The sequence below is a fragment of the Dioscorea cayenensis genome, chromosome 17 (genome assembly GCF_009730915.1).
Source record: "Dioscorea cayenensis subsp. rotundata cultivar TDr96_F1 chromosome 17, TDr96_F1_v2_PseudoChromosome.rev07_lg8_w22 25.fasta, whole genome shotgun sequence".
Lineage (NCBI taxonomy): Eukaryota > Viridiplantae > Streptophyta > Magnoliopsida > Dioscoreales > Dioscoreaceae > Dioscorea > Dioscorea cayenensis.
In genome coordinates, this window is record NC_052487.1 from 10,591,628 (window position 1) to 10,663,716 (window position 72,089).

A 72,089-nucleotide genomic window follows, 5' to 3' on the forward strand; every position below is an offset into this window, starting at 1 on the left:
CGGGCCCCATCTTTGTCGAATTATAGCAAATTGCAGACGCTCCTCCAATCGCAGGTTCATCAAGAACATCATTCTAGATTGAAAAGATAGGCTTCCGAGTGAGAAGTAAAAAGAACACGCACCCAATGTTATAGAGGTAGAAGAGGGGACAAGCAAAGAGAAAGAGGTGGAACCCCCACCTTTCAAGCCAAGAATCCCTTATCCCTCTAGATTGAAAAATAACCAAGGGGATGAACAGTACAAGAAGTTCTTGAGTTTGTTCAAACAACTCCACATCAATATTCCTTTTGTTGAGCCATTGGCCCAAATGCCTAAGTATGAGAAGTTCTTGAAAGACTTGTTGACAAACAAGAGGAAGTTGGAGGAAAGTGCTTCAGTGATTTTGGATGCTTCGTGCTCGGCGGTATTGCAAAAGAATATGCCGAACAAGAAGAAAGACCCGGGAAGCTTCACCATTGATAAGTGTCTAAATGTACGTATTTCTATATATGTATTGCTCGCTTCTAGCATGTATTTTATTATAATTAATGCCCGTTATGCGCTTAATCGTGTATTATTTGCTTTGCAGGGCACGGAGACGCCATGGAGGACACGAAGATACAATTTGGGCGAAAAAGAGAAGAAAACCAGGTCGTGGGACTGTAGCATATTCCTTGTAGCAAAGTGCTGTAGCAACGACACTGTAGCTTCCACTGTAGCACATGGAGAGTTTTCATGGCAAAAATCGAATCATGGCATACGGCCTCAATGCTGCCCGGTATAAAGCCCGGGATAATCACTGTAGCACAGAGGAAGTTGATTGATTGAAGGCATACTGGCTCAATGAGGTGCTCATTGAGCCAGTATGGATACTATTGAGTGTACATATGAGGAGTTTTCTTGCCCCGAACAGTGTCAATGAGGAGCTCAATGAGGTCCTCATTGAGCCAGTTTACCACCTCGGGATTGATGGATCTTGGAGTAAATGAGGAGGGTTATAAAGAGCATCCTGGGGAAAAGAAAGGTTACTTTTTGGGAGGATTTTTGGGAGACATTTTTGAGGGTTCTTGGCAGGCACCACTTGTGAAGAAGGAGAAAACGAAGATATTATATTCTTGAGGAGATTTTGGCTTGATGCTTGGGAAGATCAAGGGTTTGAACTTCAAGGGGAAGCTTCATCATCAAGGGAGGAGAAGCATTCGGCACCTTTTGGGCTAGAAGAAGCGTCATTCGGCCGGCATTCTTCCTCCTCTTCATCATTCGGACTAGGGAGTGCCATTTATGCATTTACTTCTTGCTTTTGTTGTGTTTGAGACATTTATTTGTGTGATGGCACACTAGACCCCCAAGGACAACGGATGTAGGTGAACCTTGCGGGGTTCATCATGTATTTTGGATGCTTCACTTTTATTTGGAATGCATTGGTGTGATTTGTGGTTTAGCTCATGTTGCTTCATGCCTAGAACTATAATACGGAGAAATCCTTAGTTCTTACTTGAGTTGTACACGTAGACGTGGCCTACTCACGTGTACTAGATCACTTTTGAGCTAAAAGGGGAGATCCTTGACCAACATGCCGAGAAATTGGATGTTGGTTGCCCCTCCGAACCATGAGGATGAACTTAGGTTAAGTGCATCCTTGTTGCGCGATCTCCATGTTCTTAACGCAATCGTAGGAATTTGACTAAGGAGAGATCCTTGTCATCATTTGTATGGGATTAGGGTTTGACTACCGAGAAATCGGGGTTGAACTATTGTTGAGATTAGTCGGTCTAAATCACCCATGCCATCTATTCTTTGCATCCATGCATCATGGTGAACACCTCTTGGGAATCCTCATCCCGAGGCCTATTCTTATCATTATTGCTCTTGCGATTTCCTTGCTTATTGTGGGAATGCTACACTTGTATTCTTATTTATATTATTGCACGTATTAGATTAACACCATGTTTCAATTGTAAGGTTAGAAAGTAAGTGTTGGAGGAGTAATAGGAGCTCCTTAGCCCCGTGGAATACTACGACCCCTGTGTCACTCACAGGGTATTACTTGACGATCCCGTACACTTGCGGGTAATCAATCAAGTTTTTGGCACCGTTGCCGGGGACATTAAGGAATTCTAGGAAACTTCTAGCTTATTGCTGTAATCATTTTTCTTTTCTTGCATTTTTTTTATTATTATTATTTGTTTTATTTCTTTTGAGCTTAACTTCCTTTATCTTTATTGACTTTGTAAGGTACCGTGCTGAGAGAAAATTCATTATGGCAGGGGTGGAAATTGCACAAGGGAATGAACAGGCTATGGTTGATATATGGAAGGATTAGATACCACCTATACCTTATTTATTCCATATACAAGACAGTACAGGTTGCCGATTCAAACCGTGGGAAGGTTATAATATAGTAGCTGAAAATAATGAGTGGAAAACTATGCTCACAGATTTCATGAATTACGGTAGAGTTCCCACAAGAGAAGATGTCAATATTTCCACTGATCTAACTACACAAGACATAGAAAAACTGCAAGCATATCAGTCAGTTCCAGTACATGACACTTGCAACGTTCTAGGAGGAACCATTGAGGATATTGTGCAACCTGTGTATAACATCATTGAGAGTTCAGATGAAAGCTCAGTATCTACGGATGACGATGAACCAGAGAATAGCGAGGTATTGCTGAATAGAAATTTACGATCTTCAACTGAAGAAGCACCTGAATTGGAATTAAAAAAGTTACCTGACCACCTCGAATAGACATTCCTTGGGGAAGTGACTCAACTCCCTGTCATCATTGCATCAAGCCTCACGGCCGAACAAAAGAATGATTTGTTAAATGTCTTGAAAAAGCATCAGAAAGCGATTGCTTGGAAGATAGCCGATATCAAGGGGATAAATCCTTCGTTCTGCACTCACAAAATATTGATGGAGGATGATCATAGGCCTTCAGCCTTACCACAGAGAAGACTAAATCCGAACATGAAGGAAGTAGTGAAGGCCAAAGTTATCAAACTCCTTGATGCAGGAATTATTTATCCTATCTCTGACAATGAGTGGGTAAGCCCAGTAAAAATTGTACAGAAGAAGGGGGAGATGACCGTAATCACCAATGAGAAAAATGAGTTAATTTCTACGCGAATGATTACAGGATGGCGTGTCTGCATTGACTATAGAAAATTGAACGATGCCACCCGAAAGGACCATTTCCCACTACCATTCATCGATCAAATGCTTGAGAGGCTTGCCGGGCATTCATACTACTATTTTCTGGATGGATTTTCAGGTTCCTTTCAAATTCCCATTGCTCCAGAAGACCAAGAAAAAACTACATTCACATGCCCTTATGGAACATTTGCATATCGCCGAATGCCATTTGTCCTTTGTAACGCCCCTGCTACTTTTCAGAGATGCATGCTGGCAATTTTCAAGGATATGGTGGAAGATTTCATGGAGGTGTTCATGGATGATTTTTCTGTGTTTGATGACTCATTTGAGTTATGTCTTAAGAATCTTGAGCGTGTTCTTGCACGTTGCGAAGAAACCAATCTTGTGCTAAGTTGGGAGAAATGCCATTTCATGGTTCAAGAAGGAATAGTTCTGTGTCACAAAATTTCCAAAGAGGGAATCGAGGTAGACAGGGCAAAAATCTCCGTTATAGAGAAACTACCTCCTCCAACTTCAGAAAAGGCTATCAGGAAATTTCTTGGACATCCAGGCTTTTATAGAAGATTCATCAAGGACTTCGCCAAAATTTCTAAACCTTTAACAAAATTGTTGGAGAAAGATGTACCATTCAAGTTTGACGATGACTGCATGAAAGCCTTTTTCATGCTCAAAGAAAAACTCACTCAGGCACCCATAATGGTAGATCCAGATTGGAATTCTCCATTTGAATTAATGTGTGATGCAAGTGATTTTGCGGTGGGTGCAGTCCTTGGACAGCGAAGAGACAAACATTTCCATCCTATATACTATGCTAGTAAAACATTGACAGATGCTCAGGAGAATTATACCACAACGGAAAAAGAGCTGCTTGCCATCGTCTTTGCATTTGATAAATTTCGATCATATTTGGTTCTATACAAGGTGGTGGTATACACTGATCATTCTGATTTGCGGTATCTGCTCAATAAGTCTGATGCCAAGCCACGCTTGATTAGATGGGTCCTATTGCTCCAGGAGTTTGATTTGGAGATTAAAGATAAGAGGGGGGCCGAAAACCTTGCAGCAGATCATTTATCCCTGCTAGAGAATCCCAATATCGATACTTTGAGGGAAAAAGATATCAATGATTCATTCCTTGAAGAACATTTGTTCAGCATTCAGGAAGTGGAAGAGCTGGAACCACCTTGGTTTGCTGATTTTGCTAACTATTTTGTCGGGGGTGTCATTCCAAAATGGTTTACATTTCAACAATGAAAGAAATTTTTTTTAGATTTGAAGCATTATGTGTGGGAAGACCCTTATTTTTTCAGAATCTGTTCAGATTAGGTTGTTCGCAGATGTGTGTCACGGACTGAGGGTTTCAGTATCTTGAAGCACTGCCATTCAGGGCCAACTGGTGGTCACTACAATGCAAACCGCACCTCAAAGAAGATTCTCGATGCAGGATTCTGCTGGCCATCATTATTTCATGACACCCACAAATTCATACAAGCATGTGATCGGTGTCAGAGGGTAGGCAACATTTCTCGGCGAGATGAGATACCTCAGATTTGGAACCAGGCTTGTGAAATTTTTGATGTGTGGGGGATCGACTTCATGGGACCATTCCCAAGTTCACATGGTTGCAAGTTCATCCTTGTGGTTGTCGATTACATGTCTAAATAGGTGGAAGCTCAGGCCCTACCAACAAGCGATGCAAGGGTAGTGGTCAAATTTTTGAAGAAGCTTTTCTCTAGGTTTGGAACACCACGAGCAATCATTAGCGATCGAGGCACACACTTTTGCAATGCTCAGTTTGCAAAAATCTTAAAGCGCTACCATGTTTACCACAAACTAGCAACGCCATATCACCCACAAACAAGTGGACAAGTGGAAGTTTCCAATAGGGATTTAAAAAGAATCTTGGAGAAAAATGTCGCTCAGAATAGAAGAGATTGGGTGGAACACTTGGATGATGCTCTATGGGCATACAGAACAGCATACAAAACTCCTATTGGAACCACTCCATATAGACTAGTCTACGGAAAAGCCTGTCATTTACCTGTAGGACTTGAACACAAAGCTTATTGGGCCATTAAATTTCTAAATTTTGATTCCACACTTGCAGGTGAGAAGAGGAAGCTTCAATTAAATGAGTTAGATGAATGGTGTGCCATGGCATACGAAAATTCCAAACTTTACAAAGAAAGAGTGAAGGAGTATCACGATAGGCATATCAAGCATCCTAAACAATTTCAAGAAGGGGATCAAGTATTACTGTTCAACTCAAGGTTGAAGCTATTCCCGGGAAAACTTAAGTCACGATGGTCAGGTCCATATACGGTCACTCAAGTTTACCCACACGGAGCAGTCGAGGTAACTCACCCCGAAAATGGTACTTTTAAGGTGAATGGACAAAGGTTGAAGCTTTACTTTAACAACAAGAATTCAAAGATTACCGGGGGAAATTTCAAATTGATCGAGCCCCCGTAAGGTAAGTGAAAAGGTACGTCAAGCTCGTGACGTTAAACAAGCGCTTCTTGGGAGGCAACCCAAGCATTCGGGGTTTATTTTTATGTTTATTTGTTCTTTTTGTTCATGTTCATGTTCTTGTCATTTTTCGTATTTTCTTAGAGTTGTGAATTTGAATAAGTCCATGCTCTAACTATTTTGTTCATCATGATCATTGTTCATGTGGTTGTTTACTTAATTTTATTGTGAAGTAACACTTGTTTTGGTCATCATTTCATGCATTAGATCGAGCATTTGAACCATTCTTTTATGATGAAGATGATTTTAGAACATTTTGTAGCCATGTCCATGTGTTTGCTGGAGCTAAGAGGACTTTTGAACTTATTTTTAGAAGCCATACGGCCTCAATGAGCTCCTCATTGAGGTCCTCAAGAAATTCCAGCAATATTACACTAGGGTATACGGCCTGAATGAGCTCCTCATTGAGACCGTATGACCCACTTTTTGCATGTGAACTTGGCCATTTTCTCTCATCTCTTCATTGTTCTTCTTCTCCAACCGAGCCCTAGCCTCCATGAGCTCTCTCTCCATGGCCGGATCTCACTAGATTATGCTCTAAATCATCTCCAAATCTCTTTGGGAAGTAGATCTAGTGTCTCTCTTCGAGCTCCACTCAAGTGTTTTCAAGATCTTAGTTGGTATGAAGCTTGGTTGATGAAAACTTGTCTTTTCTTTTTCTTCTTGCTTTCTTGAGCTTGTGTGTGGATGTTTTAAGATTTTTGCTTGTATTTTATGGTATTAACATCATGTCCTTGTATGATCTTGAATTTTTGTATAAAGTTTTTCGAATTCATGACTTGGGGGAAACTCTTGCAAAATGAATAGTACCCATACTGTCTCAATGAGCTCCTCATTGAGACCCGTATGGGCACTATTCACTTCATATTCTTCATGTTTTAGCCCTTCTCATGCCATATGATACATGCTTTTTGATTCCTTTCATTCTTATTTGAATTTTTATTGATGTAGGAATGCCACAAGTCAAGAAATTTGCCTCCAAACATCCAAGAAACACAATGCCAACTCCGAAGAACCACACTTTAAGCATGCTTATCATAAGGAGAAGTGTGAAGTTTCAAAGACCAAACCATGTGGCACACTTCATCACATAGATTGGGGTATTTTGGAAATATTTGGGACGCATGAAGAATTCAAGAATTACTTTCACATGGTTTTTGGTGACTCTATTCTCAATTAATGATCCAACCTTTCACCAACATACTTTGGAGGTTTTGAGCAATTTCGAAGCACACCAAAACAACCACATCTTCAACATCTTGTGATGACAAGTTGGACATTTAAGCATGGACATTTGCTTTACTTCTTTAGTTTATTTCTTTGCTTTACTTTTGATGCAAGTGTGTTTGTTTGCTTTGAATAAGTTGGGGAGGGGATACCCTACCAACATTGTCTACAACTTTGCTACTATTTATCTAGTATTTGTGTGTTTGGACTACTCTCTAGTATTTATTTTTGCAGTCTTAAATTTTTTTTTTTTGGAATGATGATGCCCCTTTATGCCGTGCAGGGCATTAAGGGAGCTTGGTGAGCCTTCCCATATTTCATGGAAGTCGGACCCAACTTGCAATGCTTGCAACACCTTTTGTTCGGGTCACCTCTCGCCGTATGCACAAGATTTAACCGGGGAAGTTCGTTCCACCCTCCTCCATTATTTTCATTGCACATATTATTATGTTTTCATGATTAGTGTACATTGGGGACAATGTACAACACTAGGTGTGGGGATGTGTGTATTGTATGTATTAGGGTGATTATTTACATGCTAGTGTACCCATGATGGCTTGTTCATTATTGTAAGACTCTTATAGCATGGTTTAATGATCGATTTGAGTTACATACTTGTTGTTGTACTCTATTGAATCTTGTTTCACCTCTAGTATTGTCTTGTGCACTGAATCTTGTGTTGATGCCCTGGGAATAGCCAACATGACTACTCTAATTCTCTTGTATGCTTAACACACAACTTTGATTATTTGGTCTTTAAGTACTAAGTTCTTTCATTCAATGAACTCTTAAGAACTTCTGAGTCTTATTGAGCTAGCCCTATTTTTGTGGCATGTAGAGTAGTCTGAAGACATGATCTAGGATGAATGTGAAAAAAAAAAAAGAGTCTATGTCAGTATTCCTCTGCTAATGAAGCATGAATGCGCCTATGTAGACTGTAATCGAGTAGTTGGGTGGCTCTTGTGCCTAACCAGCATGTGCACCCTCCAGAAAGATTTTTTTGGTGCAGTCTATGTTAGTCGGACTCGAAAAAGAAAAAAAAAATGATGAAATGAAATGAAAATAAAAACCCTAGTGATCTTTTTGGCTACCTACTAGAGGCTTTGAGAAGAATAGGGAGTTAGTTCAAGTTTAGGGCTTAGAAGGGTCTTACTTGTTCATTGGAGCAGCACTTAGTGTTTTAAGTCTTAGTACTCTTACCTGTGGAGTGATTAGCATCTAGAGCTGTACTGAATGAAGTCAGTAGGCTAGACCAGCTCAGAGTAGATGAAATACGAGATTCACACACATGGCACAGACATATAAGAGGTGAAATAGGATCTTTCTTTTGTGCTTAATGTTTGTAACTCATTATCTGTCTATCATTTTCCAATGCTTGTAGAGTCTTGTATTTATTTGAGCCGGAGGTAATACATTTAACTACTTGTCATTATCTTTGTTTTTCATGATGTGTTTGCTTGGGGACAAGCAAATACTTAGGTGTGGTGATATTTGATAAGTGTCTAAATGTACGTATTTTTATATATGTATTGCTCGCTTCTAGCATGTATTTTATTATAATTAATGCTCGTTATGCGCTTAATCGTGTATTATTTGCTTTGCAGGGCACGGAGACGCCATGGAGGACACGAAGATACAATTTGGGCGAAAAAGAGAAGAAAACCAGGTCGTGGTACTGTAGCATATTACTTGTAGCAAAGTTTTATAGCTGATGTGTTGTAGCAGTGGCACTGTAGCACAGACACTGTAGTTTTCACTGTAGCACCTGGAGAGTTTTCATGGCAGAAATCGAATCATGGCATACGGCCTCAATGCTGCCCGGTATAAAGCCCGGGATAATCACTATAGCACAGAGGAAGTTGATTGATTGAAGGCATACTGGCTCAATGAGGTGCTCATTGAGCTAGTATGGATACTATTGGGTGTGCATATGAGGAGTTTTCTTGCCCCGAACAGTGTCAATGAGGAGCTCAATGAGGTCCTCATTGAGCCAGTTTACCACCTCGGGATTGATGGATCTTGGAGTAAATGAGGAGGGTTATAAAGAGCATTCAGGGGAAAAGAAAGGGGACTTTTTGGGAGGATTTCTAGGAGACATTTTTGAGGGTTCTTGACAGCCACCACTTGGGAAGAAGGAGAAAACGAAGATATTATATTCTTGAGGAGATTTTGGCTTGAAGCTTAGGAAGATCAAGGGTTTGAACTTCAAGGGGAAGCTTCGTCATCAAGGGAGGAGAAGCATTCGGCACCTTTTGGGCTAGAAGAAGCGTCATTCTGCCGGCATTCTTCCTCCTCTTCATCATTCGGACTAGGGAGTGCCATTTATGCATTTACTTCTTGCTTTTGTTGTGTTTGAGACATTTATTTGTGTGATGGCACACTAGACCCCCAAGGACAACGGATGTAGGTGAACCTTGGGGTGTTCATCATGTATTTTGGATGCTTCACTTTTATTTGGAATGCATTGGTGTGATTTGTGGTTTAGATCATGTTGCTTCATGCCTAGAACTATAATACGGAGAAATCCTTAGTTCTTACTTGAGTTGTACACGTAGATGTGACCTACTCACGTGTACTAGATCACTTTTGAGCTAAAAGGGGAGATCCTTGACCAACATACCGTGAAATTGGATGTTGGTTGCCCCTCCCAACCATGAGAATGAACTTAGGTTAAGTGCATCCTTGTTGCGCGATCTCCATGTCCTTGTCATCATTTGTATGGGATTAGGGTTTGACTACCGAGAAATCGGGGTTGAACTATTGTTGAGATCCGTCGGTCTAAATCACCCATGCCATCTATTGTTTTGCATCCATGCATCATGGTGAACCCCTCTTGGGAATCCTCATCCCGAGGCTTATTCTTATCATTATTGCTCTTGCGATTTCCTTGCTTATTGTGGGACTGCTACACTTGTATTCTTATTTATATTATTGCACGTATTAGAGTAACACCATGTTTCAATTGTAAGGTTAGAAAGTAAGTGTTGGAGGAGTAATAGGAGCTCCTTAGCCCCGTGGAATACTATGACCCCTGTGTCACTCACAGGGTATTACTTGACGATCCCGTACACTTGCGGGTAATCAATCAACCATTCCGTGTAATATTGGCAATCTAGGTGAGGAAATGGCATTGGAGGATTCAGAGGCAAGTATCAACATTATGCCATACACCTTCATTCAAAAGCTAGGCGTGGGCGAGCCTAGGCCTACTCGGATGACTTTGCAACTAGCGGACCGAATAGTGCGACATCCGAGAGGCATCATTGAAGACGTGCTTGTCAAGGTGGACAAGTACATTTTTTTGGTTGACTTTGTAGTACTAGACGTCGACGAGGATGCAGATGTACCTTTGATACTTGGGAGACCGTTCTTGTGGACTCCCAAAGCATTGATTGATATGGACGGCGGAGAGCTCACATTGAGAGTTGGAGATTACAAGCTCACATACCGCCTTGCTATAGCCATGCGGCATTCTCTTGATTTCGATGATACTTTATACTTTCTAGATACTACTGATGAGATTATTGATGAATACATGCAAGAAATGTTCAATCCGGATCCGTATGAAGGTTTGTTCGACCAAGAGGAGGGACTTGAAGATGTAATGATGCTTGGATCGAAGGAAGAAGTACCATCTACCCCGGGGATCCTGAAGAAGATGTTCCGGAAAATGAAGAGGGCTAGGAGACGCCACCAGAAACACTCTAAGGCTGTTGGAGACGTCCATGAACAGAAGGAGTTGGATGAATCATTGCTAGGTGGTTCCAAGCCCAATAATACACCCTCTACATTCAAGAGATTGTGCACATCATGTTTTAAAGTCACGGGTAAGAGGGAAACCTTGATCTATGAACCCCCGTGAGGTAAGACAAGGTACGTCAAGCTTAGTGACGTTAAACAAGCGCTTCTTGGGAGGCAACCCAAGTGGTTACTGTTTTCCTTAGTTGAATAATGTAGTGTTTTGCATGAATAAATTGTGGAGTGTTGGTGTCTTGACTTTTAGATGCTTGTGTTGTGATTTTATTGTGGCTTTTATAGTCATCGTGTGTTTTTATGTGGAATTGGTGTGAAGTTTGGTCGTTTGAGCTCTATTTCATGTTTTTCACTGGTAAAATTTACGTAATAGGGCAGGCTCTGAGTGTGTAAACATGTTCAGAAATTTTCTGCAGAGCCTGCAGGTTTTTCTAAGGCATCCAATGAAAATGCACGGGCGTGTGGAATTTCCGCACGCCCATGGATTTGTATTGCGAACTCATCCAGAGAAGGCACAGGGGCGTGCGGCTGTCCCTGTGAAGGACCATGTGACTGTTACATGCCCGTGGGTAATTTCTGCACGGGCGTGTGAATTCCTGCAGAGTTGGGTGAATTATTCCAAGAGAACACAGGATCGTGGACTCGCCCCTGTGGGTGACCTTGTGAAGCACACACGGGCGTGGGCAATTTCCACACGCCCGTGTAAATTCTCCAGAGGAGTTCTCTCCATCCCGAGAAAACACAGGGGCGTGCGGCTGCCCCTGTGAGTTGGGCATGTGAATGTCCACGCCCGTGTGGAATTTCCGCACGGGCGTGTAGAACACTTTCCAATTTTCTCGGATGTTCAGGGAAGCCACAGGGCGTGCGGCTGCCCCTGTGGGTCGGGGGCACGGGCGTTGGTATTTTCCGCACGCCCGTGCGAGAGCAGTCAGTGTCGAAGGAGTGTTTTCCCGAGAGCGCACATGGGCGTGTGTACGCCCCTGTGGCTCTCTTGTAATGAGGCGCACAGGCGTGGGCAATTTCCACACGCCCGTGTGGATGCACAGAACGCCAAGGGGCGTGAGTTCTTTTTAAAGAAGACTAGTTTCTCTCCCTCTTCACGTCCTCTATTCATCTGAAAACATTCTCACATCATTCTCCGACTTCATAGCGCCGATTTGGTAGGATTTTTGCGAGGTTTTCCGGGCGGATCTTCATTTTCTCATCCCATCTCGTCGGTATGCCCTATTTATCATTTTCTTTGCCAATTCATGGTTTCCATCGATTAATTTAGTGAAAAATGCTTTGTCTCTTCAATTTGAAAGATTATTTGTGTTTTAGAACGAAGTAGAAGTGATTTCACGATATGTTGTTCGATTTTTATGGCGCGGTTGTGCGGGTTTCACGCCCCGTGGAGCCACACGGGCGTGTGGAAATTCCACACGATCGTGTGGATTTCTGCAGCATTGGCTAATCAACCTGTTTGATTGATTGTATTCTAAATTTTGTAGACGATGGCACCTCGGTCAAAGAAGCAGACGGATAAGCGGCCGCGTGAGTCATCTTCTGATCCTGAGGGCATAAGTTTCACTATTCCCGAGCACCAGGTTCGTTTTGAGAGGTTATCGAGAGTTCGGTTTGGACAAACTCGATTCCTAGATATGAGCATACTGAGAGATCTACAGCAGGGAGATAAGTTTGTAGACGAGGTCGAGGATCTTGTATCAGTACGTGGTTTGAGGCGATTATTGACATTTAAAGAGCCAGCCATCCGAGAGCTCGCATTGGAGGTATTATCCTCATTTGAATTTGATACATCCTACGTGAGCTTTAACAGTGTTAACACTATCAGTTCAGAGTATTTGGACACCACCATAGTTTGAGCATGACTTAGTTTTCTGTTCTGCTTGGCTTGTATGAGGAGGCATTCACAGATACAGAGGAGTACGCTCAATTAACGACTGATTATCCTGGAGCCTTGACCCCGCAGAGAGCTTACAGAGTACTATGTAGTCAGGGTCAGTACGAGCCGGGAGTGTCCAAGGCCACGTGCCTTTCCCGACCTACATACAGATATTTACATGCCATCATGAGTAGGTCGGTGAGTGGTCGTGGTGATAGCACTGGTGTTCTGAGCCGACAGGAACTTCTGTACTTGTACTCGATGGTGCAGCGCGTACCGATTCACTTAGGACACATCATGGCAGAGTACATCAGACATCAGGTGCATTATGCTAGAGTGGGAGTGATCTTCTCGGGCCCTTACATCACGAGATTAGTATTGGGCATGGGTCTCTTGGACGCGATTCGCGGGGCCGAGAAGATGAGTATACCTGCTCCCCTGAGCCTAGAGACGATGAGGTTGATGGGCATGGTTCGCAGGGTTCAGACAGGGGTTTTTGCTTTAGTACTACCAGCTCCAGAGATAGCCGAGGATGAGGGTGATGAACCCGGGACACCTCAGCCCGCTCCTAAGCCTCAGCCAGCACTGATGGAGACCGAGACACCTCCAGTGGCAGAGGAAGCACACCCCGTGTGTATGTTTTCACCATCTCGAGCTCATGATCGCTTTGAGAGGCTCGAGAGAGCTTTGGGGATGATACGGACAGAGGTCATTGAGGTCCGAGCAGAGATTTCAGAGATCAGGTCAGCACAGGCTGTTCAGTACACAGAGTTTATGGCACGTTTCCACGTATTACAGCAAATCTTAGAGCGAGACGTCACCTCTTTATTTGTCTTCCGACCGAGGACTTCTCAGTCCCCCTCGGCATCTCCTGCATCTCCATCCCCTACCCCGGCACCGGTGGACCCACCATGTGTGTCTTCACCAGTAGCAGCATCGGAGCTTGAGGGCGACACTGACACTTAACCTTACTTTATTCTACCTTTATGCACTTTATTTTTAGACTTGTATTCTCATAAAGGACTTTCCTTTTGAGTTTATTTTCATTTTGCATCTCAAGTTGTATTCATTGCTTTATCTTTTATATACTCTAGTTGATATTGTTTTTATTGAGCTTCACTGAACCCCCTCGTGTATGCGTGCTGATGGTCTTGTCATCTTGGGAATTGAGACTTTGTCCTGGGCACGGCGAAGGTGCTTCGGCACTTGGCCGTGTGAGCTTCACAACCCGTCGGAACATTACTCCCAAGGACTTAGCTTCATCAAACGCGACACTAGGATTCAGGGGAGTATTGTTTTGATTGCTTCTCCCACATTTGCTTTTGAACGATATATATTTTAAGTGAGCTTGCATGTGTATATTGTTTTGATTGCTTCTCCCACATTGCTTCTCCGACGGGTTGTGAAGCTCACACGGCTAAGTGCCTAAGCAACTTGGCCATGCCCATGACTAAGTCTCAATTCCCAAGAAGACAAGACCATCTGCACACATACACGAGGGGGTTCAGTGAAGCTCAATAAAAACAAAATATCTCGAGTATATATAAAAGATAGACAATGAATACAACTCGAGATGCAAAATGAAAATAAACTCAGAAGGAGAATCCTTTCTGAGTGAACAAGTCTAAAATAAAATGCATAAAGGAAAAAGAACTAAAAATCAAATGTCGGTGTTGCCCTCGGGCTCAGGTGCTGTTGCTGCTGTTGGTGAAGATGCACATGATGGGTCCACCGGTGCCGGGGTAGGGGATGAGGGTGCCCCGGCTTCATCACCCTCATCCTCGGCTATCTCTGGAGCTGGTAGCACTAAAGCAAAAACTCCTATCCGAACCCTGCGGATCATACCCATCAATCTCATCGTCTCTAGACTCATGGGGGCAAGTATACTCGTCTTCTAAGCCCCACAAATCGAATCCAAGAAACCCCTGCCCAGCACTAATCTCGTAATGTAGGGGCCCGAGAAGATCGCTCCCAGTCTAGCATAGTGTCCCTGATGTCTGATGTACTCTGCCATGATGTGCCCTAAGTTAATCGGTACGCGCTACACCATTGAGTACAAGTACAGTAGTTCCTGACGGCTCAAAACACCAGTGCTATCACCACGGCCATTCACCAACCTACTCATAATGGCATGTAGATATCTGTATACAGGTCGAGAAAGGCACGTGGCCTTGGACACCCCCGGCTCGTACTGACCCTGACCATATAGTACTCTATAAGCTCTTTGCGGGGTCAAGGTTACAGGATAATTAGTTGGTAATTGAGCGTACTCCTCCGTATCTGTGAATGCCTCCTCATACAAGCCAAGTAGTACTGAAAATTGAGTAACGCTCAAGCTATGGTGGTGTCCAAATACTCTGAACTGAATGGAGTTTAAACTTCCGAAGCTCCCGTACGATCTGTCAAACTCAAATGATGAAAGCACATCCAGTGCAAACTCTCGGATGGCTAGCTCTCTGATCGTCAATAACTTCCGCCAACCACCTGCTGAAACGAGATCCTCTACATCATCAGTGAGCTCATCTCCTTGCTGTAGATCTCACAGTATAGTCGTGTCCAGGAATCGAGTCTGCCCAAAATAGAGTTTCGACAAGAGCTTATAGAAAACCTGATGCTCTGGAATCGCAAACCTCATGCCCTCAGTCTCAGGGGATGACTCATGCGGTCTCTTATCAGCTTGCTTCTTCGATCGAGGTACCATAATCTGCAAAATTTAAAACAAAATCGATCAAACAAGTTGATAAAATAATGCTGTAGAAATCCACACGGTCGTGTGGAATTTCCGCATGCCCGTGTGGATCCACGGGGTGTGAAAACCGCATGGCTGCGCTTCAAAAATCCAAAAATAGAACTTTAAAACACTTCTAACTTCATTCTAAACATCAATCATCTTTCTAATTGAAGAAACAAAGCATTATTAACCAGATTAATCGATGGAAACCATGAATTGGCAAAGAAAATGATGAATAGGGCTTACCGACGAGATGGGATGAGAAAATGAAGAACTGGCCAGAAAACCTTGCAGAAATTCTACCAAATTAGAGCTATGAAATTGGAGAATGATGTGATAGTGTTTCCAGACGAATAGAGGTTGTGAAGAGGGAAAGAAACTAATCTTCTTTAAAAAGAACTCGCGACCCTTGATGTTTTGTCCATCCACACGGGCGTGCGGTAATTACCCACGCCTGTGTGCCCCATAGGAGAGCTTCACAGGGGTAGGTGCACGCCCCTGGCCGCTCTCGGGAAAAACTTTCACTAACTTTGAACGATATCACACGGGCATGCGGAAAATACCCACACTCGTACGTCCAACCCACAGGGCAGCTGCACGCCCCTGTGACTTCTCTGGACATCGGAGAAAAATACCAAGTGTTCCACACGCCCGTGTGGAAATTTCGCACAGGCATGGACCTTCACATGCCCAACTCACAGGGGCAGCCACACGCCCCTGTGTCTTCTCGGGATGGGGAGAACTCCTCTGCAGAGTTTCACACGGGCGTGTGGAAATTACCTACGCCCGTGCATGTTTCACAAGGTCACCCATAGGGGCGAGTCCACGCCCCTGTGTGCTCTCGGGATAATTCGTCGAATTCTGCAGGAATTCACACGCCCGTGCAGAAATTACCCATGGGCGTGTGCCAATCGCATGGTCATTCACAGGGGTAGCCGCACGCCTCTGTGCCTTCTCTGAATGAGCTCGCAGTTTAAACCCACGGGCGTGCGGAAATTCCACATGCCCGTGTGTTTTCTCTGGATGACTTAGAAAATTCTGCAGGCTCTGCAGAAGATTTCTGAACATGTTTACACACTCAAAGCCTGCTCTATTATGCAATTTTTACCAGTGAAAAACATGGAATAGAGCTCAAACGACCAAACTTCCCCAATTCCACATGAAAACACACGATTAAAATTCAAAGTGCACAAGGAAATCTCAGCACAAGCATCTAAGAAATTAAGACACCAACACTTAACAAATTATTCATGCAAACAAACCAAACTAAAAGCTAAGAAAACAGTAAACACTTTGGTTACCTCCCAAGAAGCGCTTGTTTAACGTCACTAAGCTTGACGTACCTTGTCTTACCTCACGGGGGTTCATGAATGAAAGCTGCCCTCTTACCCATGGCTTGAAAGCATGATGTGCAAAGTCTTTTGAGAGTAGAGGGTGTATTATCGGGCTTCGGACCACCTAACAATGATACGTCCAACTTCTTCGGTTCACGTACATCTCCAACAGCCTTGGAGTGTTTCTGGTGGCGTCTCCTAGCCCTCTTCATTTTATGGAGCACTTTCTTGAAGATCCCCGGGGTAGATGGTACTTTTTCTGTCAAACCAAGCATCATTACTTCTTCATAATCCTCCTCTTGGTCGAACAAACATTCATACTGGTCCGGATTGAACATCTCCTACATGTATTCATCAACAATCTCATCAGTAGTGTCTAGAAAATATAAAGTTTCATCGAAATAGAGAGAATGCCGCATGGCTTCAGCAAGGCGGTATGTGAGCTTGTCATCTCCAACTCTCAATGTGAGCTCTCTGTCATCCATGTCAATCAATGCTTTGGAAGTCCGCAAGAACGGTCTCCCGAGTATCAAGAGTACATCCGTATCCTCATCGACATCTAGCACTACAAAGTCAACCGGAAATATGTACTTATCCACCTTGACAAGCACGTCTTCAATGATGCCTCTCGGATGTCGCACTGTTCGGTCTGCTAGTTATAAAGTCATCCAAGTAGGCCTAGGCTCGCCCAAGCCTAGCTTTTGAAAGAAGGTGTACGGCATGACGTTGATACTAGCCCCTGAATCCGCCAATGCCATTTCCTCACCTAAATTGCCAATATTGCACGGAATGATGAAGCTTCCCGGGTCTTTCTTCTTGTTCGGCATGTTTTTTTGCAACACCGTCGAGCATGAAGCATCTAAAATCACTGAAGCACTCTCCTCCAACTTCCTTTTGTTGGTCAACAAGTCTTTCAAGAACTTCGCATACTTAGGCATTTGGGCCAATGCCTCAACAAAAGGAATATTAATGTGGAGCTACTTGAACAAACTCAGGAACTTCTTGTACTGTTCATTCCCTTGGTCATTTTTCAATCTAGAGGGGTAAGGGATTCTTGGCTTGAAAGGTGGGGGTGCCATCTCTTTCTCCTTACTTTTTCCCTCTTCAACCTCTATAGCCTCCGGTACGTGTTCTTTTGGCTTCTCACTCGGAAGCCTACCTTCAACCTCACGACCACTTCTCAAAGTGATCGCCTTCATGTGCTCTCTAGGATTGGTCTCTGTATTGCTCGGCAAGCTTACATGTGGCCTTTCAGAGAGAGATTTCGTAATTTTCCCACTTGATTTTCAAGATTATGCAATGAGGCGGTGTGGTTGCGAAGTTTAGACTCGACTGATTCAAACCTTGTATTTGCAGATTGTATAAATCTAGTCAAGTGCTTCTCTAGGTCACTAATTCGGGTTCTCAAACCTGAGACTCTATTTTCCACCTGAGGGGCTTGTTGTTGTTGTTGGAAACCTAGTGGCCCCATGTCCTTTTGTGGACCTTGATTACTCAATGAGAAATTGGGATGATTCTTCCAACCCGAATTGTAGGTATTGCTATATGGGTTTCCTTGAGGTCTCATGCCATTACCTACAAAATCAACATTCTCCACCGAAGAAACATCACCAATAGAGATCGGGCAATCAGATGGAGCATGTCCTCCACCACACCCGGTGTAATTAGTCATGGCCGCCACTCTATTTGAAGTTAGAAGATCTAACTTCTTACTCAAATTTTTCACTTGGGCCGCCAATGAAGTTACTGCATCTATCTCATGAAGACCGGCCACCTTTTTCTTCTCCCTAGCATTCCATTGGTAGCTATTTAACCCCATTTCTTCAATCAACAGATGGCCTCATCGGGGATCTTGCTACCTAAGCTACCTCCTGCTGCCTCATCCAAGAGTTGCCTTGTACTCGGGTTCAAACCATTATAAAAGGTTTGAACAATCATCCACTCCAGGAATTCATGTTGCGGGCATTTCCTTAGGAGCTCCTTGAACCTTTCCCATGTCTCGAATAGAGACTCCAATTCCAATTGAACAAAGGATAAGATCTCATTCCTAAGCTTTGCTGATTTTTCGGGAGGGAAATAACGAGCTAGAAAAGCTTCCACCATCTCCTCCCACATGGTAATTGACGCTCTAGGTAACGAGTGTAGCCACTGCTTCGCTCTCCCCTTTAGGGAAAATGGGAAGGCTCTCAATTTGATGGCATCATCTGTCACCCCATTTATCTTCAGCATATCACACACCTCAAATTGTGCGGATTGCTGCAACATGTGGATGAATGCCGGCTTCAACTCAAAGTTCTGAGCTGTAATTAGGGGACGCACAATACTCGACTGTGTCCCCAACACTAAAGGTCTGGCATAATCGGATAATGTTCGTTGTTGCTCATTCTGTTCTGCCATGTTTTCAGATCCTTCCACTTCCAAATCAGCTAAATTAGACTGTTCTTGTGCAGGCTCTTTCCTTTTTCTTCTAAGTGTACGTTCATGCTCGGGATCCCCTTCAATGAATATTGAGGGATTCCCTCGGGTCATAACCTGAAGCTGCAAACAAAAAGAAAGAAAAAGAAATCAGAACGATGATAGAATAAGAAGATATTAAATTGAATGTATGGTGAAATAGCTAAGAAAAAAAAGTGCAAAGTATCTCTAAACGCCTATTCCCCGGCAACGGTGCCAAAAACTTGACAAGATCCCCTTGCGTATATCCCGCAAGTGCACGGGTTTGTCGAAGTAATAATCCCAGATGAGCGGGTATCGAATCCACAAGGAATAGGGAATAAAATTACTTAATTCGATTCTTAGCTATGTGAACGATCAATGATGATAAGTGTGACAATGATTTAATTCTCAACATTAAAAACAACAAGTAAGAGAGCACGAGTAAAGGAGAAGATAAGGCAATCGATAAAGATGGGGTACTCGGATAGTGCTCCGCCTAGGATAATTGTTTCAAGTGCAAGAACCCTCTATTATGCTTCCTAATCAATGCAATGGTGAGTCGTGGAAATCCTTAATTACATAATCCCAAATTCAAGGTCAACTATGCCTAACTCTATACATGTCCCGGAGGAGAAATTAGATAACCTCTCAACCTTGCACTCGCATAGAGTTCCAATAAGCTCTAGGGATTCCAAGTGATAAATCTCTTCCTAATTATAGACCTAACCCTTTGGTCCAGGTGGAAGGTACCTAACCACGATTAAGCCCTAGAAACTAAGATCACCTCAACGCTTCACTCCGTTGTACGCGCAACTAAGCCCCAGCGGAAGTTCATCCTTTAGACCATTCAGTCTATTATGGCCGCAAAGAACTCGAGGAACGGAGGTAGAATCTATCGCGTCGGAGTGGAAAGGAGACGCTCCTATACATCTCGACTCACCCTCTCAACCCTCTCCAACCTAGCTTTGTCTAATGCTCGTGGTGTGTCACTCACTCACAAGGTTACCAATGAGAACTATCAACCCTAGTGTCACTCTAGGGGAAATGTTCATACAATCAAGCATTCAAGGTCGGAACTCACAATAAACATCAATTAATTAAAAGCATAATAAAGAGATTCAATGAAACGAATACATCCTAGGGTTCACAAATACCTAAGTAGCCAATAAGGGTTTAGCTCTCCATGGAGCTAAGTACAATCAAAGAAATAGAATGTAAAAGCAATGAATCCATAAAGAAACCCCCTCGATAGTCGTGTCGATGGTCTTGTGGAAAGTCCTCTACTCGTCGTCAAAGGATTCCCTCGTCCGGTATAGGAAACACCTCGATGGAAGCTCCCCTGCCAACCTTCTTCCTAAGGAATGACAATGTCGGAGCCGTAGAACCTCTCCAAAACCTTGGCCAATACCCCTCAAAACCCTAGCAGAAGCCTTCTCTCAAGTTGGGGAGAAGATGGAGAAAAGAATACTAAAATCGGGGCTGATTCGGCTTTAAATAGGGCTGGAATCGGGCCACTACACGAGCGTGGATGCTTCACGTGCCCGTGCGGAATTTCCACACGGGCGTGGATAATTTCCACAAGCCCGTGTGGATTCTCTAAACTTCTGTTTTCTCGGCCGGCTGTGAACAGTGCCGCTACAGTACTTGCTACCGTGTTGCTACAGTGCATTGTGCTCCACATTTGAACCTTAGCAAGATTTCCTCCAAAATCAGTGCATTGTGCTCCACATTGGCTTCTTTCCTTCATACTTGGCCCCACAACCCTACCTGCACGAAAGTAACATAAAAACACACATATTAGTGTAAAAACCCGAGAAAAGTAATGCTCAACATAAGGAATGAACGCTTCGCATTCATATCGCACAAGCACTTATCATGAAGCGTTGAGGTGATCTTAGTATCTAAGGCTTAATCATGGTTAGGGACCTTCCACTTGGACCAAAGGGTTAGGTCTATAATTAGGAAGAGATTTATCACTTGGAATCCCTAGAGCTCATTGCAACTCTATGCGAGTGCGAGGTTGAGAGGTTATCTAATCTCTCCTCCGGGACATGTATAGAGTTAGGCATAGTTGACCTTAGATTTGGGACTATGTAATTAAGGATTTCCATGGCTCACCATTGCATTGATTAGGAAGTATAATATAGGGTTCTTGCACTTGAAACAATTATCCTAGGTGGAGCATTATCTGAGTACCCCATCTTTATCGATTGCCTTACCTCCACCTTTACTCGTGCTCTCTTACTTGTTGCTTTTACTTTTGAGAATTGAATCATTGTCACACTTATCACTATTGATCTTTCACATAGCTAAGAAGCGAATTAAGTGTTTTTATTCCCTACTCCCTGTGGATTCGATACCCGCTCATCCGGGAATATTACTTCGACAAACCCGTGCACTTGCGGGATATACGCAAGGGGACCTTGTCATTTCCTTTTTAGAATGTTTCTATTTTTGAATAAAAAATCTAATCATATGTTTTCTTATAGTAATGTCTCCTATTATCCAAACAAAACTGTAATCCTATGTTTTCTTTTCCTAATTCTTGCTATATTTGAGTCAAAACCCTAGACTTTGTAGTCTTGAGTTTAGGAGACTTTTTTTAACATTGAATGTTCTCATGCTTTACGTTTAACTTGAATTTTTAGGAATTTTTGCCCGGTTGACACTTGTTGCACCACTCGCTCATGAAACTCTTTTGGAAACTCAAGTTTGATGTTTAAGGGAGTAATTAGTTTTGTTTCATGTTCTATAAAAAAATTGGAAAAAGAAAAGAAAGAAAAAAATAGATATATTGTTTAGTTGTGCATTTGGAGTGGAAAGATCTACCACCTATGAAGTATGAAGCTACTCTCATAAGTCGGATACTAGTTATGCCCTAATGAGAGAAAGAGCTATCTCATGGGATGAGTGAAAGCTACCACCCCGGTAGAAAGAGCTACCACTTCGAAAGTGTGAAAGCCACCTTAGCGCCCGCTTCAGAAAGGGCTACCTTAGAAGATGTGTAAAGCTACTACAATCTCTTTGCTTTGTTATGTTGTGTAGATAAATAAGTCCTTTATACATAGAACTTTGAGTATAGCTTATGTTGAATTGAGTGAGTTTACACACACTTACATGATTTCAGGTTGTTGTCCTTTTTGATTCAAGTTTTTAGCTAGAGCATTGATTTTTTGTATTTAGTGTTGAAATTCTACTTACTCATAGAATGCTTTCCTTGCATGCTTTAGTGAACCTAAGGCCGAGCACTTTCAATCTTTCCATTTTCTATGCTTCAATATTTTATTTTTGCTTGAGGACAAGCAAAAGCTTAAGTGTAAGGGAGTTTGATAAGTGCTTGTGTATTGGTAATACCAAGTATTCTTTTCTTATAATGAGCATTACTTTTATCAGGTTTTAGCACTAATCCATGGTTATTTGTGTTCTTTTGAGCATGTAAGGTTGCGAAGCTATGTTTTTGAGAGAAGGAGCCAAAAGTAGATCGTAAATGCCCTATTTGGGGGAATCTTGGAAGAAACAAACGTGAAGATATAAGTGGAGCTCCAAGATATGTGAATGTGTGCCAACTTCCATATATACAAGCCATTATGATGAGTTGGAGGAGTATGAAGGCAGTCACATTTGCGCATCCCGACTTATGCATTGATAGCAAGATCTTCACCTCACCAATGAGGATTTTGATTGAAGAAGAGCTACGATCTATGGCATAAACGTGTGCCCGTTTATGTTGCCTCGATCAAAAGTGTAAAACTGGGAGTGTTTTGGTGGAGTACTGTAGTAGGTACTGTAGCTAATCACTATAGCAAGACACTGTACTAGTTACTGTTCACAACAGGCCAAAAATCTAATTTCCAGAGAATCCACATAGGCATGTGGAAATTCCAAATGCCCGTGTGGAAATTCCACTAGCCTGTGTGGTAGATCCACATAGTCGTGTGGATGCCAGATCCTAGCCATATTTAAGCCGCAATTCAGCTCGATTTTGGGGATCTTCTTTTCCCCTTCTCTGCATCTTTTCTCCATCTTTTGAGAGGCCATCGGCTAGGGTTATAAGAGGCTTTTGGCATGATAAGTGCTTGAGTGAACATGTTTTTATGCATGTTTTACATACATTGAGCATCATATTTTATACGGTTTATGTCTCATTTCATGTATTGGGTGTTCTTTTATGCATATAGGTTGTGAAGGCATTGGGATTTCAAAAGGGAGCGAAGATAGGCTATCATGGCATAATATTGGGAGTTCTTGTGCAAATCAAGTTGGAAGACACAAGAGGAGTTCGTGTATGAGGAGATGTGTGCCAACTTCCATAGTTTTGCAAGCCAAGTTATCAATGGAAGGGCACAAAGGCAGCCATGTCTCCACATTCCTCCTCTTTGTAAAGATTTCAAGACCTTTCAAGACGCATTGATGAAGGAAAAAGCCAGTATAGCCTACCATATGATCGTGTGCCCGATCGTGTGGCCTTAAGAGGAGAATGGTTATCATCGCTTTATGGAAATCATCGTAGCAATTTTATCAGAAAGCGATTGTAGCATAATCATCGTAGCGAAAGTATCGTAGTAAATTCAGCGCCACTGGAAAAATCCACGCTGGGCGCGTGGGAGGGCACATGACGACGCGATGTGAGGCTATAAATATACCTTTTGGCCGATTCTAAAGGGACTTTTTAGGAGCTTTGAGCATAGACATTGAGAGAGAGGCGGCTAGGGTTTGAGGAGAAGGTCTTCGCCGATTGAGAGGGAGTTCTTCACCAACTTTGATAGATTCCTTCGACGTCATAGCATTTTTGGGGAGCCATTGGCGACCGGCTTCGAGAGGAATCCTTCAAGACGTAGAACTACCAATCAAGGCCAATCCGCGAATCGAGGGGGTTTTCTCTATGGGTTTTTATTGCTTTTTCATTGTATTCATTATTGTTTTTGTAACTAGGCCCATGGAGGGCTAAACCCTAGTGGGTATTTGGGCATGTGAACCCTAAGATTTATATTTTTTTGGATTGATTCTCTTAATGCTTCTAGTTAATCCGAGTTGTCTTGAGTTTTTAATCTTGTGATTTAATTGCTTGCTAGTGTTGTTAATCCTTGTGGTTGATTTACATTGCATGATTTAATACTTTGATGTGAGAGGTCTCCATTAGAGTTAGATTTTCAAGATTAAAGAGGGTTGAGAGGGTGAGCCTTGAGATGGAGGAGTGTCCCCTTTCCCTTTCGATTGAGTGTTTCCTATCTCCGTATTCCATATTCTCTTTGCAACCATATTTGGTGTGAGGCGTGAGATTGCTCGATTTCTCCGCCGGGACCTTGTAGGGGGTTAGGATCCTTCGCCAGGAATTAGGGTTGGATCTACATTTAGGAATCAGTTTCACTCTAAGGTTTCCTTAGAGCATATTGCGGTCATATAGGGTGTGAAGTGTTGAGATTGGTTGATTTCTCCACCGGGACCTTGTAGGGGACTAGTGCCTTTTGCTTGGAGACAAGGATTGGTTATCGTTGGACTACCTCGACTCATTAGACTCGATTCTAGAGCATTTAGTGAATCTTGAGCTTCAAAGAAGATCTTAGGGGGATCATTGCCCGAATACCTCATCCTTAGTGATTGAGACTCTTCTACTTTATTTCTTGCATACTTGTTTGCTTTGCTTGCAATTAGTTCACTTCATTATATTCATTGATTCTGACTAGATAATTGAGAAGTGGTTATTACTAGTACTTCCGTTCCCTGTGGATTCGACTACCCGACTCACCGGGTAATTATTACTTTAACACCTGTGCACTTGCGGTTTACACACGCATATTCGGACGTGTCATGGCACATCTTTAGAGTCGTTCTCTAGATTCAACACTACTTTTCTCTTGGAAGAAGGTTATTGGGGGAGCTTTCGTCTGCAAAAATCAGGCGAGGTGTGCCCTGGGCCGGACAAGGGGACCTTTGCAAAAGACGAGGCTACTCCACAAGACCATCGACATGAATACCGAGGAGGTTTTCCTATGGATTGGTTATCTTTACTTTTGATTTCATTGTTGATTGTGTTGTGCTCCATGGAGAGCTAAACCCCTAGTGGGTACTTGGATTTTGTAAACCATAAAATGTTATTGTTTCTTTGACCTTCCATTATGCTTTCCTTAATTAATGTTTTTAATTGAGTTCCAATCTTGAATGCTTGTTGAATGATTTCTCCCCTAGAGTGACACTAGGGTCGAGGGTCAATATTGGTAATCTTTGTAGATGGTTGACACGGCATGAGGGATAGACAAAGCTAGATTGGGGAGGGTTGAGAGGGTGAGTCGAGAGGTAGCGGAGCATTCCCTTTCTCCTCTGGTGTGATTTATCCTACCTCCATTTCCTAGAGCTCTTTGCTGTTACAATAGAGTGAAGTGCTAAGAGATGAACTCCGCTGTGGCTTAGTTGCATGAGCAACAGAGTGAAACGTTGAAGTAACTTTAGTATCTGGGGTTTAATTGTAACTAGGAGTCTTTCACTTGGACCAAAGGATTAGATCTACACATAGGAATAGGGTTTATCACTTGGAATCCCTAGAACTCCATGCAACCTTGTGTAGTGTGAGGTGTTGAGACTGAGCGATTTCTTTGCTGGGACATAGTGTAGGGTAAGTCACAGTTGACCTAAGGTGTGGGACCGTGTGCGTTAGGATTTTCCATGAGTCATTAAGCATTAATGAGGAAGTATAATGGTTTGTCTTGCACTTGAAGCATAAGTCCTAGGGAGAGCATTGTTCGAGTATCCCACTTCTACCGATTTCCTTACCTCTCATTTACCTGTGCCTCTAATTCTTGTTTTTTTTAATTCTATTTACATCACATATTATCAACACAATCATTATCCTTCTTCATTTGGTTAAGTACCAATTTATGTATTTTTATTCCCTACTCTCTGTGGATACGATACCCCACACACTTGGGATTTATTACTTCGACAAACCCGTGCACTTGCCAGTCACATGCAAGGGGCGTTGTCATGCATCCATTACAACATGGAATGAAATGGTCAAAACTTTTCTTGCAAGGTACTTCCCTCCGGGGAAATCGATGAAGGTTCGCAATGAAATATCATCATTTGTCTAGATGGAGTTGGAATCCTTGTTTGAGACATGGGAACAATTCAAGGACCTCTTGCAAAAGTATTCACAACATGGTTTCCCCGAGTGGATGATCATTCAGTCTTTTTACAATGGGTTGAATCCAAGTATGAGACAACTTTTAGATGGCGCCTCAGGAGATACAATAGGGAACAAGACCCGTGAAGAAGCCCGATAGTTGGTAGAGGAAATGGCTATGAACAACTACCAATGGAATGCAAGGGAAAAAAAGAAAATGGCCAGACTGCATGAAATTTATGTAGTTACATCCTTAGCAGCCCAAGTAGAGGCATTGAGCAAGAAATTGGATGCATTAACTTCACCGAGGGTGGCCACGATCACGAGTTGTGATGGTTGTGGAGGTTCACATATGCCATCGAATTGTCCTATTTCAATTACTACTTCAGCCCTGACTGAACAAGTAGATTTTGTGGCCAATTCGGGAAAGGTACAAGGTAATTCTTGTAGCAACACCTACAACCATGGGTGGAGGAATCAGCCTAAGTTCTTATGGAGTAACCAAGGACAGCAAAAGGCTATAGCACCATCGGGTTTTCAACAACAAGCCCTGAATATGGAGAACAGAGTTTCAGGCTTGGAAACCCAGATGAACAACTTAGAGAGAGCGTTGACTAGATTTGTGCAATCAGCGGATACACGGTTCCAATCGGTCGAGGACACAATTCGCAACCACACCGCTTCATTGAATAATTTAGAACATCAAGTGTGGCAAACTGCGAATTCTCTATCGGAAAGACCATAAGGAAGCCTACCGAGTAATACCGAGACTAATCCGAGAGAACATGTGAAGGTGACCACTTTGAGAAGTGGTCGTGAAGTTGATGGTAGGTTTCCAAGTGAGAAGACCATTGTTGAAACACCCAAGATCGTGGAGGTTGAGGAGAGAGCTAACAAAGAGAAGGAGGTGGCACCCCCACCTTACAAGCCAAGAATCCCGTATCCTTCAAGATTGAAGAATGACCAAAATGATGAGCATTACAAGAAGTTCTTGGGTCTATTCAAGCAATTGCACATCAACATTCCTTTTGTGGAGGCATTGTCTCAAATGCCTCGGTATACCAAGTTCTTGAAAGATCTTTTGACCAACAACAAGAAGTTAGAGGAGAGTGCATCGGTGATTTTAGGTGGCTCTTGTTCAGCGGTGTTACAAAAGAATATGCCGAACAAGAAGAAAGACCCAGGAAGCTTTATGATCCCATGCAACATTAGCAATTTGAGTGAAGAGATTTCATTGGCGGATTCGGAGCTAGTATCAATGTCATGCCATACTCGTTTTTTCATAAGCTAGTCTTGGGAGAGCCTAGGCCCACTCGGATGACATTGCAATTGGCGGACCGAACAGTGAGACATCCGAGGGGCATCATTGAAGACATACTTTTCAAGGTGGACAAGTATATATTTCTTGTAGACCTTGTAGTGTTGGATGTCGATGAGGATGCGGATGTTCCTTTGATTGTTGGGAGGCCATTTTTGCGCAGTTCCAAGACACTTATCGACATCGATGGCAGGGAGTTGACACTGAGGGTTGGAGATGATGAGCTCATATACCATCTCACCTAAGCCATGCGACATTCTCTCGACTTTGATGATATGCTTTATTTTCTTGACACTATCGATGAACTAATCGATGAATATGTGTTAGAAATGTTGAATCCGGACCCGTACATGGGGTTGGTAGACCATGAAATGGAGAACCAAGAGGTGATGAACCCTTAAGTGGTAAAAAGCTCGACAACTCTATCTCTACCTTAAAATGGTTATGCTCATCATGCTTCCAAGTCATGGATGAGAGGGGAAACTTCATCTATGAACCCGTGTGAGCTAAGACAAGATACGTCAAGCTAAGTGACGTTAAACAAGCGCTTCATGGGAGGCAACCCAAGTTTTTACTATTTTCCTAGTTTTTACTTTAGTGTTTGCATGAATAAGGCTTTAAGTGTTGGTGTCTTAATTTTTAGATACTATTACTGTGATTTTCTCGAGGATATTTTAGTGTTATCGTGTGCCTAATTGTTCATGGTGAAGTTGTTGGTTGTTTGAGCCAGTTTTTTTTGTGTTTTTCCCTGGTATATTTTGTATGATAAGGCAGGGTCCGAATGTATTTATATGTTCAGGAATTTTCTACAGAGCCTGCAGAGTATTCTTAGGCATTCAAAGAAAACGCACAGCCGTGTGGAATTTCTTCAAGGCTGAGGATCTCTACTGCAAGCTCATTCCTAGAGGGCACAAGAGCGTGGACTCGCCCTTGCAAACGACCTTGTGACGGTCCACGCCTGTGGGTTATTTCCACACAGGTGTGTGTCATCCTGCAGAGACTTAGAGATTTTCCCGAGAAGACACAGAGGCATGGAATCGCCCCTATGGATGACCCTGTGACAAACGCACCGGCGTTTGTAATTTCTTCACGCCGTGTGGATCTCTCCAGAAGAACTCTCTTCCATCCTGAGAATATACAGGGGCGTGCGAGTACCCCTGTGAGCTAGTCCTGTAAAGGTACATGCCCGTGTGGAATTTTCATACAAGTGTGTGAAACACTTATAGATTCTTCTCGGATGGATAGAGAAGCCATAGGAGTTTGTGTCTGCCCCTGTAGGTCTGGCACACTGGTGGGTAATTTCCGCACGCTAGTGTGAATGTACAGAAATGAAAGAGCTATGGGTTTTCTTTAAAATCTGTTTGTTCTCCTTCATTCTCACATTCCCTATCATTCAGAGAACACTTGAACTCAACTTCCCAATTTTATGATTTAATTTTGCAGATTTGGTACCCCGGTCGAAGAAGCAAGCTGGGAAACGTCCACGTAAGTCATCTCTTGAACCGGAGAATATAAGATTTGCAACTCCCGAGCACCATGTCTATTTTGAGTGGTTATCGAAATTGAAATTCGGGCAATCTCGCTTTCTAGACAAAAGTGTGTCGTGAGATATATAGTAGGGAGATAGGTTGGCGGATGAGGTAGAGGATGATGTCTCAGTGGGTGGTTGGAGGTGTTTAGTACTTATCAAAGGTAGCCATCCGTGCACTCATACTGGTGGTTTTATCCTCGTTCGAGTTTGATAAGTTGTATACTAAATTTGACAGTATCGATGCTATACAGTTTAGAGTACTTGGGCATTACCATGTTATGAGCGTTATACAGTTCTCAATCCTATTGGCCTTGACAAGGTCCCCTTGCGTATATCCCGCAAGTGCACGGGTTTGTCAAAGTAATAATCCCGGATGAGCGGGTATCAAATTCACAGGGAGTAGGGAATAAAAACACTTAATCCGGTTCTTAGCTATGTGAAAGATCAATAGTGATAAGTGTGACAATGATTCAATTCTCAAAAGTAAAAGCAACAAGTAAGAGAGCATGAGTAAATGAGGAGGTAAGACAATCGATAAAGATGGGGCACTCGGATAATGCTCCGCCTAGGATAATTGTTTCAAGTACAAGAACCCTCTATTATGCTTCCTAATCAATGCAATGGGGAGTCGTGGAAATCCTTAATTACATACTCCCAAATCTAAGGTCAACTATACCTAACTCTATACACGTCCCGGAGGAGAGATTAGATAGCCTCTCAACCTCGCACTCGAATAGAGTTGCAATGAGTTCTAGGCATTCCAAGTGATAAATCTCTTCCTAATTATAGACCTAACCCTTTGGTCCAGGTGAAAGGTCCTTAACCACAATTAAACCCTAGATACTAAGATCACCTCAATGATTCACTCCGTTGCACGCGCAACTAAGCCCCAGCGGAGGGTCATCCCTTAGACCATTCACTCTATTATGCCCGCAAAGAACTCGAGGAACGGAGGTAGAATCAATCACGTCGGAGGGGAAAGGGGACGCTCCTATATCTCTCGACTCACCCTCTCAACCCTCTCCAACCTACCTTTGTCTAACGCTCGTGGTGTGTCACCCACTCACAAAGTTACCAACAAGAACTCTCAACCCTAGTGTCACTCTAGGAGAAATGTTCATACAATCAAGCATTCAAGGTTGGAACTCACAACAAACATCAATTAATTGAAAGCATACTAAAGAGATTCAATGAAACAAATACATCCTAGGGTCAACAAATACCCAAGTACCCACTAGGGGTTTAGCTCTCCATGGAGCTAAGTACAATCAAAGAAATAGAATATAAAAGCAATGAATCCATAGAGAAACCCCCTCGATAGTCATGTCGATGGTCTTGTGGAAAGTCCTCTACTCGTCGTCCAAAGATTCCCTTGTCCAGTATAGGATACGCCTCAACGGAAACTCCACTACCAACCTTCTTCCTCAGGAATGACGATGTCGGAGCCATAGAACCTCCCTAAAACCTTAGCCAATACCTCTCAAAACCCTAGCCAAAACCCTCTCTCAAGTTGGGGAAAAGATGGAGAAAAGAATGCTGAAATCGGGGCTGACTCAGCTTTAAATAGGGCTAGAATCGGGCGACCACATGGGCCTGTGGATCTCTCACACGCCCATGTGGAATTTCCACACGTGCGTGGATAATTTCCACACGTCCGTGTGGGTTCTCTGAATTCATGTTTTCTCGACCAGCTGTGAACAGTGCTGCTACAATACTTTGCTGCATTGCTCTGATACAGTTGACACGTCCGAATATGCGTGTATGTACCGCAAGTGCATGGGTGTCGAAGTAATAATTACCCCGGTGAGTGGGTAGTGGAATCCACAGGGAACAGGGCTACTAGTACTAACTTCTTCTCTGTTTTCTAAACTAATGATAAATGGAAAGGTGTGGTGATCTAATGTCAAAGAAGTGAATACCGGAGATGAATATGCAAGGGTTAAATGGATGGAGATCGCAATCAGTAAAAGTGGGGTATTCGGGCAATGCTCCCCCTAGGATTCAGGTATTAGGTACCGAATAAACAAAGTGTTTCTATGATGAGTAAGTTAAGTCGTGGAAATCTAAATATAATCGGATCCGGCCTCCCGATCACCGATACTAGTCCCCTACGAGGTCCCGGTGGAGAAATCACTCAATCTCAACACCTCACACCACATATGACTGCAAAGCACTCTAGGGAATCCAAGAGCCGTATCCGATTCCTAAAGATTGATCCAACCCTAATTCCCGGCGAAGGATCCTAACCCCCTACAAGGTCCCAGCGGAGAAATCTCTCAATCTCACACCTCACACCAAATATGGTTGCATAGAGCTTAAGGAACGGAGATAGAATACACTCAATCGGAAGGGAGAGGGCACACTCCACTATCTCATGACTCACCCTCTCAACCCTCTTTAACCTTGAAGTTCTAACTCTAATGGAGACCTCTCTCACATCAAAGTAACAAATCATGCAAATCCAATCAACCACAAGGATTAATTAAACAAGCAAGCAATGAGAATACAAGATTAAAACTTAATCAAACTCGGATTAAATAGAAACACTAAGCAAATCCACAAAAGATGAGAATCCTATGGTTCACAAGCCCAAATACCCTCTAGGGTTTTAGCTCTCCATGGAGCAACATACAAAACACACCATCAATGAATGAAAGTACATTAAAACCATAGAAATAAACCCCCTTATATATGAACTGATGGCCTTGATGGAGAGCTTCGTCGTCTTGAAGGACCCACTCCGAAACTAGGTTCACCGGTGGCTTCCTTGATGCTATGACGGAGGAGGAATCGATCAAAGTTGGTGACGAAGCGCCTCCAAAGCCGCAAAGACCTCCTCTCAAAACCCTAGCCGTCTAACCCCTCAAAAGCCGCACAAAAGATGATAAAGAATAGGGCAAAACGGCTATTTATAGGCCTTAGATCACGCCTGTCATGTGCCCTCACGCGCCCGTGTGGATTTTCCACGTGGCCGTGTGGATTTTCCACGCGGCCGCGTGGGTTGCAGAAATTTTCACGCGGGCGCGTGGAATTTCCACGTGGGCGCGTGAACAGTAATTTTGATACAGACTGCTACAGTAATTTGCTACAGCGTTTTCGCAAACCGTGGTCCAATCACTCTTCTCTTGAGGCCACATGTCCGGGCTTACGCCCATGTGGTAGGCTATAAAACTTTTCTTCATCGATGTATCTTTGAGAGGTCTTGCAATCTTCACAAAGAAAAGAAACATGAAGATGTGGCTGCCTTTGTGCCCTTCCAACTAGTGAATTGACTTGAATCTTCTTGGAAGTTGGAACACATCTCCACGTTTATAAACTCCTCTTGTGTCTTGGTCCTTGAATTGAACAAGAACTCCCAACATTATGTCTTTATAGCCCATCTTTGCTTCCTTTTTACTCTTCAAGGCATTCACAACCTATATGCATAAAAGAACACCAAATACACAATATGAGACATAAACCATAGTAAAAATAATGCTCAATGCATGTAAAACATATATAAAAATATGTCTACTCAAGCATTTATCAACAGTATCCGGCCTGAATAGCTTCCCGGATCCATGCTTTCATCGGGGTAACGCAAACGGGCACACGTTCACGTAATGGATCACTTGCTTCTTCAATGATAGACAAGTTGGCGGAGCTCTTGTTCTATGTGCATAAGTCGGAATGCTCGAGTGTGACTGCCCTTGTGCCCCTCCAAATGGATGTGCCCTATGATAGACAAGTTGGTGGAGCTCTTGTTCTATGTCTTCTCGTTTGAACTTTAGCAAGATTTTCCCCAAAATCGGTGCATTATGATCCACATTGGCTTCATTCCTTCATAATCGGCCTCACAACCCTACCTGCACGAAAGTAACATAAAAAACACACATATTAGTGTAAAAACCCGAGAAGAGTAATGCTCAACATAAGGAAACAATGCTTCGCATTAATATCACACAAGCAATTATCAAACTACCCCACACTTAAGCTTTTGCTAGTCTCAAGCAAAAATTAAACATTCGGTGCATAGATGAAGGAAATTTTGGAAGTGCTTGGCTTTAGGTTCACCAAAGTGTACAAAGAGAGCATTATACAAGTAAGCGAAATTTCAATAATAAATAAAAAAAAAATCAAAGCTCTAGCTAAAAACTTGAATCAAAAAGGACAATAAACCCAAAATCGTGTACGTGTGTGAACTCACTAAAAACAACCCAAGGTATATTCCTCAAAGTTCTAAGTACAAGGGACTTAGTTATCTATAAAAGTGACAACAATGTCAAAGATGGTAGTAGCTTCACACATCCTCTAAGGTAGCCCTTTCCAAAGCGGCCGCTAAGGTGGCTTTCACACTTTCGAGGTGGTAGCTCTTTCTACCGGAGTGGTAGTTTCACTCATCCTATGAGATAGCTCTTTCTTTCATTAGGGCATAACCAATATCTGACTTATGAGAGTAGCTTCATACTTCATAGGCGGTAGCTCTTTCTATCCAACAAGCACAATAAAACTATTTTGTTCCTTCTTTTCATTTTTTCAATTTCAAAATTTTTTTTTTTAATTAAAATTTCCCTTACTTGGAGAATGCTCTTTCTGTACACTTTGGTGAACATAAGGCCTCCAAAATTTCCTTCATCTATGCACCGAATGTTTAATTTTTGCTTGAGGACAAGCAAAAGCTTAAGTGTGGGGGAGTTTGATAAGTGCTTGTGTGATATTAATGCGAAGACATAGGTCACTGAGGAGTATGAGCGACTTTTGACCGACTACCCCGATATTTTGGCACCTCAGAGAGCGTATAGCATTCTATGCGGTTAGGGGCAGTATAAGCTAGGGGTGTCCAAGGCCATGGGCCTTTCCCGATCTGCGTACCGTTATCTTCATGCCATTCTGAGCAGGTCAGTGAATGGCCGTGGTGACAGTAATGGAGTCCTGAGCCGGTAGGAGCTACTATATCTTTATTCGATAATAGAGCATCAACCGATCCATTTAGGGCACATACTGGCCAAGTATTTGCGCCACTAGGGCCAGTATTTCAGAGTTGGTGTCATCTTTTTAGGCCCGTACATCACCAGACTCCTTATGGGCATGGAATTGCTAGACACCATATGTGGGGCTGAGAAGATGACTCTGCCTTCACCATTAGGCCTGGATACATTGAGATTGATGGGATTGGTTCACAGACACATCAGTAGTGTATATGTATTGACTACACCTGTTCTAAAGGTAGCAGAGGGTGGAGGTGTTACAAGAGAGGATACTCAGCCTACTCTTGAACAACAGCCAGAGCATACAAAGACTGAGGTACCACCTCCAGCACAGGAGCGACCCAGTGCGCATGACTTCCCCTCCCAAACCTATGATCATTTTGAGAGGCTCAAGAATGCTGTAGGTGTACACCAGAGTGAGATTGCTGAGGTTCGCGCGACACAGGCTACGCAGCACACGGAGGTGATGGAACGTGTTCACACCATACTATAGTTATTAGAGCAAGACGTATCCTCACCTTTCATCATGAGACCGAGGACCCCTCTGGCCCCGCCAGCATCAGCATCACCAGATCCACCGGCACTATTTGATCTATTTCCACTAGGAGTAGCAGCAGAGCTGACCGCCGACAACACTAACACTTGATACACCTTTCATTTCTTTCTTTCTGCATTTTATTTTGGACTTGTATACTCAGAAAGGATTTTTCTTTTGAGTTTATCTTTTATTTTTGTCTTGAGTTGTATTTTATTGCTCTATCTTTTATATACTCGAGTTATTTTTGTTTATTAAGCTTCACTGAACCCCCTTGTGTATGCGTGCAGATGGTCTTGTCAGTATGGGAATTGAGAACTAGTCCTGGATACGGCCAATGTGGGCCGTGTGTGCTTCAGAACCCGTTGGAGCTTTACTCCCAAGAATTTAGCTTTATCAAACATAACATTAGGAGTCAGGGGAGTATTGTTTCAATTACCCACTCCCACATATTTTCTTGATTGCTATATTTTCTATTGTGCTTGCATGTGTACATTGGGAGCAATGTACATCTTGGGTGTGGGGAAGAATTCACTTTACACATGTCTTTTAGACAAGTTTTAATTGACATACATGCTTACATAGTCAACGGAGGTTCACCTTAGGTGCAATGTTGGTATTCTTGACTGTAGGAGAAATTTTAACATCGAATGTTCTCATGCTTTAGTTTTCACTTGAATTTCTAAGAATTTTTGCTCGATTAATATTTGTAAATCACTCACTTATGACACTCTTTTGAAAACTCAAGTTCGATGTTTAAGAGACTAATTAGTTTTGTTTCTTGTTCCATTTAGCTAAAAAAAATGGAAAACGAAAAAAAAAATATAATAATAGATTGTTTAGTTGTGCATTGAGGGTGGAAAGAGCTACCACCTATAAAGTATGAAGCTACTCTCATAATTCAGATTCTAGTTATGCCCTAATAAGAGAAAGACCTATCTCATAGGATGAGTGAAAGCTACCACCCTGGTAGAAAGAGCTACCACCTTGAAAGTGTGAAAGCCACCTTAGCGGCCGCTTCGGAAAGGGCCACCTTAAAGGATGTATGAAGCTACTACCATCCTTTTGTTTTGTTATGTGATAAGTGCTTGTGTGATATGAATACAAAGTGTTCTTTCCTTATGATGAGCATTACTTTTCTTGGGTTTTAACGCTAATATGTGTGCATTTATGTTACTTTCATGCATATAGGGTTGGGAAGCCGAAGGTTATAGAAAGAAGCCAATGTAGATCGTGAATGCACCATTTGAAGGAAGTCTTGAGAAGGTTCAAACGTGAAAACATAAGATGGGTTTAAGATGCGTGAATGTGTGCCAACCTCCTTGTATTCAATTTAGCACAATGATTTGGAGGGGCACAAGGGCAGTCAAATTCAAGCATTCTGGCTTGTGCATGTATAGCAAGATCTCCACCAATGTGTCTGTTTATTGAAGAAGCAAAGCGATCTACGGTGAAAATGTGTGCCAGTTTACATTACCTCGACGAAAGCATGGATTCGAGAGTGTTTCTGGATGGTACTGTAGCATGGTATTGTAGCAAACAATGTAGCATGTACTGTTCACAGCTAGCCGAAGAAAGAGTAAAACAGAGAATCCACACAGGCAAGTGGAAATTCCACACGCCCGAGTGAAAAATCCACAAGGTCACCCACATGGACATGTGGATTCCTGATTCTAGCCCTATTTAAGGCTGATTTCAGCCCAGATTTCAGCATTCTTTTCTCCATCTTTTCCCCAAGTTAAGAGAGGGCTTTGGCTAGGGTTTTGAGAGGTATTGGCTAGGGATTTGAAGAGTTTCAATGGCTCTGACATCGCGCTCCATTTGGAATAAGGTTAGTGGGAGAGCTTTCGTCGGCACCGATACGGTGAGGTGTATCCTAGGCTGGACAAAGGGCCCCTTGGACGAGTAAAGGACTCTCCACAAAATCATCTCCACGACTATCCAGGTGATTTACTATGGATTCTTTGCTTTTACATTTGATATAATTGATTGTAATTAGCTCCATGGAGAGCTAAACGCCCTAGTGGGTAATTGGATATTTGTAAACCCTTCGATGTGTTTGTTTCGTTGAACCTTTTTATTATGCTTTCAAATAATTGATGTTTTATTTTAGTTCCAATATTGTATGCTTGATTGTGTGAATACTCCCTTAGAGTGACACTAGGGTTGAGAGTTCTTGTTGGTAACTCTTGTGAGTCAGTGACACACCACGAGAGTTAGACAAAGCTAGATTGGAGTTTGTTGAGAGGGTGAGTCGAGAGATAGCGGAGCATCCCCTTTCCCATCCGGTGTGATTTATTCTACCTCCATTTCCTTGAGTTTTTGCAGTTATAGTGGAGTGAATGGGCTAAGGGATGACCTTCTGCTGGGGCTTAGTTGTAGGGGCAACGAAGTAAAGCGTTGAAGTGATTTTATCACCTATTGCTTAATTGTGGCTAGGGACCTTCCACCTGGACCAAAGGGTTAGGTCTACATCTAGGAAGAGGATTTATCACTTGGAATCCATAGAGCTCATTCCGATTCTATACGAGTGCGAGGTTGAGAGGTTATTCAATTTCTCCTCTAGGACATGTATAGAGTTAGGCATGGTTGACCTTAGATTTGGGACCATGTATTTATGGATCTCCACGACTCATTAATGCATTAGCTAGAAAGCATAATAGAGGATTTTTGCACTTGAAACGATTGTCCTAGGCGGAACAATATCCGGGTAACCCACTTATATCAATTGCCTTACCTTCCCTTTACTTGCACTCTTTCTATTGTTTCGTTTACTTTTGTTACATCACATTCTGTCGCATAAATCACTATTCACTTTTCATTTAGTTAATAAACAATTTAAGTGTTTTTATTTTTTACTCTCTGTGGATACGATACCCACTCATCTTGGATTTATTACTTCGACAAACCTGTGTACTTACGGGACATACGCAAGGGGCATTGTCAAGTTTTTAGCGCCGTTGCTGGGGAGTAGGCTTTTAGAGATACTTTGCACTTTGTTTTCTTATCTATTCATTCATTCATTCTATTTCACATCTTCTTTTCTATCATCATTCTTATTTTGTTTTTTTTCTTTTGGTGTAGCTCTAGGTTATGACCTGAAGGAACCCTTTGATATTGATTGAAGGAAATCCTGAACTTGAACATACACTCAGAAGAAGGGGAAAGTAACTTGTACAAGAATCGTCTAATCAAGCTGAGATAGAAGTGGAAGGGTCAGATAATATGGCAGAGCAGAATGAGCAACAGAGTACTTGGGGTACACAATCGAGTATTGTGCGACCCCTGATTATGCTACACAATCGAGTATGATGCGACCCCTGATTATAGCTCTGAACTTCGAGCTAAAGCTAGCATTTAGCCAAATGACTTAGCAAACAACGCAGTTTAATGGTTTAGCTGATGAGGATCCAAACAACCATTTAGAAAACTTCTTAGAAGTTTGTGATATGCTGAAGATTAATAGTGTATCGGATGATGCTATCGTATTGAGGGCTTTCCCATTCTCTCTCAAGGGAAGAGCCAAGTAGTGGCTACATTCTTTGCCCTAGGCCTCCATCACGACGTGGAATGAGATGGTTGAAGCTTTTCTTGCTAGATACTTTCCCCTGGGTAAGTCGGCCAAGCTTCGCAATGAGATTTCGTCATTTGTACAGATGGAGTTTGAGTCATTGTTTGAGACATGGGAGCGCTTCAAGGATCTTCTGCGGAGGTGCCCACAACAAGGATTTTCCGAATGGATAATTATCCAGACATTCTATAATGGGTTGAATCCGAGTATAAGGCAATTATTAGATGCCGCCACAGGAGGTACAATGGGGAGTAAAACCCCAAAAAAAGCCTGACAGTCAGTGGAAGACATGGCCATGGATAGTTATCAGTGGAATGCACGGGAAAGGAAAAAGGCGCCCGGGCTCCATGAAATAGATGCCGTAACTTCAATGGTGGCTCAAGTGGAATCGTTAAGTAAAAAGTTAGATCTTCTAACTTTGAATAGAATGGTGGCCATGACTACTTGCACCGAATGTGGTGGAGGACATGCTCCCTCCGATTATCCGATTTCCATTGGTGATGCATCTTCGGTTGGGAAGGTTGATTTTGTGGGTAATGCAATGAGGAACCAAGGGAATCCATATAGCAACACCTACAATTCGGTTTGGAAGAGTCATCCCAATTTCTCATGGAGCAACCAAGGTCCACAAAATGCCATGCCATCATCGGGTTTCCAACAACAACAAGTCCAAAATATGGAGAACTGAGTTTCAGGTTTGGAGAAGGCCTTGACTAGGTTTGTGCAATCGTCGAATACAAGGTTTCAGTCAGTCGAGGCTATACTTCACAACCACACAGCTTCTTTGCACAATCTTGAAAATCAAGTGGGATAAATTACAAAGTCTCTATCGGAGAGACCACAAGGGAGCTTGCTGAGTAATACCGAGACCAATCCTAGAGAGCATGCGAAGGCGATCACTTTGAGAAGTGGTTGTGAGATTGAAGGTCGGCTTCCGAGTGAGAAGCACAATGAACATACACTCGAGGTCATAGAGGTCGAGGAGGAAACAAGCAAAGAGAAGGAGGTGGTACCCCTACCTTTGAAGCCAAGAATCCCTTGTCCCTTATAAGCAGATCGGTAAATGGCCATGGTGATAGCATCGGTGTCCTGAGTCGACAGGAGCTCTTGTATTTATATTCGATGGTTCAGCACACACCGATCCATTTGGGACACATCATCTTGGTGTATATACGACATCAGGGGTAGTACGCTAGATTTGGAGTGATCTTCTCAGTTCCGTACATCACGAGATTGGTTATCGGTATGAGTCTTCTGACCTCAATTCGGGGGATCGAGAAGGTGAGTATACCTACTTCATTGGGCATAAAGACGCTGCGCCTGATGGAGATGGTTCATAGGGTCCGATCTGGAGTTTATGCCTTAATTATGCCAGCTCCATAGATAGCTGAGGGGGATGATGATGATGCCGGTGATTCTCAGCCTGCCCCTGAGCCTCAGCTGGCACTGATGTAGACCGAGGCACCTCCTATGGCAGATGATCCACCCCCAGTATGCATGTTTTTACCATATCGAGCCCATGATTGATTTGAGAGGCTCGAGAGTACCGTGCGGGTGCTTCGAACAGAGATCGTTGAGTTTCGAGCAGAGGTTACAGAGTTTATGGCACGTTTCGATACGCTACAATAGATTTTTAAGTGACACATTGCCTCACCGTTTATTCTCAGACATCGGACTCCCCCGGTATCTCCGGCATTTCCATCACCTAGTCCAGCATCGGTTGACCCACCGTGTACCTCATCATCACTAGCATCAGCAGCATAGCCAGAGCGCGACATCGACACTTGACTTTGTTTTCATAATTTTTATTACTTTTTGCATTTCATTTTTGACTTGCATACTTAGAAAGGACTTTCCCTATGTGTTTATTTTTTATTTCATTGCCTCGAGTTGTATTCATTACTTTATATTTTACATGCTCTAGTTGTTTTTGTTTTATTGAGCTTTACTGAACCCGCTCATGTATGCGTGCAGATGGTCTTGTCAACATGGGAATTGAGAACTTGTCATGGACACGGCCAAGGTGCTTCGGCATTTGGCCGTGCGAGCTTTATAACCTGTTGGAACATTACTCCCAAGGATTTAGCTCCATCAAATGCAACACTAGAAGTCAAGTGAGTATTGTTTTGATTGCTTCTCCCACATTTGTTCTTGATTGATATACATTATGTGTGAGCTTGCATGTGTGCATTGGGGACAATGTACAACTAAAGTGTGTGTAGGGGGGTGGAGTTTCATAGTACACATATCTTTTATACTAGTTTTGATTGATATACATGCTCACATAGCCATTGGCGGTTCACCTTAGTTGCAATGATTGTATTCTTTAGTTTAGGAGAATTTTTAATATTGAATGTTCTCATGCTCTAGTTTTTGCTTTAATTTCTAGGAATTTTTGCCCGATTGACACTTGTTGCACTACTCACTGTTTAAACTCTTTTGGAAACTCAAATTTGATGTAAAAGGGACTAGTTATAATTGTTTCTTTTGTTAATTCTAAAAGAAATTAAAAAAAAATACAAATGGTGATGAAAAGAAAGAACAAAAATAGTTTTATTGTTTAGTTATGCTTGTTGGGTGGAAAAAGCTACCACCTATGAAGTATGAAGCTACTCTCATAAGTCCGATACTAGTTACGTCCTAAAGAGAGAAAGAGCTATCTCATAGGATGAGTGAAAGCTATCACTCCGGTAGAAAGAACTACCACCTCAAAAGTGTAAAATCCACCTTAGCGGCCGTTTTGGAAAGGGCTACATTAGAGGATGTGTGATGATACTACCATCTTTGAAATTTTTGTTCCTTTTTGTAGGTAAATAAGTCCTTTATACTTAGAACTTTGAGAAGTATACCTTGGGTTGACTTGAGTGAGTTCACACACTTACACAATTTTGGGTTTGTTGTCTTTTTTTATTCAAGTTTTTAGCTAGATCATTGATTTTTTTCATATTTAGTATTGAAATTTCCCTTACTTGTAGAATGCTCTCTTTATATGCTTTGGTGAACCTAAGTCCAAGAACTTCCAATATTTCCTTCGCCTATGCTTTAATTTTTAACTTTTTGCTTCAGGACAAGCAAAAGCTTAAGTGTGGGGGAGTTTGATAATTGCTTGTGTGATAAGAATACGAAGTGTTCTTTCCTTATGATGAACATTACTTTTCTCGGGTTTTAATGCTAATATGTGTGCATTTATGTTACTTTCATGTATATAGGGTTGTGAAGCCGAAGGTTAGAGAAAGAAGCCAATGTAGATCGTGAATGTACCATTTGGAGGAAGTCTTGAGAAGGTTCAAACGCAAAGACATAAGTTGGGTTTAAGATGCGAGAATGTGTGCCAACCTCCTTGTATTCAAGTTAGCACAATGATTTGGAGGGGCACAAGGGCAATCAAATTCATGCATTTTGGCTTGTGCATGTATAGCAAGTTCTGCACCCATGTGTCTGTTTATTGAAGAAGCAAAGGAATCTATGGCTCAAACCTGTGCTCATTTACATTACCTCGACGAAAGTATGGATTTGGGATTGTTTCGGGCCGGTACTGTAGCAAGGTACCGTAGCAAACAATGTAGAAGGTATTGTTCACAGCCGGCTGAAGAAGGAGTAAAACAGATAATCCACACGGGCGTGTGGAAATTCCACACTCCCATGCCAAAAATCCAGAGGGGCGCCAACATAGGCATGTGGATTCCCAATTACAGCCCTATTTAAGGCCGATTTCAACCCCAATTTCGGCATTCTTTTCTCCATCTTTTCCCCAACTTAAGAGAGGGTTGTAGCTAGGGTTTTGAGAGGCATTGGCTAGGATTTGGAGTGGTTCTATGGCTCTGACATCGCGCTCTTTTTGGAAGAATGTTAGTGGGTGAGCTTTCATCGGCACCAATCCGGCGAGGTGTATCCTAGGTTAGACAAAGGGACCCTTTGATGAGTAGTGGACTCTCCACAAACCATCTCCATGACTATCGAGGTGGTTTTCTATGGATTCTTTGCTTTTATATTTCATATCATTGATTGTAATTAGCTCAATGGAGAGCTTAACCCCCTAGTGGGTACTTGGATATTTGTGAACGCTAGGATGTATTCATTTTGTTGAACCTTTTTATTATGCTTTCAATTAATTGATGTTTTATTTGAGTTCCAATCTTGTATGCTTGATTGTGTGAATACTCCCTTAGAGTGACACTAGGGTTGAGAGTTCTTGTTGGTAACTCTTGTGAATGAGTGACACCACGAGAGTTAGACAAAGCTAGATTGGAGAGGGTTGAGCGGGTGAGTCGAGAGGTAGCGGAGCATCTCTTTTCCCTTCTGGTGTGATTTATTCTACCTCCATTTCCTCGAGCTCTTTGCGATCATAATAGAGTGAATGTGCTAAGGGATGACCTACCGCTGGGGCTTAGTTGTAGGGGCAACGGAGTAAAGGGTTGAAGTAATTTTAGCACCTAAGGCTTAATTGTGTCTAGAGACCTTCCACCTGGACCAAAGGGTTATGTCTACATCTGGGAAGAGTATTTATCACTTGGAATCCCTAGAACTCATTGTATAGAGTTAGGCACAGTTGACCTTATATTTGGGACCATGTATTTAAGGATCTCCACGACTCACTAATGCATTAGTTAGAAAGCAGAATAGAGGGTTTTTGCAGTTAAAATGATTGTCCTAGGCGGAACAATATCCGGGTACCCCACTTATATCGATTGGTTTACCTCCCTTTTACTTGCACTCTTTCTCTTGTTTCTTTTACTTTTTTTACATCACATTTTGTCACACAAATCACTATTCACTTTTCGTTTAGTTAAGAAACAATTTAAGTGTTTTTATTCCCTACTCTCTGTGGATATGATACCCACTCATCTGGGATTTATTACTTCAACAAACCCATGTACTTGCGGGACATACGCAAGGGCCGATGTCATTATTGTTGTAGATAAATAAGTCCCTCATACTTAGAATTTTGAGGAGTATACTTTGGGTTTACTTTAGTGAGTTTACACACACTTACACTATGTCGGGTTTGTTGTCCGTTTGGATTCAAGTTTTTACTAGAGCATTGATTTTTTATATTTAATGTTGAAAGTTAACTTTCTTGTAGAATGCTCTCCTTGCATGCTTTGGTGAACCTAAGGCCAAGAACTTTCAATTTTTCCTTCTTGTATGCTTCAATGTTTTATTTTTTCTTGAGGGCAAGCAAAAGCTTAAGTGTGGGGAAGTTTGATAAGTGCTTGTGTGTTAAGAATATGAAGTGTTCTTTCCTTACGATGAGCATTACTTTTATCAAGTTTAAGTGCTAATACATATGTATTTTTGTTCTTTTGTGCATTTAGGGTTGTGAAGCTAAGTATTAAGAAAAGAAGCCAAAAGTGGATCATGAACGCACTATTTAGTGGAATCTTGGATGGAACAAACCCCAAGACACAAGTGGGGCTCTAAGATATGTGAATGTGTGCCAAACTCCATGTAGTCAAAGCATTACAATGACTTGGAGTGGCACGAAGGCAGTAACATTTGCGTAACCCGGCTTGTGTATTGATAGCAAGATCTTCACCAATGAGGACTTTGATCGAAGAAGAGTTGCGATTTTCGGGATAAATGTGTGCCCGTTTACATTGCCTCGATCAAAAGTGTGGAATTAGGAGTATTTTGGCAGAGCATTGTAGCAGTTTATAGTAGCGAAATCACTGTAGCAATACACTGTAGCAGTTATTGTTCACAGCCGACCAAAAATCAAGTTTCAAGAGAATCCACACAGGCGTGTGGTAATTTCGCACGCCCGTGTGGAAATTTAACAAGCTCTTGTGGAGAATCCACAGGGGTGTGTGGATGCCCGATTCCTGCACTATTTAAGCCACAATTCAACCCGATTTTAGGGGAATCATTTCACCCTTCTCTCCAACTTTTCTCCATCTTTTGAGAGGCCGTCAACTAGGATTTTGGGAGGCTTTTGGCAAGTCTTTGGAGTGGTTCTAAAGATTCGACACCGCGCTTCTCTTGGAAGAAGGTTATTGGAGGAGTTTTTGGCATTACCGATCCGGCGAGGTGTGCCCTAGGTCGGACAAGGGTACCTTTGTAGAAGAAGAGGCTACCCCACAATACCATCGACACGAATACCGAGGCGGTTTTCCCATGGATTACATGTTTTTATTTTCTATTTCATTGTTGATTGTATCTTGCTCCATGGAGAGCTAAACCCCTTAGTAGGTACTTGGATTTTGTAAACCCTAGGATGTTAATGTTTCTTTGACCTTTTGTTTTGCCTTCCTTAATTTATGTTTTTAATTGAGTTCCAATCTTTAATGCTTGTCCAATGATTTCTTCCTTAGAGTGACACTAGGGTTGAGAACTTTACACGTCTGTATATGCGTGTAAACCACAAGTGCACGGGTGTCGAAGTAATAATCCCAGATGAGTGGGTATCATATCCACAGAGAGTAGGGAATAGAGGCATTTAAATTGTTTCTTAACTAATGTAGAAGATGAATAGTGGTAAGTGTGACAAATTATGAAATAACGAAAATAAAAGCAACAAGATAGAGAGCACAAGTAAAGGAGAAGGTAAGGTAATCGATAAAGATGGTTTACACGGATATTGATCAGCCTAGGACAATCGTTTCACGTGTAAGAACCCTCTATTATACTTCGTAATTGTTGCAACAATGACTCGTGGAAATCATTAATTACATGATCCCAAATCTAAGGTTAACCATACCTAACTCTATACATGTCCCGGAGGAGAGATTGAATAACCTCTCAACCTCGCACTCGCATAGAATTGCAAAGAGCTTTAGGGATTCCAAGTGATAAACCCTATTCCTATGTATAGACCTAACATTTTGGTCCAGGTGGAAGATCCCTAGCCACAATTAAGCCCTAGGTGCTTAAATCACTTCATCGCTTCACTTTGTTGCACTCGAAACTAAGCCCCAACGGAAGATCATCCCTTAGCCCATTTACTCTACTATGGCAGCAAAGAACTCTTGGAATGTGGAGGTTGGATAGATCACACCGGAGGGGAAAGGGGATGCTCCACTACTTCTTGACTCACCCTGTCAACCCTCTCCAATCTAGCTTTGTCTAACTGTCATGGTGTGTCACTCACTCACAAGAGTTACCAACAAGAACTCTCAACCCTAGTGTCACTCTAGGGGAGTATTCATACAATCAAGTCTCCAAGATTGAAACTCACAATAAACATGAATTAATCGAAAGCATAATAAAGAGATTGAATGAAATAAACACATCCTAGGGTTCACAAATACCCAAGTACCCACTAAGGGTTTGGCTCTCCATGGAGCTAGATACAACCAATGAAATCGAATGTAAAACCAAAGCATCCATAGAAAACCCTCTCGTTAGTCATGGTGATGGTCTTGTGGAGAGTCCTCTACTCATCGCAAGGGTCCCTTTGTCCGGCCTAGGATACACCTCGCCGGATTGGTGCCGACGAAAGCTCTCCCACTAACCTTCTTCCGAATGGCGCACGATGTTGGAGCCATAGAACCTCTCTAAAGCCCTAGCTAATATCTTTCAAAACCCTAACCACCACCCTCTCTCAAGTTGGGGAAAAGATGGAGAAAAGAATGCTAAAATCGGGGATAAAATCGGCTTTTAAAGGGCTGGAATCAGGAATCCACACGCCCATGTGGTCGCCCCTGTAGATTTTTCACACGGACGTGTGGAATTTCCACACGCCCGTGTGGATTCTCTGTTTTCTTGTTTTCTCAGCAGGTTGTAAACAGTGCTACTGCAGTGTTTTTGCTATAGTGTTTTCTACAATACCCTGCTACAGTACAAAATCCACATGGTCCCAAATCTAAGGTCAACCATGCCTGACTCTATACATGCCCCAGAGAAGAAATTGAACAATCTCAACACCTCGCACTCGTTTAAAATCGCAATGAGTTCTAGGGATTCCAAGTGATAAATCCTCTTCCTAGATGTAGACCTAATCCTTTGGTCCAGGTGGAAGGTCCCTAGTCACAATTAAACCCTAGGTGCTAAAATCACTTCAACGCTTCACTCCGTTGCCTCTGCAACTAAGCCCAAGCGTAAGGTCATCCCTTAGCCCATTCATTCTATTATGACCGCAAAGAACTCGAGCAAAATGGAGGTAGGATAAATCACACTGAAGGAGAAAGGGGATATCCGCTACCTCTCGACTCACCCTCTCAATCCTCTCCAATCTAGCTTTGTCTAACTCTCGTGGTGTGTCACTCACTCACAAGGGTTACCAATAAGAACTCTCAAACCTAGTGTCACTCTAATGGAGAATTCATTCAATCAAGCATTCAAGATAGGAACTCAATTAAAGCATCAATTAATGAAAGAATAATAAAAGGTTTAATGAAACAAATACATCCTAGGGGTCACAAATCAAAGTATCCACTAGGGGCTTAGCTCTCTAAGGAGCTATTTATAATCAACAATAAAATCGAATGTAAAAGCAAGTAATCCATAGAAAACCCCTCAATAGTTGTGATAATGGTCTTGTATAGAAGCCTCGACTCTTCCAAAGGTCCCTTTGTCTGGCCTAGGATACATCTCGCCGGATCGGTGTCGATGAAAGCTCTCCCACTAACCTTCTTCCAAATGTAGCGCGATGACAAAACTATAGAACCTCTCTAAATCCCTTGTCAATACCTCTCAAAACCCTAGCAGCTGCAGTCTTGAAAGTTGGGGATAAGATAAATAAAAGAATGCTGAAATCGGGCTGAAAATTAACTTTCAAAAGGGCTGGAATCGGGCATCCGGACGCCCTTGTGGGCATCCCTGTGGATTTTTCACACGGGTGTGGGTAATTTCCCCACGATCGTGTGGATTCTTTGAAATTCAATTTCTCGGCCGACAGTGAACAGTACCTGCTATAGTAGATAGCTTTTTTCTTTAATAAGCGGTTTCATTTGTGAAGATCCTGCTATCAATGCACAAGCTAGGATCTCGAATGTGACTTTCCTTGTGCCCTCCAAACCATCGTGCTAACTTGAATACAAGGAGGTTGGCACACATTCTTGCATCTTGAACCCAACTTATGTCTTCACGTTTAAACCTTCCAAAGATTTCCTCCAAATAGTGCGTTCATGATCTACATTGGCTTCTTTCTTTACCATTCTGATTGATTGCCAGCAAGTGTACGGGATCGCCAAGTAATACCCTATGAGTGACACAGGGGTCGTAGTATTCCACGGGGCCAAGGAATTATTATTACTCACTCTTTATCTATTATCTAGCCTACAATTTTTGGTATGAAGAACAAATGAAATAAAATAAAATAAACTAACTAATTTATGGCCGGGTAACTAGCACACAGATGTAAATAAACAAGGGAGTATCAAGCATGAGAAGGTAGTGTTTGGACAAGGAATCCACCTAGGGTTGTCATTAAGTCCTGAACTAGGATGAGTTAAAGATGCATTGATGATAATTGAGACCTAGAGATCTCGTGAGTAGATTAGCCCCAATCTCTCGGTGACTAACCCCTTATCCCATACGAATGTCAATCGGAATTTCTTCCGGATTAACAAACCTATGATCGCATTAAGTTCTAGGAAATCTCTAATAGGAGTAAACCTACTATCCTTCGGCTTAAACCTAGCAATGGAGGTCTACCAACACCCGATTTCTCGCCGTGTAGGTACAAGTATCCTCTTTCAATCTCTTCTAGATCTAGTATACATGAGTAGGTCACATCTACGCATACAACTCATAGTAGAATTACGGATCTCTCCATACATGTAATTCTAGACATGAAAGCATGAAAGATTAAATCTAAAACAACCATCAAACTCAATTAAGAATAACATTCCAAGTTCATACACAAGATTAGCCCTAGGGTTCATCCAAATCTAAACACAACAATAAGTTAATCCCTCATGACAAGGGATACTTATACAACATACAAGGAAAAGAAAGACAATAAAGAAGCAAGAAAACTCCCTCTACGGTCTTGATCTCCTTGGATCGATGAAGCCTTGAATGGTGATGCAATGGTGGCTTAAAACTTCACTCCAACTCCTTCTTCTATGCTCCTCTCCCTCTTAATGATGATGTGCGCTCGTTTCCCACAAGGCTCGTCACCAGAAGATGGCCTGAAGGCCTTTAAAGATGTGTGGTGGCGGCGGCCCAAGAGGCCAAGAAGAAGTCTCCCTAAAAGTCTTCCAAGATTCCTAATATACCCTCCAAATGGCCTCCATCCCGAGTGCCATGCCACTCGCTATGGAGCTCAACATTGACACTATTTGAGGTAGGCAAACTCTATCAAATAAATATCTTCTATTATAGCTACGGTGATCATCCCGGGCATCATTGAGGTTGTATGCCATGATTAGATTCCTAACTCAAAAACTCCCCAGGTGCTACAGTGTCAACTACATTGATTTTGCTACAATGCCTTGCTACAGTGCTCCAACTACAGTCTTTTCCTACAGGGAATACGCTGTAGTACTGCGACCTAGTTTTTCTTCTCTTTTTCGCCTGAATCATATCTTCGTGTCTTCCATGGCGCTCCCGTGCCCTGAAAAGCAAATAACACACGATTAAGCATAAAACGGGCATCAATTCTCATGAAAATGCATGCTAGGGGTAACAAATACATATACTCAAATACGTGCATTTAGACACTTATCAAATATCCCCACACCTAAGCATTTGCTTGTCGCTAAGCAAACACATCATGAAAACACAAAGATAATGATAAGTGGCTAAATGTACTACCTCCGGCTCAAATAAATACAAGACTCCACAAGCAATGGAAAAATGATAACTAGATGATGAGTTACAAACAGTAAGCACAACAGAAAGATCTTGTCTCACCTGTATATGTCTGTGCCATGTGTGCGAACCTTGTATTTCATCTGCCCTGATCTGGTCTAGCCCACTGACTTCAATCAGTACAGCTCTAGATGCTAATCACTCCACAGGCAAGAGTACTAGGTCTTAAAATGCTAAGTGCCACTCCAATGAACAAGTAAGATCCTTCTAAGCTCTAAACTTGAACTAACTCCCTATTATTCTCAAAACCTCTAGTAGGTAGCCAAAAACATCACTAGGGTTTTTATTTTCATTTCATTTCATTTTTCTTTCTTTTTCGAGTCCGACTAACATAGACTGCACCAAAAATCTTTCTGGAGGGTGCACATGCTGGTTAGGCACAAGAGCCACCCAACTACTCGATTACAGTCTACATAGACGCATTCATGTTTCATTAGCAGAGGAATACTGACATAGACTCATTTTTTTTTTACTTCATCCTAGATCATGTCTTTAGACTACTCTACATGCCACAAAACTAGGGCTAACTCAACAAGACTTAGATGTTCTTAAGAGTTTATTGAATGAAAGAACTTAACACTCTAAGACCAAATACTCAAAGTTGTGTGTTAAGCAATCAAGAGAGATAGAGTAGTCATGTTGGCTATTCCTAGGGCATCAACACAAGATTCAGTGCACAAGACAATACTAGAGGTGAAACATGATTCAATAGAGTACAATAACAAATATGTAACTCAAATCAACCATTAATCCATGCTATAAGAGTCTTACAATAATGAACAAGCCATCATGGGTACACTAGCATGTAAACAATCACCCTAATACATATAATGCACCCATCCCCACACCTAGTGTTGTACATTGTCCCCAATGTACACTAATCATGAAAAACAAGGTAATATATGCAATGAAAACAATGGAGAAGGGTGGAACGAACTTCCCCGGTTTATTCTTGTGCACACGGCGAGATGTGACCCAAACACAAAGTATGGCGAGCTATACATGTTGGGTCAGGCTTCCACCAAATGGAAGGAGGGCTCACCAAGCTTCCTTAATGCCCTGCAAGGCATAAGGGTGACTTCATCATTCCACAAAAATTTATAAATAAGAGATGGGGAGTAATCATCCAGACACAAACACAAAAACTAGAAAATAAAAGCTAAACAATAAAACAAAGTGTCCATGCTAGTCCTTGTTAGACATTGTCGATGTGGTGGTTCAGGTGTGCTTCGAAAGTGCTCAAAACCTCCAAGGTTAGCTAGCGATAGGTAGGATCTTTGATTTCAAACAAATTCACCAATAACCATATGAAAGTAGTTCCTTGACTTGCTCATCCATCCCAAGTGTTTCCAAAATACCCTAATCTATGTGATGAAGTGTGCCACATGGTTTGGTCTTCAAAACTTCAAACTTCACCGTGTGATGAGAATGTTTAAAGTGAGGTTCTTCGGGGTTGGCATTATGTTTCATGGATGTTGGAGATGAGCAACTTGATATTTGGCATTCCTACATCAATAATAATTCAAGTAAGAATGAAAGGAATCCAAGAGAATGCATAATGTGGCATGAAAATGGATAAAACATGAAGAAAATGGGGTGAATAGGATCCATAGGGGCATAAGGAGCCCGTATGGGTACTATTCAATTTGCAAGAGTTTCCCCTCATCATGAATTTGAAAAAATTTGTACATAAATTCGAGATAAATCAAAGAGATGATGATCATACCACAAAATACAAGTAAAAAGCTTGAAACAATCCACACAAAAACTCAAGAAAGCAAGAAGAAAAGAAAAGAAAATTTTTCATTCACAACAAGCATCAAACCAATAAAGATGGAGAGCACTTGAGTAGAGCTTGAAGGAGAACACTAGATCTACTTCCCAAGGAGATGTGGAGATGATTTAGAGTAGTAATTAGTGAGATCCGGCCATGGAGGGGTTGATCATGGAAGCTAGGTCTCGGTTGGAGAAGAAAAAGAATGAAGAGAGAGACAAGTTTGCAAGGTTCACATGGAGAATAAGAGTCTTCACGGCCTCTATGAGGTGCTCATAGAGCCCACGAGGAGTAGTTCAAAAGTTCTGAATTTTCCTTGATGGTCTCTTTGCACTCCTCATAGAGCCCGTGAAGCCTAGTTAAAAAGTTCTGGATTGCCTTTGATGGGCTCTATGCACTCCTCATAGAGCCCGTGAAGAGTAGTTCAAAGTTTCTGGATTTTCTTGATGGCCTCTATGCACTCCTCATAGAGGCCGTAAGGCTCTCAAAACATGTTATAAAGTCTTATTTGCTTCTCCAAACACATGGGCATGGCTACAAAGTGTTCTAAAATCATCTCCACCATGAACTAATGGTTCAAAATTTCGATCTAAGACATAAAATGATAGCCCAAACAAGTGCGACTCCATAATAAAATCAAGTAAACAACCACATGGACAATGATCATGATAAACAAAACAATGAGAGCATGGACTTATTCAAATTAGCAACTCTAAGAAAATACGAAAAATAACAAGAACATGAATACAAAGAACACAAAAACATGAAAATAAACCCCCGAATGCTTGGGTTGCCTCCCAAGAAGCGCTTGTTTAACGTCATTAGCTCGACGTACCTCTTTCTTACCTTAAGGAGGCTTGAAGAGGGTGTGTTCCTCCCGGGAACATGTAGCATAGCTACTTCCATGAAAGAAAAGAATTACCTTCCGGGATGGTGAGCTTGTGGAGACCAAGAACATGGTACCTTTAGGCCTCCATGGAAAAAGTTTAGGCCGAGAGTTGTGCAACTTAAACTTGGTCAGATCCTTAGATGGTTTGAGCATCCTCCCCGCTCCCATTCTATCCCAGCTGAATTTCCTTGGAGCTTCCTCAAAAATCATTTCGGTCTCCATGGAAATAGGTATGGTTGAAAACTTTTCAAACTTGGCATCGGTGGGTCCTTGGATGGTCTAAACCTCCTACTCATATCTCCTTCTTCAACCAATGTCAATCTTCCATTAATTGCACACAAAAATCGTTTGGGCCTCCAAGGAAAAAGTTTTGGTTGGGACGTGTCCAACATTAGCATCGGTGGGTCATTGGATGGCTTCAACCTCCTACCCATATCTTCAATTGTCCCAAATAATTCTCTTTTGTGCTTGGTGATTTGAGTCACTTCCATGCTAATGGCTAGCTCAAGTGATATTTGTGCCACTTCTTCTACCTTTTTCACCTCCAATACACCAAAGTACTCAACCACCTCCCTTCCATCATATTTCTCTTCAATTTCATTGTTGCTTGTGGTTGGAAGTTCAATTGCTCGCTCTTGGAATAATTGTTCAACCCGATTCTCTAATTTGTGAAGAGAAGCTTACACCAATGAAAGTGTGGCATCGATGGACTCAAATCGGGCATTACATTTGGCATCAAGTGCATGAAGTTCGGTGGTGAGGGCATCAAATTTGGTGTTGACGTCTCGAAATCTCGATTCAGTATTTATCATGAACTTTGCCAACACATCCTTTGTAGTAAATCTTTTTATTAGCGGTGGTTATGACATTTGGGAACCTTGAGGAGGTGCAACCTTTTGATTTTGCTCTTGACTCAATGAATTTGGGTGGTATTTCCACCCCGGATTGTAAGATGAGCAGGAAGGGTTTCCATGTGGTCTTTGATAAAATCAGCATGGGCATCAACTTTAGTGGCCAAAATTGAGTTAGAACCATTCAAATTGCGAGCCACTTGCATTTGCCAAGAAAATTGTACCTTGCACAAAAGAGTATAAAAAGAACAAAGTTAAACAAAATAGGAAACGTATATACAAAGAGTAATATGTACAAATAAAAGAAAAATGGCTAGAGCAATAGATTACAAGCTTTCCTAATATTACTTGAATATCCCCGGCAACGGCGCCAAAAACTTGATTGATTGCCAGCAAGTGTACGGGATCACCAAGTAGTACCCTGTGAGTGACACAGGGGTCGTAGTATTCCACGGGGCCAAGGAAGTATTATTACTCACTCTTCATCTATTATCTAGCCTACAATTATTGGTATGAAGAACAAATGAAATAAAATAAAATAAACTAACTAATCTATGGCCGGGTAACTAGCACACAGATGTAAATAAACAAGGTAGTATCAAGCATGAGAAGGTAGTGTTTGGACAAGGAATCCATCTAGGGTTGTCATTAAGTCACGAACTAGGATGAGTTAAAGATGCATTGATGATAATTGAGACCTAGAGATCTCGTGAGTAGATTAGCCCCAATCTCTCAGTGACTAACCTCTGATCCCATACGAATGTCAATCGGAATTTCTTCCGGATTAACAAACCTATGATCGCATTAAGTTCTAGGAAATCTCTAATAGGAGTAAACCTACTATCCTTCGGGTTAAACCTAGCAATGGAGGCCTACCAACACCCGATTTCTCGGCGTGTAGGTACAAGTATCCCCTATCAATCTCTCCTAGATCTAGTATACGTGAGTAGGTCACATCTACATATACAACTCATAGTAGAATTACGGATCTCTCCATACATGTAATTCTAGACATGAAAGCATGAAAGATTAAATCTCAAACAACTATCAAACTTAATTAAGAATAACATTCCAAGTTCATACACAAGATTAGCCCTAGGGTTCATCCAAATCCAAACACAACAATAAGTTAATCCCTCATGACAAGGGATACTTATACAACATACAAGGAAAAGAAAGACAATAAATAAGCAAGAAAACTCCCTCAACGATCTTGATCTCCTTGGATCGATGAAGCCTTGAATGGTGATGCAATGGTGGCTTAAAACTTCACTCCAACTCCTTCTCCTATGCTCCTCTCCCTCTTGGTGATGATGTGCGCTCGTTTCCCACAAGGCTCGTCACCGGAAGACGGTCGGAAGGCCTCAAAGATGTGTGGTGGCGTCGGCCCAAGAGGCCAAGAAGAAGTCTCCCTAAAAGTCTTCAAAGATCCCTAATATACCCTCCAAATGGCATCCATTCCGAGTGCCATGCCACTCGCTATGGAGCTCAACATTGACACTATTTGGGGTAGGCAAACTCTATCAAGTAAATATCTTCTATTATAGCTACAGTGATCATCCTGGGCTCCATACCGGGCACTATTGAGGCCGTATGCCATGATTAGATTCCTAACTCAGAAACTCCCCAGGTGCTACAGTGGCAACTACAGTGATTTACTACAATGGGCTACATTACTACTGCTACAGTACTCCAACTACAGCCTTTTGCTACATGGAATACGCTGTAGTACTGCGACCTGGTTTTTCTTCCCTTTTTCGCCCGAATCATATCTTCGTGTCTTCCATGGCACATGCACTTGCGGGGGTCCTTGTCATACACATGCACTATACCCCACTCACCTGGGATTATTACTTCGACAAACACATGCACTTGCGGGGGTCCTTGTCATACATGCTAAGATACACGGTCCCAAACCTAAGGTCAACTGTGACTAACTCTACACTATGCCCCGGCGGAGAAATTGATCATTCTCAACACCTCACACTGTGTATAATTGCAAGATGCTCTAGGGATTCCAAGTAATAAACCCTATTCCTATATGTAGACCTAACCCTATGGTCCAGGCGAAAGTCCCCTAGTCACAATTAAGCCCCAGATACTAAAGTTCACTACAATGCTTCACTCTATCACTCGCGCAAGTAAGCCCTAGTAGAGTTCATCTTTTAGAACTTCACTCTATTGTGACCGCAAATAACTCTAGAAAATGGAGATAGGATAAATCACATCGGAAAGGAAAGGGGACGCTTCGCTACCTCTCGACTTACTGTCTTGTCTCTCTTCAATCTAGCTTGGTCTACCCCTCATGGAGTGGCACTCACTCACAATGATTACTAACATGAACTCTCAATCCTAGTGTCACTATAAGGGAGAAATCATTCAACAAGCATTACAGAATTGAACTCAATTAAAACATCAATTAAGGAAAGCATAATAAAAGGTTAATGAAACAAATACATCCTAGGGTTCACAAATAAAAGTACCCATTATGGGTTTAGCTCTCCATGGAGCAAGATACAATCTATAGTAAAATCGAAAGTAAAAACAAGTAATCCATAGGAAAACCCCCTTGGTAGTCGTGTCGATGGTCTTTTGGAGTAGCCTCGTCCTCTCCAAAGGTCCTCCTGTCAAGCTTAGGGCACACATCACCGGATCAGTACCGATGAAAGCTCCCCCAATGGCTATCTTCCAAGAGAGGTACGGTGTCAAAGCCATAGAATCACTCCAAAAGCCTTGCCAATATCTTTCTAAACCCTAGCCACAAGCCTCTGAAAAATTGGGGAAAAGATGGGAAAAAGGATCCTGAAATCGGGGTTGTTTGCGGCATTATATTGGCTGGAATCGGGAATCCACACAACACTATGGATGTTCCACGCACCCCTGTGGAAATTCTTTGGAATTTTAATTTTCAGGGGGCTGTGAACAATAACTCCTACAGTGAATTGCAAAAGTGTTTTGCTATAGTAGCCTGCTACAGTACCACCCTCGGCCAAAATGCTCTCAATTCCACATTTTTCATCGAGGCAACATAAACGGGCACACGTTTATGCCATAGATCGCATCGCTTCTTTAATAAACAGACTCATTATTAAAGATCTTGCTATTATTACATGAGTTGGAATACGCAAATGTGACTACCTTTGTGCCCCGCCAAACCATGTATCTATGAATACACAGAGGTTGGCACACATTCAGTTATCTATGAACCTGATTTGTGTCTTTGGGTTTGTTCCTTCCAAGATTTCATTAAATAGTGCATTAACGATCTACATAGGCGTTTTTCTTTCATATTTGGCTCCACAACCCTATATACACAAAACTAAACAAATACGCATGTATTAGCGGTAAAATCTGATAAAAGTAATGCTCAATTCAAGAAAAGAACACTTCGTGTTACTAATACACAAGCACTTATCAAAGTCGCGGCTTTATAAAGGGTTAGAATTGGGTATTCACACAGGCATGGGTAATTTCCACACGCCCGTGTGGATTTCTTGAAATCTGATTTTCTGTGGGTTGTGAACAGTAACTTATGCAGTAAATTGCTACATCGACTGCTATAGTACTCCTCCAAAAACACTCCCAAATCCACACTTTTCATCGAGGCAACATAAATGGGCACACGTTTATACTGTTGACAACGCCCCTTGCATGTGACCCGCAAGTGCATGGGTTTGTCAAAGTAATAAATCCCAGGTGAGTGGGTATCGTATCCAAAAGGAATAGGGAATAGAAACACCAAGATTGATACTTAAACAATCGAAGATGAATCAATGATTGTGTAGATAAGATGTAATGTAGACAAAATAAAAGAAATAAGGAAGAGATGCACATATAAATGAGAGGAAAGGCAATCGATAAGAAGTGGGTTACTCGGACATTGCTCCCCCCTAGGACTATTGCTTCAAGTGCAAGACCAACTATTATGTCGACTAAATGATGCTTAATGAATCATGGAAATCTTAAACTACACGATCCCAAACCTAAGGCCAACCATGACTAACCCTACACTATGCCCCGGCAGAGAAATCGATCAGTCCCAACACCTCACACTGTGCAAAGTTGCAAGAAGCTCTAGGGATTACAAGTCATAAACCCCATTCTTATATGTAGATCTAACCCTTTGGTCCAGGCGAAAAACCCTAGTCACAATTAAGCCCTAGGTGCTAAAGTCATTTCAACGCTTCACTCAGTTGCCTATGCAACTAAGCCCCATCGGAGGTCATCCTCTCGATCTACTATGATCGCAAAGAACTCTTGGAACATGGAGCTACTATAAATCACATCAGACGGGAAAGGGAATGCTCCACTACCTCTCAACTTATCCTCTAGATCCTCTCTAATCTTGCTTGGTCTAACCCTCGTGGTGTGTCACTCACTCACTACAATTACTAATATGAACTCTCAACAATAGTGTCACTCTAAGGGAGAAATCATTCAACAAGCATTGAAGATTGGAATTCAATTAAAGACATCAACTAAGGAAAACATAATAGAAGATTAATGAAACAAATACATCCTTGGGTTCACAAATCCAAGTACCCACTAGGGGGTTTAGCTCTCCATGGAGCAAGATACAATCAATAATGAAATCGAAAGTAAAAACAAGTAATTTATAGGAAAAGCCCCTCGATATTCATGTCGATGGTCTTGTGGAGTGGCCTCGTCCTCTGCAAAGGTCTCCTTGTCAGGCCTAGGACACACCTCACCAAATCGGTGCCGACGAAAGCTGCCCTAATAACTATCTTCCAAGAGAATCATGGTGTCGAAGCTAGAGAACCACTCCAAAGCCTTACCAAAACCCCTCTAAACCCTAGCCGCAAACCTCTTAAAAGATGGAGAAAAGATTGGGAAAAAATGGTGAAATCGAGCTGAAAAACGGCTTTAAATAGGCAGGAATCATGCATCCATATCGGCCTGTGGATGTTCCACACGCCCATCTCGAATTTCCACGTGGCCCGTGTGGATTCTCTGGAATTCTAATTTTCAGCCGGCTGTGAACAAAAACTGTTACAGTGAATTGCTACAGTAACATGCTACAATGTTACAGTACTTTGCTACAGCAACATAAACGAGCACATGCTTATGTCGTAGATCGCGTCGCTTCTTCAATAAACGGGTTCATTGGTGAAGATCTTGCTATCATTGCACAAGTTGGGATACGCAAATGTGACTGCATTCGTGCCGCTCCAACTCATTGTAATGGCTTGAATACATGAAGGTTGGCATACATTCACGTATCTTAGAGCCCCACTTTTGTCTTCGCATTTGTTGCTTCTAAGATTCCATCAAATAGTGCATTCACAATATACTTTTGGCTTATTTTCTTAATACTTAGCTTCACAACCCTACATGCGCAAAAGAACATAAATACACATGTATTAGGGCTCGAACATGATAAAAGTGATGCTCATCGTAAGAAATTTTTTTTCTCATTCTTAACACACAAGCACTTATCAGCCGTAGATCACGTCGCTTCTTCAATAAAAGGTCTCATTGGTGAAGATGCTACTATCATTGCACAAGTCGGGATACCTAAATGTGACTGTCTTTGTGCTCCTCCAAACCATTGTAATTATTTTAACACATTGAGCTTGGCACACATTCATGTATCTTTGAGTCTAACTTGTGTCTTCTCGTTTGTCCATTCCAAGATTTCATCCACATTATGCGTTCACGATCCACTTTGGCTTCAATCTTCTTTATTTGACTTCACCACCCTATATGTACAAAAGAACACATAAGCATATGTATTAGCGCTAAAATCTAATAAAAGTAATGCTCATCGTATGTAAAGAATACTTCGTATTATTAGTACACAAGCACTTATCAAACTCCCCCACACTTTAGCTTTTGCTTGTCCTCAAGCAAAAATAAAACATTGAACAATAGAAGAAGTAAACATTGAAAGTGCTTGGCCTTAGGTTCACCAAAGTAAGCAAGGGAAGCATTCTAAAAGTAAGGAAAATTTTAACACTAAATAGAAAAAGTAATTGCTCTAGCTAAAAACTTGAATCTAAAAGGACAACAAACCCGAAATCGTGTAAGTGTGTCAACTTACTCAAATCAACCCAAAGTATATTCTACAAAGTTCTAAGCGTAAGGGACTTATTTATATACAAAACAAAGTAAAGAGGTAGTATTAGCTTCACACATCCTTTAAGGTAGCCTTTTCCAAAGTGGCCGCTAAGGTGGCTTTCACACTTTCAAGGTGGTAGCTCTTTCTACTTGGGTTGTATAGCTTTCACTCATCCTTTGAGATAGCTCTTTCTCTAATTAGGGCATAACTAGTATCCGACTTATGAGAGTAGCTTCATACTTCATAGGTGGTAGCTCTTTCCGCCCCCCAATGCATAATTAAAACAAGTATTTGTTTTCATTTTTTTTTCTTTTTTTCCCATTTTTTTAATCATTTTTTCATTTTTTTTCAGCAAAATTAACATAAGAAAAAAAACTAACTAGTTACTTAAACATCGAACTTGAGTTTCCAAAAGGATTTAATGAGCGAGTTGTGCAACAATTGTCCATCGATAAAAAATTCCTACAAATTCAAATAAAAACTAGAGCATGAGAACATTCAATATTAAAAATTCCCCTAAACTTATGAATACAATTGTTGCAACTAAGGTGAACTGCCATTGGCTATGTGAGCATGCATTTCAGTCAAACTTATGTAATGAACATGTGTAATGTGAACTCACCCCCACACTTAAGATGTACATTGCCCTCAATATACGCAAGCAAGCACAATAGGAAATAAGTCAATCAAAAGCATATGTCAAAGTGGGCAATTGAAACAATATTCGTCTGAACTCTGAATGGTACATTTGATGGAGCTATATTCATTAAGAGTTGAGTCTCAATGGGATGTGGAGCATACATGGCCATAAGACCATGTCCATGATTAGTTCCTCAAATTTCATTCTCATAAGACCATCTACACGTATACATAAGGGGGTTCAGTGAAGCTCTACAAAAAACAAAAACAACTTGAGTATATAAAGATAAGACAATGAAATATAACTTGAAACAAAAATAAATGATAAACTCAGAAGGAAGATCCTTACTGAGTAGTACAAGTCCAAAATAAAATACGAAAATGAAATATGAAAAATAAGAACAAAAGAAAGTAAGGACGCATCAAGCGTTAGTGTCAACTGCTGGTGCATCTGCTACCGCTGCAGGTAAAGATGATGATGGTACTATAAAATAAATGAAGATTGGGCAGAGAAAAGAAAAAGAGAAGCTTACTGACGAAATGAGAATGAAAGACTAGAAAGCAGCCGGAAAACTCGAGTGAAAATTCTCTAAATCGACGGTACAAAGTCGGGAGAGTGCAAGGATGTGTTCTCTAATTGTTTTTGAGTGAAAAGACAAAGAAACGTAAATATATTTTAAAGAAAAGCTGGCGTTCTATACAGGCACACCGGAGTGTGGAAATTATCCACGCCTATATGACTCCACAGGGGAAATTATCCATGCCTATGTGACTTCACAAGAGTAGACACACGCCCCTAGGTGCTCTCGGGTTGGACTCTAAACACATCAACACGGGCATGTGGAAATTTCCCACGCCCGTGTGCCCGACCCACATGGGCATCCACACGCCCCTATGGCTTCTCTACCCACCCGAGAATTTCTCGAAGTGTTTCACACACCCATGTGGAAATTCCACACGGGCTTTGATCTTCACAAGACCACTCTCACGGGCATTCACACACCCCTGTGTCTTCTCAGGATGGTGAGGTCTTCTCTACAGGAAATAACAAGGGCATAGGGAGATTACCCACCCCGTGTGTAATACACAGGGTCAGACACAGGGGCAGACACACGCCCCATTGTCTTCCCGGGATAGAGCTCTAAACATCTGCAGAGAAACACATGCCCCGTGTGGAAATTCCATAAGGGTGTGTGACCGTCACATGGTCGTTGACAGGGGTAGACACATGCTCTGTGTCCTCTCACGATGAGTTCTGAATGAAAACACACACTCGTGTAGAATTTCCACATGGGCGTGTGTCTTCTCTGGATGACTTAGAAAAATTTTGCAGGCTCTGCTGAAAAGTTTTGAACATCTATACAAACACAGAGTCTGCCTCTACAATGCAACATTAACTAGAGAATCATGAGGAACATGCTAAAACGAACAAGTAACTTCAGCACACACAATTAAGCACACAATAACATCAATGATCCACAAGATAAACACAACAATTTGCATGAAAAATCAAGACACCAACACTCAAAGCCTTATTCATGCAAGTCCTAAACTAAAAACTAGAAAAATAGTAAAGAGTTGGGTTGTCTCCAAGGGAGCACTTGTTTAACGTCACTAAGCTTGATGTACCTCTTCCTTACCTTATGAAAGCTTGAAAAGAGTATGTTCCTCCCGACTAGACATTGCAAAACTACTTCCTTTTAACCAACAATCTACTTGACGGGGTGGAATTTTTGTTGGAGAGTCCAACCATCTTACCTTTGGCATCCAAGGAAACAATTTGGGTTGGGAATTATCCAAGCTTAGCAAAAGTGGGTCATTGGATGGCTTCAATCTCCTACCCACATCTTCTTCCAAACCTAAAATCTCTTCCTTGCAATTTATGAGTTGATCAATCCCAAGAGAGTCGCTTGTTCCATTAACTTAGGATTTACTTTTTCTTGTGTATTTTTAGCTTGAAAGGAACATGACACTAGCAAATCCCCTTGAAAATTTTCTCGCTCACAAGAACAATCTTCATTCACGCAATCCAAAATCTCAAAATGGTGCCCAACGTTGTTCTTTTCATTTTCTGCACCAATGTACTCAATTTGCCCAACTTCTTCATTATCATTCACTACCGCATCATTTCTATAAGGAACTTGAATTGCTTGCTCAAATACTTCTTGTTCCATGGAGAGTGTGTCAAGTATCCCTCTTAGTTGATGCTCAACATTTTTAAAGGAGGCTTTATGACATCTTAGTGTGGTCTCAATATTTTGGACATTAGTTGCTTCAATAAAATTAGCTAATATGTTTTGCAACTGAAGTGCATCCTCTCCAAGTATCTCAACCTTTTGATATTCCTCTTGAGGTGCTTCCCAATGTTATCCATCATTATTCCATAATAAGTTTGAGTAGCCCACTTCAATTAGATGATATGTGCTTCAAAATAGATTTCTTTGCTGTTGTGAAGTAATAATTCTATCAACTTTTTTACTAAGAGCTTCGACCTGAAAATATAGAGCAATGAGTGGATCAATCATAATTTAAGCTCCTTGCAAGAAAAAGTAATATATGACAAAAGAAAACAAAAGAGAATGATGATAGAATAAGAAAGTGTGAAATTGAATGAATGATAAATAGCTAAAGTAGCAAAGTGCAAAGTGTTTCTAAAATGCTTATTTCCCAGCAACGGTGCCAAAAACTTAACACACCCCTTTGTGTGTGACCCGCAAGTGCATGGGTTTGTCAAACTAATAAATCCCAAGTGAGTGGGGTATCGTATCCACAGGGAATAAGGAATAGAAATACCAAGATTGCTACTTAACTAAGTGAAGATGAAACAATAATGGTGTGGATAAAAATCGATGCAAACAAACTAAAGAAAACAAGAAAGAGAGGCACAATTGAATGAGAAGAAAGACAACCGATAAAAGTTGGGTACTCGGAGATTGTTCCTCTTACGATTATTCCTTCAAGTACAAAACCAACAATTATGCTTCCTAACTAATGCTTAATGAGTTATGGACATCCTTAAATACACGGTCCCAAACCTAAAGTCAACCGTGACTAAGTCTACACTATGCCCTGGCAGAGAAATCAACCAGTCTCAACATCTCACACTGTATAAAGTTGCGAGAAGCTCTAGGGATTCCAAGTGATTATCCCTATTCCTATATGCAGATCTAATCCTTTGGTCCAGGCGAAAGACCACTAGTCACAATTAAGACCCATGTGTTAAAGTCACTTCAATGCTTCACTCTGTTGCTCACACAACTAAGCCCAAGCGGAGATAATCCCTTAACCCTTCACTCTATTGTGAACGCAAAGAACTCTTAGAACATGAAGGTAGGATAAATCACACCGGAGGATAAAGGGGACACTCCGCTACCTCTTGACTCACCCTCTAGAGCCTCTCTAATCTTGCTTTGTCTAACCCTCATTGTGTGTCGCTCACTCACAAGGATTACCAATGTAGACTCTCAACCCTACTGTCACTCTAAGGGAGAAAGCATTCAAGAAGCATTCAAGATTGTAACTCAATTAAAGATATTAATTAAGGAAAACATAATAAAAGGTCAATGAAACAATAACATCCTAGGGTTTGCAAGTCCAAGTACCCACTAGGGGGTTTAGCTCTCCATGGAGCAAGATACAACCAATAAAAAAATCAAAAGGAAAAACATGTAATCCATAGGAAAACTACCTTGGTATTTGTGTCGATGGTCTTGTGGAGTAGCCTCGTCCCCTCCAAAGGTCCCCTTGTCAAGCCTAGGGCACACCTCACCGGATCGGTGCTGAAGAAAACTCCCCCAATAACTATCTTCCAAGAGAAACACAGTGTCAAAACTATAGAACCACTCCAAAAACATTGCTAAAGCCTCTCTAAACACTAGCCGCAAGCCTCTCAAAAGATGGAATAAAGATGGAAAGAAAGACGAAAGATGGATCCCAAATCGGTACAAGTCGTAGTTTGATAAAGGGCTGGAATCGGGCATCCACACGAGCGCGGGTAATTTCTACATGCCCGTGTGGATTTCTTGAAATCTAATTTTCTGCGGGCTATGAACAGTAGCTATTACAGTAAATTTCTATATAAATAGGCACACATTTATGCCATAGATCACGTCGCTTCTTCAATAAAAGGTCTCATTGGTGAAGATATTGTTATCATTGCACAAGTCAGGATATGCAAATGTGACTTCCTTTGTGGCCCTCCTAACCATTGTAATTGTTTTAACACATTGAGGTTGTCACACATTCATGTATCTTTGAGTCTAACTTGTGTCTTCCCGTTTTTCCATTCCAAGATTTCATCCGCAATATGCGTTCAAGATCCACTTTAGCTTCTATCTTCTTTATTTGACTTCACAACTCTATATATGCAAAAGAACACAAAAGCACATATATTAGCGTTAAAATCTGATAAAAGTAATGCTTGTCGTAAGACAAAAAAATACTTCATATTCTTAGTACACAAGCACTTATCACAGGGGCACCCACATGGCCCTATGGCTTCTGTGTCCACCCGAAAAATTTGCTAAGTGTTCCGCACGCCCCTGTGAAAATTCAACACGAGCATATAGATGCTCACAAGGGTATTCATAAGGGCACTCACATGCCCTTGTGCCTTGTCGGGATGAAGGAGAACTCTTTGTAGAGATCCACACGGGCGTGTGGAAATTACTCACGCCCATGTGTAATTCACAGGGTCATTCACGGGGGTAGACAAACACTCCTGTGTCTTCTCGGGATAGAGCTCTGAACTCTGCAGAGAAACACACGGCCGTGTGAAAATTATCCACGGGCATGTGATCATCACAAGGTCATTCATAGAGGCAGACACAAGCCCTTGTGTCCTCTCGGGATGAGTTCTGAACAAAAATACATGCCTCTGTGGAAATTCCACACGGCTGTGTGTCTTCTCTGGATAACTCAGTAAAAATCATAGACTCTGCAGAAATTTTCTGCACACTTATACACATATAGAGCCTGCTTATACTATGAACAACGGACCAGAGAATCATGGAAAGCACGCTCAAACGACCAAGAAACTTCACCAAAGATAATTAAGCACATGAAAACACCAATGATACATGAGAAAAACTCAGCAATAGCATTTAAAAATCAATTCACTAACACTCAAGTCTTAGTCTTGCAATCACTAAGCTAAAACCTAGAAAAACAGTAAAGACTTGGGTTGCCTCCCAAAAAGTGCTTGTTTAATGTTACTAAGCTTGACGTATGACAACGCCCCTAGCGTATGTCCCGCAAGTGCACGGGTTTGTTGAAGTAATAAAATCCCAGATAAGTGGGGTATGTATCCATAGGGAGTATGGAATAAAACACTTAAATTGTTTCTTAACTAAGTGGAAAATGAATAATGATATGTGTGACAAGATGTGAAATAACAAAACTAAAAGAACAAGAACAAGAGCACAAGTAAAGGAGAAGGTAAGGCAATCGATATAAATGGGGTACCTGGATATTGTTCTACCTAGGACAATCGGTTCAAGTGCAAGAACCCTCTATTATACTTTCTAACTGATGCAATAATGAGTCATGGAGATCCTTAAATACATGGTCCCAAATCTAAGGTCAACCATGCCTAACTCTATACATGTCTTGGGGGAGAAATTTAATAACCTCTCAACTTCACACTCGTATAAAATTTCAATAAATTCTAGGGATTCCAAGTGATAAATCATCTTCCTAGATGAAGACCTAACCTATTGGTCAAGGTGGAAGGTCCCTAGCTACAATTAAGCCCTAGGTGCTAAAATCACTTCAACGCTTAACTCCGTTGCACCCGCAACTAAGCCCCAGCGGAAGGTCATCCTTTAACCCATTCACTCTACTATGACCGCAAAGAACTTGATGAAATGGAGGTAGAATAAATCACACCGGATGGGAAAGGGGATGCTCCACTACCTCTCGACTCACCCTCTCAACCATCTCCAATCTATCTTTGTCTAACTCTCGTTGTGTGTCTCTCACTCACAAGGGATTAGCATCAAGAACTCTCAACCCTACTGTCACTCTAAAGGAGTATTCATACAATCAAGCACTTAAGATTGGAACTCAAATAAAACATCAATTAATTGAAAGTATAATAAAGAGGTTCAATGAAACGAATACATTCTAGGGTTCACAAATACCCAAGTACCCACTAGGTGGTTTAGCTCTCCATGGAGCTAATTACAATCAAAGAAATCAAATATAGAAGCAAAGAATCCATAGAAAACCCCCTCGATTGTCGTGGTGATGGTCTTGTCGAGAGTCTTCTACTCATCCAAGGGTCCCTTTGTCTGGCCTATGATACACCTCACCGGATCGGTGCCGATGAAAGCTCTCCCACTAACCTTCTTCCAAATGGAGCATGATGACGGAGCTGTAGAACCTTTCCTAATCCCTAGCTAATACCTCTCAAAACCCTAGCCACCCTCTCTCGAGTTGGTGAAAAGATGGAGAAAAGAATCCTCAAATCGGGGCTGAAATCGGCCTTAAATAGAGCCGGAATGGGGATTCCACACGCCCATGTCGGGGCCCCTGTGGATTTTTTGCACAGGCGTGTGTAATTTCCACATGCACATATGGATTCTCTATTTTCATCCTTCTTTGGCCAGCTGTGAACAGTACCTACTGCAATGTTTTGCTATAGTGTTTACTATAATACCCTGCTACAGTACCGGCCTGAAATACTCCCAAATCTATGCTTTCATCGATATAACATAAACGGGCACACGTTTACGTCGTAGATCGCTTTGCTTCTTCAATAATGGATATGTTGGTGGAGATCTTGCTATACAAGCACAAGCCAGGATCCTTGAATGTGGTTGTCCATGTGCCCTTCCAAATCGTTGTCCTAACTTGAATACGAGAAGCTTGGCACACATTCCCGCATTTTGAACCCGACTTATGTCTTCGCGTTTGAACCTTCTCAAGATTTCCTCCAAATGGTGCGTTTATGATCCACATTGGCTTCTTTCTCTAATATTTAGCTTCACAACCCTATCTGCATGAAAGTAACATAAATACACACATATTACCATTAAAACTAGATAAAAGTAATGCTCATCATAAGGAAAGGACACTTCGTATTCTTATCACACAAGCAATTATCAAACTCCGCCACAATTAAGCTTTTGCTTGTCCTAAGGGAAAAATTAAAACATTATCTGCATAGATGACGAAAATATTAGAAGTGCTTGGCCTTAGGTTCACCAAAGCATAGAAAAAGAGCATTCTACAAGTAAGGGAAATTTCAACACTAAATATGAAAAATCAATGCTCTAGCTAAAAATTTGAATCAAAAAGGACAACAAACCCAAAATCGTGTAAGTGTGTAAACTCACTCAAAACAACCCATAGTATACTCCTCAAAGTTCTAAGTATAAGGGACTTATTTATCTACAAACAGTAACAAAATTTCAAAGATGGTAGTAGCTTCACACATCCATTAAGGTAGCCCTTTCCAAAGCGGCCGCTAAGGTGACTTTCACACTTTCGAGGTGGTAGCTCTTTCCACCGGAGTGGTAGCTTTCACTCATCCTATGAGATAGCTCTTTATCTCATTAGGGCATAACTAGTATCCGACTTATGAGAGTAGCTTCATACTTCATAGGCGGTAGTCTTTCTACCCAACAAGCACAATAAAACTATTTTGTTCTTTTTTTTTTCACAAATAACAAAAGAAACAACAATAACTAGTCCCTTTAACATTGAACATGAGTTTCCAAAAGAGTTTAAAGAGTGAGTAGTGCAACAAGTGTTAATCGGGTAAAAATCCCTACAAATTCAAGCAAAAAACTAGAGGATGAAGACATTCAATGTTAAAAATTCTCTTAAAACGCATACATGAGGGGGTTTAGTGAAGCTCAATAAAACAAAAAAAAAAAACAACTCGAGTATATAAAAGATAAATCAATGAATACAACTCGAGGCAATAAAACAAAAATAAACTCAGAAGGAAAGACCTTTCTGAATATACAAGTCCTGAATAAAAAAGTAGAAGTAATAAGATGAAAGAAAATAAATCAAATATCAGTGCCGCGATCTGGCTCTGATAAGTGTCTAAATGTAGATGTTTTCATGTTTATATCGTATTCACTTTGCATGTATTTTGTGAGGTTTGATGCCCATTTTGCGCTTAATCATCTATTATTTGCTTTGTAGGGCATAAGGAAGCCATGGAGAACAATAAGATATCATTTTGGCGAAAAGAGAAGAAAACAGGAATTTCATACTACCCCCATACTACCAAGTATGGGGGCCGTATACACTGTAGTAGCAGATTGATTTGGAGTGTCTGCCCAGATTTCCATACTACCTAGTATGGGGGCCGTATGCACCCCGTATGGATCGCGAATCTAGGGTTTTTGGGTGCTATAAGACTGCTATACGACCCCCATAAGACCCGTATGCCTCGGGGGTTATAAATACAAACTTTTAGGGCAGAAAAAGGAACTTTTGGCTGGGTCTTTTCTTGGCTGACTTTGGGGAGATCACTTGGGAGATTTTGGGCGACCTTGGGAAGGAGAAGAAGGGCAAGGAAGCTAGAAGATCATTCAAGCCCAAGGTCCAAGATTCTCAAGGCAAGAAGGCAACATCATTTAAGGGGAGATCTACCACGATTTGAAGGAAGGAGAACCACGGCTAGAGGAAGCGTCATTTGGCACTCCTTTGGTGGGGAAAGTGTCATTTGGCACATTCTTCATCTTCTCCTTCACCATTTCATCTAGGGAGTGTCATTTATGCTTTTGTTTCATGTTTTGCTTGTTTGTATTGCTTGTTGTGGGATGATGACACACTAGACGCCCAAGGCCACCGGGTGTTGGTGAACCTTGGGGTGGTTTTATCATGTATGTTGGATGATAACTTGTTAATTCCATGCTTGGGTAATTTTGAGATTTAATCCATTGTTTCCATGCTAAGTGCTACACTAAGGAGAAATCCCTAGCTCTTTTATGAGTGATGCATGTAGATGTGACTTGCTCGCATGTATTAGATCATGAATGGATTAGAAGGGGATACTTGTATCATCACGCCAAGAAATCGGGTGTTTGGTAGCCCTCCATGTAGGTTTAATCCGAAGAAGAGTAGGTTTAATCCTAAGTGAGATTTTCTCGTACTCAATGCAATCGTAGGAATGTAGATTTGGAAGAAATTCCTATCTATGTTCGTATTTGATTAGGGTTCAATCGCCGTGAAATTGGGGTTGTTCTAATCTTGGAATCTCATGGTCCATTTTACCCTTGCATCTTTAGATCATCATCCATGTTGCCTGATAACCCCTCAAGGGGATCCTCATCCATAGGCCTTTGCATATCATTGATTTTCTTGATTGCTTATTGCTTGTTCTCTCTAATTTGGTCATAATCTCGTTTTAGCTTTAATTATATTTAGTAGAGTAAAAATCCATCACTTGAGATCTTATGCTAGATAATAGCTCGAGAAGGAGTAATAGGAGATCCTTAGCCCCGTGGAATATGATCCTCGCGTCTTCACGCAAGGTATTACTTGGCGATCCCATACACTTGCGGGGAAGCAATCAAGTTTTTGGCGCCGTTGCCAGGGACCTTTAAGGAATTCTAGGAAACTTTTAGATTATTACTCTAGCCATTTCATTCTTTACTCATTTCTTGTCGTTATTTTTTTTTTCTTTCTTTCCCTTTGGTCTTAACTTTCTATCATCTTTCTTGGTTTTGCAAGGTACTATGCGTACATCATGGCTAGTCCGAACATCAAGTTGGAAGACTGCGTACACAGGTTTGATTGCTGGATTAATTTGCAGACTCAGCAACATTTTTCGCCCCCTTTAGACAACCATTTATACACTCTGCTGCCATCTGGGGATTCTAGCATATCTTTTGATGGTTGCAGCTGGCACACAGTGTTTGAGACTTTTATGAAAGGTGGAACACCATCAGTAAGCGAAGGAAGCATATCACTAATTGAACAGTTTATTTTGCTACTGAGGGTCGACAGTTTGCTACCATGAATCCCACCTTTAAGGACCGTGTTGAAATAGGCCAAGTGTCAGGAAAGGTACAGGAGTGCAACTTGGGGCAACAGTTTGAGCAGCATGAAGGTCTAGGGAATAATGCCGAATGTTATGAGCTTCGTGTTTATGGTACAGACAACAGTTCTGATGAGAGTGCGGGGTCGGTTGAAGAAGTAGGGTCAGAACAGGGTGATGGGCTTTGGAACAGAGGGTTGATGCTGTCAACTGAGGAAGCACCAAATTTGTAGTTGAAAACACTACCTGAACACCTTGAGTACGCCTTTTTGGGAGAAGGTACACAACTTCTAGTCATCATCTCTTCAAACCTAACAGTTGAGCAGAAGAATGGGTTGCTGGATCTACTAAAGAGACACAAGAGAGCAATTGCTTGGAAGATTTCTGACATAAGAGGGATAAATCCATCTGTTTGCACTCACAAAATTCTAATGACGGACGATCACAGACCCAAAGCCTTACCACAAAGAAGACTAAATCCAAATATGAAAGAAGTGGTCCAGGCAGAAATCATCAAGCTTCTTGATGCCGGCATTATCTACCCAATATCATACAATGAGTGGGTAAGCCCCGTATAAGTGGTCCCAAAGAAAAGGGGAATGACCGTGATCACCAATGAGAAAAATGAGCTAATCCTGACTCGTACAACAACCGGGTGGAGGGTATGCATTGACTATAGAAAATTGAATGATGCCACCCGAAAAGATCATTTTCCCCTACCATTCATTGATCAGATGCTGGAGCGGTTAGCTGGGCATGCCTACTATTGTTTTTTGGATGGGTTCTCTGGTTATTTCCAAATTCCAACGAAGAACAGGAGAAGACTACGTTCACTTGTCCGTATGGCACATTTGCTTATCACCGCATGCCTTTCGGGCTATGTAACGCCCCGGCCACCTTTCAGAGATGCATGCGGCCATTTTTGAAGACATGGTAGAAGATTTTATGGAGGTGTTTATGGACGACTTTTCCGTCTTTGGTGATTCATTCGATGTGTGCCTCAAGAACCTTGAGCAGGTCCTCATTCGATGTGAGGAGACCAATCTTGTGCTAAGTTGAGAGAAATGCCATTTCATGGTCCAAGAGGGGATAGTCTTGGGGCACAAAATTTCAAAAGATGGAATTGAGGTTGACAAGGCAAAGATTTCCACCATCGAAAAATTGCTGTCTCTAAATTCTGTGAGGGCCATAAGAAGTTTTTTGGGGCATGCCGGGTTCTATAGAAGATTCATCAAGGATTTTTCTAAAATTGCTAGACCCCTAACAATGTTATTGGAAAAGGATGTCCCATTCGAGTTCGATAATGACCGCATGACATCCTTCATGGCACTCAAGGAGAAACTAATTCAAGCGCCGATTATGGTAGCTCCAGATTGGGACTCCCCATTCGAATTGATGTGTGATGCAAGTGACTTTGCAGTTGGAGCAGTGCTTGGTCAGCGGAGGGACAAACATTTCCACCCCATTTACTACGCAAGTAAGACTCTAACGGGAGCCCAAGTGAATTACACTACGACTGAAAAGGAGCTACTTGCCATGGTATTTGCCTTTGATAAGTTCTGGTCATATTTGGTTCTTTCTAAAGTGGTGGTGTACACCGATCATTCAGCTTTGAGGTATTTGCTTAGCAAATCAGATGCCAAACCACGTTTGATTAGGTGGGTCTTGCTGCTTCAAGAATTTGACCTGGAGATTAAGGACAAGCGGGGAGCAGAGAATCTTGCAGCTGATCATTTATCCCGTTTGGAGGGCTCTAGCACAGAAACTATGAGAGACATGGACATTAATGACTCATTCCCTGAAGAACACTTGTATAATATCCAGGTAGTAGAAGAGAAGGAACCACCTTGGTTTGCCGATTTTGCTAATTACTTGGTTGGTGGGGTCATCCCGAAATGGTTTACATATCAACAAAGGAAGAAATTCTTTTCTGACCTCAAGCACTACATCTGGGAAGATCCATAACTATTCAGGGTTTGTTCTGATCAAGTAGCTCGAAGATGTGTTTCTAGGGCAGAGGTTCTAAGCATTTTGAGGCATTGCCACTCGGGACCCACTGGTGGCCATTATGATGCGAATAGAACAACGAAGAAAATTCTTGATGCAGGTTTCTATTGGCCATTGGTATTCCATGACACCCAGAAATTCATTCAAGCTTGTAATAGATGTCAGCGGGTTGGTAACATATCTCACCGAGATGAGATGCCCCAAAATTGGAACCAGGCCTGTGAAGTTTTTGATGTGTGGGGGATTGATTTTATCGGACCATTTCCGAGCTCCCATGGATGTAAGTTCATACTAGTGGCAGTCGATTATGTGTCTAAATGGGTGGATGCTCAAGCATTGCAAACAAATGATGCGAGGGTGGTGGTGAAATTTTTGAAGAAATTATTCTCCAGGTTCGGCGCACCACGGGCTATCATTAGTGACAGAGGCACTCATTTCTGTAATGCCCAATTCGCAAAGATTTTGAAGTGCTATGGAGTCTCCCATAAAATGGCAACAGCATACCACCCACAAACTAGCGGGCAAGTAGAAGTGTCCAACAGGGACTTAAAGCGAATCCTGGAGAAGACTGTATCTTAGAACCGAAGAGATTGGGCAAAACATCTCACTTTGCATGTATTTTGTGAGGTTTGATCCCCGTTTTGCGCTTAATCATCTATTATTTGCTTTGTAGGGCATAAGGAAGCCATGGAGAACAATAAGATGTCATTTGGGCGAAAAGAGAAGAAAACAGGAATTTCATACTACCGCCATACTACCCAGTATGGGGGCCATATACACTGTAGCAGCAGATTGATTTGGAGTGTCTGCCCAGATTTCCATACCACCCAGTATGGGGGCCGTATGCACCCCTTATGGATCGCGAATCTAGGGTTTTTGGGTGCTATAAAACTCCGATACGACCCCCATATGACCCGTATGCCTCGGGGATTATAAATACCAACTTTTAGGGCAGAAAAAGGAACTTTTGGATGGGCCTTTTCTTGGCCGACTTTGGGGAGATCACTTGGGAGATTTTGGGCGAC

The 72,089-nt window shown here is 41.8% G+C and overlaps 2 non-coding genes across 2 annotated transcripts; one reads left to right on the forward strand and one right to left on the reverse strand.

The window, feature by feature from the left end:
* Positions 1-18,543: 18,543 nt before the first annotated feature.
* Positions 18,544-18,650, forward strand: LOC120281463. Its single transcript, XR_005542602.1, has one exon. It is a non-coding gene; the product is annotated as a small nucleolar RNA R71 (small nucleolar RNA).
* Positions 18,651-38,122: 19,472 nt separating this feature from the next.
* On the reverse strand, positions 38,123-38,229 carry LOC120281432. Its single transcript, XR_005542572.1, has one exon. It is a non-coding gene; the product is annotated as a small nucleolar RNA R71 (small nucleolar RNA).
* Positions 38,230-72,089: the final 33,860 nt, after the last annotated feature.